Consider the following 72,089-nt stretch of genomic DNA (forward strand, 5'->3'; position numbering starts at 1 on the left):
GTACACGCGTCACTAACACAGAAATCACTGGAAATTATGTCAGTGAATAATGGAGCCAGACAGGCTTCAAATATATTTTCTACAAATGTGCCCCTGATTTGCAACAAACACACACAGCTGGGACCATTTTGGGAAAAATGTTGATTGCACTCCAAATCGCACTTTGCTAACTGCACCTCAGTACTGTCTTTCTTAGTTTAAGCCCCTGGTTAGGGTGAAGACACATGGGGCGACTTTTATTTAAGCCAGTCGTGGTGACTAATCGCAGTGGCTTTTCGCACATAGAGTACAATGGGCGCCACTGCGACTGATCGCTCGCGCATTTTCGCTGTGCAGATTTTGAAAAGTCGCGGCGACTAATTGCCTCATGTGTCTTCGCCCTTAAACAGTTCCAAACTTTAGTCAGTGACCCACTCGGCTCATACCAAGGTTACAGATAGACTGTGTATTAGCCATTCAGTCATAGATCCAAGAATATCTAGGACAGCAAATACATATTTATGGACCATCCACACTTTTTTGCTCTCATACCATTTCTGCTCTTTGGAGATACAAATATAAAAATGAAGGCCCACTTTCCATGTACATCACTTATTTCATCCACCATAGAATTTCCCAAGCACACTAGGGTGTTATATTTTCTAATGTTATCACAGCAATGTGTAATAGGCCCCTACTCCCCTTCCCCAGGTTTTCTTACACTGTAATGTAAAATTATAAATAAAGCCCCAAAAACAATATTGTGAAGGGATATTGTTACTGATTTGCAATTCCAATAGACTGGCCCTCAGTCCCAAGTCTTATATTTAATCGAATGTGCCACTAATGTGTATTGTATCCCTCTAAATAATATGGTAAGTAAAAAAACCATAACCCATGCCCAATACTAACCAACTATTTATATGGGTTTAGACTGTCCCACAGTGTGCAGCCAAGTCTCAGAACAGAACTTGCCACTGGCATCACCATTGGGAGTTCAAAGAGGTGCAAAGTGGTTGTATGAAAAATAGGACAGGGTTAATTTCCAAGTTTGGTAGTGGTGGCATATTCACAATCCTAATGCACTCTGCACCCCACCACCCTAACCTGAAACGCAATATCTGATGATTTTTTAATAGCTCAAACTGCTTATCAAGATGGCATTGTTATCTTAAATTCACAGGATAATGATTATTTAAAAATAACATAGCCCCTGCTATTGTGCTATATTCTATATGCAGCAGCCTGTTTGGGCTCTGCTATTCTGGGCAGCCCACCGTATATTGGGATTATTGGTGTGTGTGCTCATACACCTAAAACATGTAATTAACTGCTATACTGAAACCTTATGCAATTTCTTTTATTGCAAAATATTTCATTGGCTTTAAGCATTCTCTCATTGTAGAGTGAAAGACACAGAAAAACATAGGAAGGTATGTGGCTATCAGAACCAAGATGGGAGGGGGTCCTCACAACCCAAGACTAACAGCCTAAAGCTACATTTTTAGCACCTACAGAAGTCCCAAGGTGCTTTAGTACCATATTTTCTTCTTTCTAAGCTTTATGCCTCAGCTTCAAGTATTAGCCTGCTTATTCACTCCATGTTCCAAACTAATTACAGCAACCCCTGGTAGATTATCAACGATCAAGGCAATCCATCACATTAGCAGCCATATGCTTAAAGCCAGTGCCTGGCTAATAATAGCATTTTTCCAAAGGAATGTCTTCTCACCTTTTTTCTGATCTTTTAATTAACTTGTCATTGTAACCTTGCCCAAATATATCACATGTGATAAATAAAAGAAACACTACATGTGAGACTAAGCACCAATCATATTACAGGCACATTTGTGGATATGGAACATTCTGTGCTCTTAACTTTCAGAGGTGAGCATCCAGGAACAAATCACTAAAGTTAAAAGACCTAACTAACACTCAGGGTCCATTATACTGACCAACGGCAGGTTATGAAATTAGTAAAAGCATTGTATGGGTTAACAATGACTACTCCCATGTCTGAGATAGGAATAAAATGTTACCAAGGTCATGCAATTATTCTACCATTGGAAGCCACTCTTGGGGGGGCATTCATGAAAACGCAAGTTCGAATCCTGAATGGGATAAATTCAGATTGGATACCAAAAAATTTCTGAAGATCGCAAATATCACGAATATGCTTACGAAAAAAACGTATTAGTCACGAAAATATCGTATTGGTGATCCGAAAGTCACAAAATTTTCATACCGAACAATTGTAAAATGCAGGAAAACCTTTCTGACTTTGATCCCTCAGTGCATGATTTTGGAAGCCTCCCATAGGACTCAATGGCACTCTGCGGCTCCAACCTGGCCCAAGGAAAGTCTCCCATAGGGCTCAATGGCACTCTGCAGCTCCAACCCGGCCCAAGGAAAGTCTCCCATAGGGCTCAATGGCACTCTGCAGCTCCAACCCGGCCCAAGGAAAGTCTCCCATAGGGCTCAATGGCACTCTGCAGCTCCAACCCGGCCCAAGGAAAGTCTCCCATAGGGCTCAATGGCACTCTGCAGCTCCAACCCGGCCCAAGGAAAGTCTCCCATAGGGCTCAATGGCACTCTGCAGCTCCAACCCGGCCCAAGGAAAGTCTCCCATAGGGCTCAATGGCACTCTGCAGCTCCAACCCGGCCCAAGGAAAGTCTCCCATAGGGCTCAATGGCACTCTGCAGCTCCAACCCGGCCCAAGGAAAGTCTCCCATAGGGCTCAATGGCACTCTGCAGCTCCAACCCGGCCCAAGGAAAGTCTCCCATAGGGCTCAATGGCACTCTGCAGCTCCAACCCGGCCCAAGGAAAGTCTCCCATAGGGCTCAATGGCACTCTGCAGCTCCAACCCGGCCCAAGGAAAGTCTCCCATAGGGCTCAATGGCACTCTGCAGCTCCAACCTGGCCCAAGGAAAGTCTCCCATAGGGCTCAATGGCACTCTGCAGCTCCAACCCGGCCCAAGGAAAGTCTCCCATAGGGCTCAATGGCACTCTGCAGCTCCAACCTGGCCCAAGGCAAGCCTCCCATAGGGCTCAATGGCACTCTGCAGCTCCAACCTGGCCCAAGGAAAGCCTCCCATAGGGCTCAATGGCACTCTGCAGCTCCAACCCGGCCCAAGGAAAGTCTCCCATAGGGCTCAATGGCACTCTGCAGCTCCAACCTGGCCCAAGGAAAGCCTCCCATAGGGCTCAATGGCACTCTGCAGCTCCAACCCGGCCCAAGGAAAAGTCTCCCATAGGGCTCAATGGCACTCTGCAGCTCCAACCCGGCCCAAGAAAAGTCTCCCATAGGGCTCAATGGCACTCTGCAGCTCCAACCCGGCCCAAGGAAAGTCTCCCATAGGGCTCAATGGCACTCTGCAGCTCCAACCCGGCCCAAGAAAAGTCTCCCATAGGGCTCAATGGCACTCTGCAGCTCCAACCCGGCCCAAGGAAAGTCTCCCATAGGGCTCAATGGCACTCTGCAGCTCCAACCTGGCCCAAGGAAAGTCACGATAACGCAAGCGACGAATAAATCACATAAGGTACAAAATTGTTGCAAAAAAAAAAACGATCATTAAAAAAAACACGCATTCGTGGATTGATAAATCTCCCCCTTGGTCTATGGATGAGATTCAGGGACATTTGAATAGAGACTGAGCTGAACCAACAGTTGCTAGGGGGATATAATCCAATCTAAAAAAGACTAAAGTTGGCCATACACAGACAAATTTAAGCTGCCAATTCAGTCATTCAAACCAAGTCTGCAGTATATCTGCCCATGTATGGGCCCTCTCCAACAGCTTATCCAATAGATATCTGGCTGATCAGCACAATGTGGGCATATCGGGAAAAGATCCATTCTTTGGCAACCTTGCCTAACAAGCAAATGTTCTTTTTAACTCCTTGGGTTAAGTTGGAGGCAACTTACACCAGAAACAGAGAGATCAGTTGTCTGCTACTGCGGGCGACTAATCTCTCCAACATGCCTTTCCACTGGCAAAGGTAATAGCTGGTGGAAAGGCCTGTGCATCACTTCGGTTTTCTGAAGTCGCGCAAAGTTTCCTCCTACAGGCAAGGGGTGGCCATGTGGGCAGTCCAGTTACAACACACAAATGGGAGCCCTTGCACACAAAAGGAACATTTGAAGCACTGTACTTGCTGTTTACTCAATGCAAGAATTGTGCCAGTAAGCACCATCCTCTGTGGCTTTAGCCTATGAAGACAAAACCAAGGTAGGACACAGACCAGATGCAAGCAATATGTGTTTTACTTTCTGATTTTGCGCCAATTAGTGCACATAGCACTTGTGCCTGCCATTTGCTCACTGGTGCAAGGGGAGCCCTGTACTTAAATAATGTCACTTTTCAAAAAATGCATTCCTGCAGTACTAATTAACCAAGCATTGTTTTTGGATATATATGTTTTTTAGGATAACAGTTTCATTTTACGGTCAGTAAGGAATGACTGGGCTGGCAAAAATGTCCTTTGTTTGCTAGGAAGCACTCATCTTTTCCTTTATAATTCTGGCTTTTACTGGCAAGGGAACCATAAAATGTTTCCTTTGAAATCCATTAAGTCACTGATTACATGTGTAATGCCTCAATTTGAAGGGTGTTGTTATTTGGGAGTGTACCTAAGCAATCTACCTGCAAGCACAGGTTATAATGGGCATTGCATTCCTTGCCATGGAGATACAGATTCTCCTACCTCTGAGTCATAAACAACTAACTAGGTCAACTGAGTGATAATGATAAGCCTGCAAATACCAGGACATTATGAACGTGTTTCTGGGATGTTATTAATACATTATTTACCAGAATCCCAATGGATTTATGACAAACAGCAGCAAAACAAGAGAAAACAAACATTTCAAAGGGTAACTAAACCCTTGGTATAAGGTTTGTATTCATGGTGATATAAATATTTCATAAAATGTAGTAGAATATTTCTATAACTATTTTGTTATAGTCATTCCATTCAAAGCAACCACATTAAGTACTGCTAATACAGGGTCAGTCTGGGCCAGAGGTACACCAGAAAAAAAGATGGTGGGCCCCATCCCTCTGTGGGCCCCACCGGCCCAGACCCGATCCCAGTTGGCCTCCCTCCCCCAATCAAGTCTACTTATGGTTCAAGGGATGGGGAAATTCACAAAAGTTGCTACTTCTCTTTGCAAAGTAAGTTGGAGCCTTTTTATTTTGGCGGCAACCTTTTTTTTTTAAGCAACAAATTGTTCTGTGCAGAATACATTGGGGTCAATGGGAAAATTTTCATGACAAATTTTTTTGGAGGTTTTGAAAAACTATTCACTGATGGCAAAATGCAGAATTTTGATGCAAAATCTATACTTGCCAAACAATTTTTCTCATCACTAATGGTCATGCTAAAATGGGCACAAATGTTGTGCTTATTGATGTCGTTCATTTAATGTACTTGACTCCAAACATGTTCCTTGCACCTCTGTAGATAGATGCGCCAAGTGCCATTGTGTCCATCCTGCCTCTTCCACTGATAATTCTACACTGTACAACCCTTCAGCTGCAGCCACAGTAAACTTCATGGTAATTCAGGGTCCCCATAGAGACTTACTCCAAAAGAATCACATGCTAACGTTATTGTGCTGGAAGTGATGTCTGCAACTTCTCATTGGCTGGAACATACATGGGCAATTGCATGCATTTTGATGTATTGGATGCAGCTCCCAACACAGTCACACAGCATTGTTGTTAAAAAAAAACCATGAGTCTGAAAACTCACTTTGCGCACTGTAAGTAAATGACCAAACAAAAGATATCTAATTTGTAATGGTTTTCAAAATATAGAACTAATTGTACTGTCTCTTTAAGGTTATCCTATCCAACAGCAATATGCTGGTCTTAGGTTTAGAATTTGTAGGGTTGGAAGTGACTCACACAGGATACTCCTCTTGGGGGGGGGGCCATAGAAGTGGATAAGAAGGCCCAGCTTCAGTGGCGTAATGATACGCTGCTGGGCCCCCTGCAAAAAGTCTTTGGAGGGGCCTCGTGTGCACCAAAGCTTGAACTGCCCCCTACAGGGTCTGCTTCCTCTATAGTTACACCACTGCTGGCCCAGCTTGGTGAGTTATGGCGACGACGTGGAAAAGGCTACTTGCTGTAATGTACTATCTGAAAACCACATGTAACAGATATTGCATAATATTCCATCTATCACAGAGGCGTAATGTGGGAAACAAAACATCACAAAATTGTCGGCTTCATTTCTGTATCGGTATCCTGTAAGTTGTCACCTATTTATGCAATGTAGTCATTCTGAAAATAAGACAAAGATGTGTATGTCTGTGGTTAGATCCACCCGTCAATCCTGTAATTACCCCCCTGCCATCCCTGACACTCTCCACCCAACTGTTTCCAACATCAAACTCCTGGCATAACCCACAGATACACCTACTGCCGAGCTTTGCCTTCAGTGAGGTGCCAATGTAATTATCTCCCTGGCACACAGTAACTGTGCATGAAAATAGGAAATGAGCAAACCGTAGTTTAGAAACCCACTGGCGTGTATCCTTACTCACCTCTGCGCTTTCATAATCAGAGCGGATGAACTGTAAGCTGAAATCAGGATTACCTAGATCTGAATCACATCAGTTTTTGCTGATATTTGTTCCACTGACAAATAATTACTGGCCAGATCGTTCAGTAGTCCAGAGAAATAATCAGGGCTGACAGCTTTATGTGTAGTGATGGAAAGTATAGTAAGCAAACCAAACAAACAAAAGCAATAGAGATATTGTAGAAATTTGAAAATAATAGACACATTTTCCAACAGGGTCTTCTTTATAACTGCATTAATCATATGGTATTTGTACACTGATATAGCTTTACCTTTTACAGCATTTATCCCATTTTCCTGTAGCCCCTTTCTATTCAATGAGTGCATTCGCTGGATTTTAAGTCACATTTTCCTGCATTTTATGTCATCATTTCGGCCCATTTTCCTTATAAACACTTGTGTTGTCTCCGTCAATCTTACTTTTTGGAAAACATTTTCCCACATTTAAAGTCCACACCAATTCTACAGGCAAACCTCAATTGTACTTACCCCCATTATATGTTTTCCCACATACTGTTAATTTTTTTTTGGTCCCCATAAAAATCTAAATTTGGGATTTAAATGTGATTTAAATACAGACCTAATTGCCTATAAGGTGCAATCTACCTATAATCCTTAAACCACCCACATGAATGTAGCATATACAGAAATACAATCTGCTATGGGTATGGGTTTCCTTATGGAGAAAGCTCAAAATTGCAGTCCATTCTATTCAATTGGGAGTTTGTCTTTGAAAAGGTGACCACTAAATGATATAGGTTACTGCTACTGGGCACACAATTAATGTAAAAATACCCCCAGCCCTAGGCAACCCGGACGGCCACCTCGGGCCCTACACCGCCCTGTGTGTGTGACATCAGAGGGCGGAGCTCAGTGACCAGCAGCAATGGGGGTAAGAGTTCCTGGACTTTAAGATATAATTAATTGTTTTTGGAGGCCAGGGCCATAACTAGGGGTAGACAGAAGAGATGCCTGCCTCCCCACCACCACCATTATGCCCTAGGACGGTGCCTTTTCTGCCCTAGTTCTGGGCCTGGCCTCCAAAAAGGATTAATTATAGCTGAAATCAAGTATAAGGTACTGTTTTATTATTACAGAGAAAAAGAAGTAATTTGCAAAAATTAGAATTATTGGAATTAAATAGTCTACGGAAGAAAGTCTTCACATTGGATAATAGGTTTTCAGATAATGGATCCCATACCTGTACTATACTGTCAATGCAGTGACTATATTAATAACATTTTCCTAAACTACAGAGCCCCCAGACATTTCTAGACACTCTGACGCCTCACCATTCTGCAGTGTATCTGTGCCTTATTGGCACCCGAGGGGTTAATTAGAAGGATTGCGATATTTTGCACATACACACCAGTGTGGCAATTGGTGTTGTCTATGCGGTGACTTAGAAAGGGAAAAAGTGGAAGGAAGATTTTGCACTGGATGTGGGAAAAGCAGCCACATTTTTTGTTTCTAATTACACAGAAATTCTTGGCTTATCTTTGTAAACAGAAGTAAAGGAAACAGCAAAGAAACAAAGGAAACTGGAATTATGAGGGAGAAGCACTGGATAAGGCAAATGATCCGTAACCAGGAGGAAGAGGAGAAACTGTTGCTGTAGTGGAAATTAGTCTTTATTATTTAACCAAACATACTAAGGGCTTTCCTGCAGGATTCCTGCAGTCTCTTAGAGTTCTAGAAGGGTTCTGTCAGAGATGCCCAGCCCTTTATAACTGGCAGTGGAGAAATGACAGTCATGAATTGTGACCCACCCACCCCCATTCTAGGAGGGCAGAAAACCACACATTATCCAGGTTTCTCTCAGCAACTTGACTGACCTTGTAACCGATTACCAAGTAAATGGACCCTGCCAAACGGACTTTCTTGCTTGTTCCCATGCCTTTTTCTCAGTACCCACACATCCTAACCACCTTTATCATGGACAATAGGGGAGACAAGCAGCCCTGATTGGAAAATTATTAGGGGTTCAGGTCACTCATGCAAGTTTCACCTCACTCTTTCAATTTTTAATGGGAAGTCACATTTTGCCGTTGTCCCCTGACAGGTGTGGTAAAACGTCTCTTACTGCAGGAGCTGCTTGTAATTTCCTGCCCATAAAATAAACATAATGAAATAATAATTATTGAAGTCGTTTATACCAAAGGCAACATTTTCTTTATCTGGAAACCAGCCAGTTTTCCTGTGAAACAGTAACCCTTTGCAACCAATAGGACTAGTTAGCATTATGTTGCCCATAAACATGTAAAATGCACTTACTTGTGGATCTGGCAGCCTAATTATTTGCCTGATTTGATTGTTTGGCCCTGAGGCCAACAACTGGATAGCATAAAGGGCCATATGAGGTCCACACCAGACAGGATTTTCCAGCACTTCCAACCATTATCTGAAGTCTGATCAAGTACTGCTTGTAAGCTGCTGACCCAGTGAGGATTTGAACCATTTAGGTGGGTGTATGGGACCTCAGAACTGTATATGCCACACCCAACTCTGTTTTACTTTTAGACTGATTAACTCTGATGCAACTTATATTTGTGGGGGGAAAGGACTACCAACTATTAAATGAAATAAAATAAGTAAGACAAAAAATAATTGAAGTAGCCCATTACCTTGGCCCTCCCTCCCTAAACTGGTCTTCCTGCTCACTTATGTACCCCCCCTCCCTGCCTCCTCACATTGGGGTAGGTAAGAGAGTGGCTGGGGAAGGGGGAATTCTAACAATTATAGAGAAAGCAGAACCCACTATCCGAGCCCTCCTGTCCCCCAGGCCCCCTTATGACTGCAGGGTTTGCTACCTCTATAGTTATGCCACTGCTCCTTACTATGATGTAACTAGAAATTATTGGAGGCCTCCATACCTAGGGGTACATGGACCTCTATAGTCCTGCAACTGAAGTATGGACTGGCCAAATCTCAGTCTAACTGGCCATCAGGCTGAGCCAGCCCTATCATTGCTCCTGATCTCTCCCAGGAGGGGCTAAACTCATGTGATGGAAATGTTTTGTGGCCCGCATTTGGTTCATGTGGGTAGTGAGATTTGGATGCAAGCAAATAAACAGCAGAAGGCAGAGGAAGTTTTCAACTTCTCATCTCAGCAGAGTTAGTAGTGAACAGGGGCAAAGCTATAGGGGCTGCAGACTTTGCAGATACTGGGATACCCAGGAGTGTAGGAGGCCCAGTGAAGCCCTAAAAGATGTTCACTTTCAAAATATGTTTGAGATAGGGATTTGGGTTGTGAATCCTGGTTTCTCGACAAAGTCAAGGCTTCCTTTCTCTGGATTAATATGAACGCATGGATTGGCCAGACTTCAGAAATCTGGAAATACAGCATTCATTCCACCTACATACAGCTATCCAAACAGTAATTTTATTTTTTAATTTTCAAATGAGTCTCTAGGATATTGAAAAGCAGAAAGTTACAGCAAAAAAAAAAAAAAAAAGGCGTGTGTAAAGCAAGTAATGCCGAAGGCCCTGTCGTTGGAAAAAAACCCATTTAACTGCAGCTTTCAACGTTTAACAATACAGTAAGGCCACACCTAAATTCATGGAGTGATTTTCATGACACTTGGACTAAAAGGAAACCAGTATCAGTCCATCTGTGTGGTTTGTCAGGGCCCAGGCTTTGGTTGTGTATTTAAGGTCCGTTCCACTGTATTTGTGCACATACACAACTGACTGCAACAGAACTGTTTTCCCTTGAAATCCCCGAGGCGAGTTCCAATTAGTGCATTTGAAAATAAACTCCTCAGCCTGGTGTAACGTTGCATGCTGCCCTGCAACCGACGCATTTAGCTAAACGCACGTCCCACGAGGCAAGGTTTTCTCCACCCCCAGGTTACCTCCAACCTCAGTTTAGCAGAAATCTGATTGTTCCCATATCCTTTTAGTGCAGCTGCTGAAAGATACCAATCTTTAACCCTTTCATTCCTTGAAAAAGGCACCAGATTTCCCCTCTCTATTAAATAAAAAATAAAAAAAAACTAAGATTGTAAGTGCCTGCAAAATAAGCACATGGCCATTGGTAGTTGATCCCTTTTCCAGCATAATACAAGGCTATTCTGACACAATGCATAAGTCGCTGTTTTAGTTGAAATAATTAGGGTTGCATGTACATATTTAACAGAAATAATATACACCTGTAACACAGGATATAATAGGCACTGCTTAGATTTTCACTATTAAATACAGACAGGGCCATTTAAATAAATAACCAAACAGGGAATATGGCCACGGGACAGGGCTAGTGATGAGCGAAATCTTTCGGCAGGCATGGATTTGCAGCAAATATTTACAATTTTTTTCACAGTTTCGCTAATTTTTCCGGCAATGCAAAATGGGACAGACTCGCTCATCGGTAGCCAGGGCCAATCAGGACAGGTTTCCTAGTATACCATCAGATCTTTTGTCTACTTTAAAGGTGGCCATAACGTTAAGATCCGCTCACCTTTCGAAGTCGCCAAGCAAGCGGATATTCTCCTGATAGCCCCACCTACTGGTGGGCGATATTGGGTGAATTCAGGCTAATTTGGTTTGTTTGGCCCTGGGGCCAAATTGGAACACAGGTGATAGGTGCAATCAGTTCAGGGACTGCATCAATGAGCTCACTAAATTTTTTAACCTGCCTGATTGATATCTGCCCGATTTCAGGCCAGATATTGGTCGGGCAGGCCTGTCGTTAGTGCCCCTTCAGGGGCCAATAAGCTGCTGAATTGGTCTAAGGGATCGATATTGGCAGGTACAATCGGGCCGTGTATGGCCACCTTAACTTTTACATTAAGCATCCCCCAGAAATTGTAGACCCCACATTGGAATCCACTGGAAGAGCTCTGCAGCACAACCATTGCATTCTATGTAAGTGTTCCTAGGGTTACGTTTATGTGACCTGTTCTCCACTATTGTGAGCAGTGAAAAGCAGACAGGGCAACTGCCCAGGGTACAACTGTGTGTGTGGGGGGGGTGTGATTTAGGGTTAAAAGAGAATATGACTGCACTGTATGCCCCACTGCTCTGGGTCCATTCCCGAAGAGACAAGCAGGACAAGGAGCAGGTAAGCAAGGTGCTGAGCAGATGGTTGTCAGACAATCATGAGGAGGTTGAGGAGGACAGAGGTACCTGCCTTGGGCGTCACTACCTCTTGGGCCACCTCTGAAAGTAGACACCATGTATCAATGCTTGCAGTGGCTTGTGAGCTTCTAGTTGTTTTCCAACAAGGAGAATCTCTGGCTTGATTTTTTTAATCATACAGTAGTTCAAGCTGTATCCAAGTTTACCAGCTTGAGGGTAGTCCTGCCACAAATCTCTTCTTGTAGTTGCAGTAGACCCATCGATGACATCTTTGCCCTGGGCCTGCAGTATCTTCCCTGATCACAGACCCAGAGAGAAATATGGAGTGATACCCAATGGCAAACAGCAATTACATTTGATTTCTCAAACGCATATTGACAGCAGCATTTTGATTGGTTTCTATGGGTTATTATTACAGAATTTACACCAGCTATATGTATTTCGTCCAGATAACGAGCTTCATCTTGTTCGAGATCAAGTAAGTTGGCTGAACAACTTGTGCTTGTTCACATAAATGAGCAACAGTTATTATTACATGGAAATTTGTACAAACCAGGAGGAAATATTAAAGTGAAAAATTACCTTAAAAAATGTAAAAGGATTTAGCAGATAGCTGTTTTTGTTCTTCAATGGAAGAGGGAAAGGGGAGTAAAGGGAACAGAGTGGGAGGAATGCAGATAGCAACCTGGCGCAGAAACTAATGTTCAACTGACCATAACCCCCTGATATTTTTAAAGACAGTCTGGAAAGGTAGAAATGAAATAAATATGCTTTATTTTTATTCATTAAGAGGAAACCAACATTCCTCTGCTCTGAACAATCTATAAAGCCAAGGTATAGGTCTACTAAGGTAGAGTACAAGTAAGCTCTTGCTTTGTTATGGGTTTACAAAGACTTAATTAGAGAAGTAGAGTTTGCCGTGACAACCTAACTATGAAACTGATTCAAAAGAAGTGACTGAGTTTCTGCATGTTACATGTTCTAACTATGATGTTATATGCGTGTTATATGAAGTACGTACCATTACTCATTCATTTTCCATTACTGACCTGGCTCCCAACAGGGCATTACTGCTGCCTGCTTGAGTAAGTGGCTCTAGCCAGAAAATGTCTTATAAACTAAAAAGGTCAAACGTATTCAAACTGTATTGATAAAGATACCCCCCCCCCCCCCCCCCACAGTAATGGTGGCCATACACAGGCAGGTTTCAGCTTTAGATCTTTAGATCTACATGTATGTGCATATACAAATTCCACTTTATCAGTATTTTTGGTTGTAAATGGAGAGTAAATGTAGGGGTTTTATTGTGTCTGATACAAAGGAGCATTATAGGGACACGCTGTATCACACTTTTTCCTTCCGAATTTGGTTATCAGTTAACCAAACCATAAATTATTGGAACAACATCATACCACGCACAGAGAATCCATAGGACAAAGAAGAAAAGAAAGGAGAAATTCACATAGAACTAACAGAATTTTAGAGCGATAACAAAAAATATGGATGTCTGTTCATCTACTCCATTCCTCTAAAACAGTGACCCCCAACCAGTGGCATGTGTGTAACATGTTGCTCCCCAACACCTTTGATGTTACTCCCAGTGGCCTCAAAGCAGGTGCTCATTATTGAATTTCTGAGTTGCAGGCATGATTTGGAGGCATAAAGACCATGTGTACTGATAAACAGAGCCTTCAGCAGTCTGCCAGTCCACATTGGACCACTAATAAACCAACCCCAAACCAATCACCTACTTGGAAAGTTTTTGTGCTTTTGTTGTTCCCAAGCTTTTTTTTCATTAAAATAGTGGCTCACAGAGAAAAAGGTTGGGGATCCCTGCCTTAAACAACTCAGGTAGTATTACTGGTGTGAGGACCCTCAGATCAACAACAGATTATTTTCTAATTTCTTTAATGCAGCACAACTGCTATACAAAGGGTACTGGAAGCTGAGGTCCACCACTCCTAAGGACTTGAAAAATTATATTTTGAACTGATTTGGACCATTAATGTGCGGCTTGTACAAACACAGAGAAAATCAAGTGGGACATAGTGATCCTGTCTTTATAATGCACAAAAGCCATGAATAATATGTAGAATAGCTTATTAAGGCACTGGGGTCATAGGTCCTATTCCTGCAAGGACCGTATCTGAAATGATTTTCTGGGGTTTCCTGTTTCTGCATTGGTAATCCCGTGTATTCCAGTTTCCTACCATGCTTCAACATTTTTAACGGTTCCTGATAAAACTGACCCTAGGGTGTGTAAATGTGATAAGGACTTTGGATTGTAAGCTTCACTGGGGGTAGGGACTAAATGGTGTCTCTGCAAAATGATGTGAAACGTATCTGTATAAATTAAGGCTAACAATAATAATGGTACATGGGGTGTTTGGACCTTTGTTGCCATCAGGCTGGAAATAGTGGCCATTACCATTTACCAGCAATACATGGGAATCACTGTGCCTGAAGGACAGCATTGCAGTGACAGGTGGACCTCTGGTCAGAAACACTCACTTTAGCCATGGTTTCCTGCCCAATGGCTGCCGAGGTCAACGTGTCCTATTTGTCACTTTCCCTAGTCTTTTCTTCTAGTAATGCCTGCCTTCAGCAAAAAAGTTGCTAGGTACCCTTGGATATGATTTATCAAATAAAGGGAATATTAGCATAAGGATCTGGGCTACATTAATGCAATATCGGCCAGCTCTGTGATTTTTACATGATTCATGTGTGTGTAAATGTACTAACATACACGTCCTGTCCCTCTGTCTCCATGCAAACTAATCCCAGAGGCAGGATGGACTGACAGGAAAGAGGGGGAGGGCAAGATACATTAGCCAACAATAAGCCCTTTTGTTCCACGGAGAGATGTTTGGGATTTTGTCATTACAAGAGCCGGTTTATCAATAAAACAATGATCAAAGAGCCACATTCAAAGCTCCTTCTGTTTACTCTGGGCTTTAGCAAGATAGTTGCATACATTATGGAGTATATTTTAGTTACAACTTTATATTTATTTTGCTTTTTTGTATTTAATTAGGTAGAAGCACCCATAAACTAGTAGCGTGCCATAAGTACATAGAACTGATAACTAGCTCTCCTTAAATGAACAAAACTGAAAAACTTTAGTAGGAAATGTATCTAATGATGTTTGCTTCAATTAAATGGTCCTGTTCTGCACAGAAAGCTGTAAATAGCTGCATTTGTGTTATTATTAACACATATTGAGAAAACACTATCATATTCCACAGCTCTGTACATAGAATATTTTAAGCATGAAGCAAACGGTTCATATAAACAGGTTTTGGGTTTCATAGGCAAATTTATTCAAATGGCAAAAATATCATCAAGTAAATATAGGCTTGGCTTATTAGGCTGATGTAGCACATCTGCAGCCCTATGTCTCTTAAGGGCACAGTTCGAACTGCTTACATTCTGATTTGACCCTTCTCTTCATCTAAATCAGTGGTTCTCTGACTGCTTTATTTGAAGCTCCCCTTGAGATCCATCTATTGGTTGGGACCTTCCTGGCTCATAACTAAGTTCCATATATTGAAAACTATCAGTGTCCCAGTCATTCAGCCAAAATTCCAAGAATATCAATGGCAGCAAATAAGTGCTCACCCCAAATCTCAACCTGCAAAAGAACATAGTTCTTAGCACATTCTAACACTAACCTAACCTATCTTACCTATCAACAAACATTTTACATTTCTTTACAACTACTTCACATTTCAGTTTCTCCACCATTCACACCATTCACCTCCAGTGCATACTTCATTGCTATCAACAACTGCATATGAACTTTAGATTTAACATCTCTTCTGAATGGCCAGCCGGCTTACTCGGGTACAATGGCTTGCTGTAAAGGAAACATCACCATTAACCCTAATGCATCATCATGTCAAGCTGGGCTTGGCCAGACTGGCAATCTGTGGGTTCTGGCAAATGCGAGAGGGGCAGCTATACAATGCCACAGACAGTCACTATTTGGCCCGTGGGGGTGTTTTGGCCTAGAAATGCCAGGGCCTATTTTAAATCTCAGTCCAGACCTGCTTTAAGGTGTATCTAGGAAAGCAAATGTGCATTTTCCCATATCTCACCCTAATTAACCTTCGTGCTGAGCGCCAACCACAGTTATATACCCCAATGGGGCCATTTAGCTTGAGGAATAATTCTCTACCTCCAGGGCACAGAGCATTCTAAGTGTTTATCGTTAGGGTACATATTCTTTCCATGGCTGCATTTATCTTATCTGGAGATGTGTTTGCCCTTTAGGCTAAGGGCAGTGGCACACTGGTAGACTAGTCGCCCCACAACAAATCTTTGGTGTCACGGGCAACTAATCTCCCCGGAATGCCATCCCACCTGCTAGAATGTAAATCGCTGGTGGGATGGCATACGCGGTGCTGCGATGTTCCGAAGTCACTGAAGTTTCCTCTGGGACATCACAGTGATGCGTATGCCATCCCACCAGCGATTTACATTCTAGCCAGTGGGATGGCATTGCTGAGGGAGATTAGTCGACCACCACAAAGCAGATTTGTTGCGGGGCGACTTATCTCCCCGTGTGCCATTGCCCTAATGTCCCACTGATTAAGTTGCCTGCGATAGATCTCTGCAACCACCGGTGAGGCAATTCCTGGTGGAAAGGCATATGCATTGCTTTGGTTTTCCGAAGTCACACAAAGTTGCCGGCAGGAGGAAACATTGTGTGACTAGAAAACCAAAGCGATGAGTAGGCAATTGGCAGTAGAAAGGCCTAAACATCACTTTAGGAGCGATTAGTCACCCATGGTCACAGAGATCTATTGAAGGCAAATGGTAGGCAAAAGGTAAATCTCTTTGTGGAAACACCCTTAACCACCTTCAGCACTTCAGCAGCGGGGAGATTTATTTCATATACAGCTGGCATATGCCACAAGTTGGACAAACCCGGTCTTAATACAAGTGCTGCCTGATGTGCAGCTAGAAAAGATAAAAATACCGTTGCTTCTTGAGGGGAATTGGATGTTATATAGTAGAAAAAGTGGAATAGTTTCTATTAATGAACTGGGGGTTCATACTGTTCCGAGCAGCAGTATAAGGGCTCTGGCACACGGGGAGATTAGTCGCTGCTACAAATCTCCCTGTTCGCGGGCGACTAATCTCCCCAAAATGCCATTCCACCGGCAAAAATGTAAATAGCCGGTGGGATGGCATACACGGCGGCGCGATTTCAGTGAAATCGTGGAAGTTGCCTTGAGAGGAATGAAGTAAGGAGGCAAGAGGCAATGCACAGAGAACAATGTATGTTTTGTGCAAATGGGAGGACAATCAGGTGTTATTATAAAGAGTGGGGATTATGGGAGCCGCTAAAGTAGAAGAAGGAGATTAATGATAAAGAAGAGAGACTTAAGTTAAACACAGACGACCAAATGTGAAACAATGAATAAATGTAAGAGGCGACAAGCAAAAGCCAGCTCACCCCAACGGCTCTAAGAGCCCTGACCCTCTTCAGAATCACCAAGGAGGAGAATTACTGATACTCTGCTAAGTGGCAAGGGACGAGGAGACTATAATCACTGAGAAACACTAACGACTCAATGAAATCAAATAGACTCATCACAATGGAATGTACATGGCTTTGTTATAATATAATCACACGTTTTCAGACAAAATTGCAGGGCCCAGAAGGAGGAAACTGCAATGGGAGTAAGTGGAACAACCAGTTGAACAAATCAAACATTAATGTCTTTGTTATGTTTTATTTCTACTTGGGCTGCTACAAAAGGAACCTATTCAAACTATGAATATTGATCCAGGTGATTTTAGCCAATAACAGCCTAAACGGCCATTTCTTTATTTTGTTTTTATTTTCTAGCATGCATCACTTTATGCCAACATTCTTTTACAAGATAGCCACTGATATTTTTTAATATATGAACGAGTGCCCCAGCTCAGTTTGTCCCCCGATCCCAAGTCACATGCATGATTAACAAACTGCAGCTCCTGTTTATTATTCACATGCATTTATCCCAACATGGCCGTCTGTGCCAGGCACTCCCACCTGATACGGAGGGCCCTAGAGATTTTCTTAAGAAAACACTAAAGTTTCTCCTATCCAGAGTATTATTATTACAGGTATAGGATCCGTTATCCAGAATGCTCGGGACCAAGGGTATTCTGGATAAGGGGTCTTTCCATAATTTGGATCTCCATACCTTAAGTCTACTAAAAAATCAATTAAATATTAATTAAACCCAATAGGATTGTTTTGCATCCAATAAGGATTATTTATATCTTAGTTGGGATCAATTACAAGGTACTGTTTTATTATTACAGAGAAAAAGGAAATCAGTTTTAAAATTCTGAGTTTGATTTAATCCATTTGATTAAAATGGAGTCTATGGGACACGGGCATTCCGTAATTCGGAGCTTTCTGGATAACGGGTTTCCGGATAAGGGATCCCATACCTGTATTATTATTATTACATATTCTGCAGCTCTGTACAAAAAGTGGGTTTATACGGCCATATATAATTACATACAAAGCAACCAATAACTCATACAAGAGGTGAAGTGGGCCCTGCGTAAAAGAGCTTAAAATCTATAAGGGGAAGGGGTTGAGATAACAGGTGAGCACAGTTGCCTTTTTTGCCTTTTAAAGTGGTCCTTTGCCTAAAAACTGATATTGTTAATGAATAATATACTTTAAGTTAAAGGTTTTAATGTCCCATACTCCCGCAGTTTGATCCGGTAGTTGGATCCTGCCCAATTTGGTCCAGGACGCAGATAGCCAAACTGAGCACACGTCTGCTTGTTTAGTGACATAACAAGACTAGAAGATCTCCACGTGAATGGCCAGTTTTAATGTGCTTTTGATTTTACACTGTGGTTTAACTCTTTCAAACAAAGCTGATGTATATGGCATCTTGCCCAGCAGCCCTGTGCAAAAAGTGATGCCCAATCTGTTCTAGTGAATGTCTTTATTTTAATTTGGAAAGTACCAGTGCGGGGCCAGCACTTGCATTTCCCATTGAACTAAACCAAGGGTAGCAGAGACAGTTTTCTGGTGCTTTTGTGCTTCCGTACTTCTTTGTTATGAGAAGTAGAGGAATTATGTAAAGCAGTTAAATTACATGATGCCGAAAGATAGACTTACTAACAAACAAGGTGTCCAAATTCTCTCCCCTGAGGCTGTTAGTGCGCTAAAATTCATATTGCCTTCAGCAATAGCACATCTTTGCTTTGCTATTGGATGCAAGACTGCATAAACAATGTTGGCTGCAGCTTCAGGCTCCTGTGTATAAATAGGCCAATAAAATGTGGGTCCTTATTTCACATTAAAACTAAATGTCCCAGTCATTGGGTTTCATTTAGGTTAATGATCTGCCCATGTTTAGATTTATTTTTTTATAAATTGCCAGTGTGTACATAAGTGTGCTGTGTATGTAAATGTAGGTGCATTCTGCTTCCTATTGTTTCATGACCCAGCATATAGCACATTGTTTCATTGTATTTAAACCTTGAAGTATATATCAAATCTCCCAAGGGCAGGCAAGCTCCAAAGTCTTCTATTATAACTGACTATCCAAGTTGACCATCCAACTACTATGGAAATGTATATTTCTGCGCTAAACCGGTGCGATAGAGCACAAAATGTCTAAATATGTTACTGATAAAGTCGCTTAAACCCCATTGATTATATGGAGCTCTAGGCAGAAAATATGTTAGATCAATATCAGAAAATCAATGGGGTCTAATGATTTATGATTTATTCATAGATTCTAAACTGCCAATAGCGACAGTAAATAGCTTCAAACAATCATAAATAAAATATGCAAAATCCACCCCCTTAAAGGAGAACTATCACTGCCTCGACCCCCCTCACCTCTCCCTTATCACATAGATTGGAGAAGGTTGCTAATCCCTCCCAGTGCAAACTGTGGCTGCCAGATGCAGACAAATCTTCTGGTGGGACATTAGGGATGAAGGTCTTATAATTACTGTTTAATAATTCAGTACTCGGGTTAGCGTATGGAGGAGCAAAGAAAATATATTGCCTGAGCCAGTTTTAATAGAAAAAACAAAAACTTAATCAAAATGTGTATGGCCAGAGGGCTTCTAGCATGAAAGCCACACTAAAGCCCATGGAAGCCTAGTACTGCCCGTGTCCAATAGGGATATGCAGCAACTTGTGCTTTTTGCTTGTGCCATGGGGAAGGCAGTGGGGCTGGACTACTAAGCACACTGAGAATTCTTCATTTATAAATGAACCCCACTGTCTTTTGATTGCAATTTGTGTTCTGCTGGTGTTTAGAGCTATATGGCAGCTCCTTCTTAAATTTAAAGGCAATACACAGAAAAAGAATGCTCTGTAAACATACTAAGCATTTCACACAGTAGACATGGGCAAGCAACTGCCTAGTTGTGCGCAGCATGCTCGAGGCTTAAATTTAAAAGCAATATGTTGGCAATGTCTTTTATAGAGCACATGGTTAGAAAATAAAAACAGAATAACGATAATATATATAACTCCTTTACTGTGAAAATATATGATTAATTGCAAGTTTGATTTTGACAAATGATAAACCCACCTCAAGACTTCATCATCAATTTGTATTAATATGTTTTTCTTCAGTGCAATAGAGGCACAGGGGGGCTGGGATAAGTTCACCGATAGGTAACAAGTAACTATTAACTATGAAAAGAAATATCATTTCAAAAACAGCACCCATGGGAACATAATAGAGTAGATTGACTGAGGATTTATTTCCAATAATCAGCCAGTTTGTACACAGTCCTGAGCAGGGTATCATGTAGGTTCAGCTGGCATGGGTTTATCTTGATGGAATGACTTTTATTCAGCTATAAATATGTTTTATGACATGAATGCTAAACAATAAATCCCTTCTGCTGATGAAAAAGTTGTAGCCTTAGGAGTCTGGAATATCCAAGAATAAAAAAAGCAAATTATCCTTACTCTTTTACTTACAGTTGGTGCATTCAAAGGTGAAGCCAGGGGCTAGATATAGGAACAAACAAAAGCCTTTCACACCTAGGCACGGACATAGATGCCTCTGATTAAGCCCTTGGGTGAGAAGTGCGTTATATTGTTCCTCTCCTCGGGTTCCTCATCTCCCTCAGGAGTTCCAGAGTAAGCATATAATAAGGGGGTATTCATTTGCATTCCCCCCCTGAGAGCTGATGGCTGCTCTATATTCCAGTGCTGGGTGGTAGGTGATAGAAAGGGCAAGGTCTCGTACCATATAGAAACTGATATTAGCAAGAAAATGTTTTATGCCCTTAGTTATTTGCAACTCAGTTGCCTCCTGGTAGCACTTCAATAAAACACACACATAGGCTTGAGTTTTCAATACTGAGAGGATTTTATTATACAAAAGTATAAAGGCAATCAGCCACCCTCTCCCATTCATAATATCAATTCTTCATTCAACATAGAATTTGAGACAATAAATAATCAGACAGAAAGAGAAGATTCGCACACCTTACACAGAATGGTAGTCACAATAGCTGGATGTATTCATTGCACCTTTAATCAAATGTTTTCACCAAGCTACATATTTTCTAGTCCAACCAGTTTTATGGGTTTATTTTCCCTCCTACGCAAATTACGGAAACGCATGGGTCTGGGCATGGAAAGTAGTTTTTTGTACTCATTGTTTTATTTTGTAAGACGTTGTAAATAAAGTCCATGATTCAGTCAACTGTAATGGCTAAATAGTAATTAAAGAGAGTCACTGTTGTCAGTGGGAAAGCTTATTTGGTGACTGGGAAAATGCCCCCATATGGGAACGATTCCAATTAAATTTTATTCACTGTTTTTCATAAATGACATAAGTGCTCAGAGACACAGAGGGAAAGATCTAAGGAACAAGTATTAATAGGTTGTTTTAATGCACAGTTATCTAAAAATACTTATTGCCAATAGGTAGAAAAACTAAGAGTTAACTATGCCTTCAACTGTTGTTGAGCTCCATGTTGTAGAGAGTTGATATAGCCATCACCAATATTGTAATGGATAAAAAGGATCATATGCACCAATACTACCAGTATGATTGGTTCCTGTTGGTACTTTTGGGGCTCATTTATAAATACTAGGCAAATTTGTACCTGGACAGTAACCCATAGCAACCAATCAGTGATTAGCTTATTTTATTTAGTAGAAAAGTGAAAGTAAATATCTGCTGGTTGCCATGGGTTACTGCCCAGGTACAAATTTTCCTAATGTTTATATATGAGACTGAGAGCTGACTTCCCATCTATTCATTTGGCTTAGAAGATGCTTAAGAAGTGTTCTAAGTAAAGGTTTATACTTCAGGTACTTCCCTTTAGAGTAAAGTTGGTTTTGGATTTCAACATATTACTTTATCAATAGTGAATCTGATGATGCCGATGCCTTATGCTTGTTGCTTGGAACAAAGGACTTGGGTTAGGGAGTGCAGTTATCAAGGTCTTTTCCGGTTAAATGCAAACAGCTCCCTACAGCATAACAGTTAATTTCATAAAGTTAATTTCACTCAGCTCAAAGCTCTTTGTCTGTAGATGAATCAGAATAAATATCTACCGTGATAGATGAACTCAGCATATTTTCCTTTGTTTTAAAAGTATTAGTGGAATGTAATATGTGTGGGACTGGCAGATAAGATGAATGCATGCAGCTTCTCCCTTGGGAAATCAGGTTTCTCTCACTAGCCCTGCTGAAGTGATAAAATGTTATGCATTGCCAATTCTAAGATAAATCAAAGGGTCACATAATGCCACGAATCTGTAACATTAACCAAAATGTAGAATCTTACTTGATCTTATATATCAAGTCTTCAGTGTTCTACAGGTAAGGCCAGGTAGAAGAGACTAGAGAAGAATTTACTGGTCCAAATGAACGCATCTTCAAATGTTGAACTTTTTTTTAGCTTTATAGAATGTACAGCTGTTATATTATGATATAGTGTGGACCTTCATAAAGGCCTGTAGAAATCATTTATCATATGGCCAAGGTTTTTTCAACTCTCCTACAATATTTATTCAGTTTTTTTTTTTAGAGTTCTCATAATAATGAAATAATGGTACAACTCATACTTTTGGGGTGATAGATGGGCACATATACAGCTAAAAGCAGACTAGTGGTGCAGTTAGGGTTGCCATCTGCCCAGTATTTTACTGGCCTGGTTGGCAAATATGAAGCTCCATGCCAATGTTATTAATAGGTAAGAAAGTTAAAAACATGGGAAGGCAGATGGGTGGCAACCCAGGGTGCAGTGTCCTGCAAGGAGACACTATTAGCAGTAATTAAAGCAGAACTGCTGGATTCCCTTTGGCTGTTATAGGCAGCAGGACACAATGATCTGTACTTAATAAAAATGCATTTATTATTAAATACCACCTTTTATTTATAGTTGGTACAATATTAAACTTATCTCAATCATTTATTTAATCTTAGGTGTAACTACCAGATGTTAACTTCTATGTTTCAGACGGTTTCTGTGGTTATAAAGATATTCAGAACATCATGTGAAAACTTCCTCAGACTTCAGTGTGCACCAGTATGAATGAACATTAAGGTATTTTCCCAAGCTATGTGCCTTTACCCTCTGCACCCACTCCCCTGATTACCATCATTTATTTATGGGAAGCCATTTCAGTTCACAGGGCCTGTCTGCCTTTCCCATGCTGGTATACACAGTATATTACATAGCATCTTTATTATGAATAATAGGCTGTGTTATTACATCTCTCTATCAATTGTGTATGCTTTTTTATCACAAAGACTGACAACAATGCTGAATTTACTGTACCAACAGGATCTTCAACCTGAAAAACCCACTCCTACACTCCTCTATTCCTAAAAAAAAGGCAACAAGGCTGGTTGAAGAGACAGATGAATGAATGTTCTGCATTCTTCCACCAATGTGTGAACTGCAACTTGTTTGCTTGCTGGGGTGAAGGTGAAAGGTGGGTGCTGGGAAATGGAAAAGCAGGGGATAAGCACCCTTACTCTAGAGCAATACTTGTTGCACCATTATATTGGGTGGTTCAAGAATAGCTAATACAAAGTGCCAAGTGAGTTTCAGGCACTTTCTAGAATATGCAGCTATATGTTCTGCATTGAATTATGTCATTTTTATTGCTTTTTCTGCCTAGGGCAGGGATACCCAACAAGCAGCTACAGAATCCACATAGAGCAATCATCCATTGCATTCTTGGCCATATGCAGTTTTATTTTAGCAACAAATAGAGTGCAATATTTCCCAAGTCATGTTCGGAGGCAGACCTGTCTAAACCCACATCGCCCTGGCAGCCATTGTACTACAACTTCCTTGCATTCCCAAGAAGCCTTTTAAGGGCAGCTAGAAGTTATACCGATAGAACAAGTGGCTCAAGCTGAGACAGTCCTGGTTTAAAGGAATGGATTTACACACTGCTGACAAACAGATTATTGATCTAATGACGGATAGGTCTGTTCTATATCATGATATGTACATACTCCTAACAATAGACCTACCATACCATCCTACCATACAGAGCACCCCTCTTCACACCACTGTTCAATAATTAAAACCAAGAGCTTAAAAAATTAAATTGAATCAAAGGCCAAAAGGCCCAGAGCATTTAATTATCAAACTGTTAATTACAAAAAGCGTAAAAAGCATATAAACCTAGAAAATGTTCACTGTAATGTGAAATAGTATACAAAGAATGTCCGCTATGGGTCCACAGGACACAGTCCTGTAATATCACAGAATATTTGCATTTAATGATGCATTTATTGGCCATAAATGTGAAAATGCTGAACCACTTTGTTATCTTTTACATCAGAGATGGACCAAAAAGCACACTGACTGAGTGCTACAGGTTAATTACCTAGAAACACATATGGAATGTTTCCAATTGTGGTTGCACAATATTCCAGCACCATATCAATTCCCCTGAGGTAGAGCATCCTTCCTTTCTACAGGCCTCCTAATAGCAAAGGCAAGCCTCTCAGTTCTTTCTCTGATTGGACACTTTGGATTCATGATAGCACCTAGTTGGTTGGATTGTTGTCATAACAATCTCCCATGAGTATGTGAAAGCCTGAGCCTGAGGCATCCCAGAGTATACTTGATGCCATACAGATATATCTATTTTCCATCAGGTTATGGAGATGATTTTGTAAGATGCTAAAGGCTCCCCATCTTTCTGTTTTAGGTTCAGTCTTCTTTCCAAGCCCATAGAATAATGTTCAAAAGCTGTAGACAAGCTTTACAGTTGCATACTCTGCTATCTATGTTGAATGTATTTTGGGCCATCTCTGCCTTAGTGGTTTCTTTAGAACGGATATCCCCAGAGTGCAACCGGCTTAGGCACAACAGCCTACTTTCCACAGGGGTTCACAGTTGACTTGGTCATATAACCTCATAATAAAAGGTACAAAGGTGTGAACACTCCAGTGTCCTGTATTCCTTTGGTAACCCCGGTCCTTCATGGAGCCTGAGCACCCATATTAAATATACTCTTTAAAGAGCAAAATTCAAGTTCAAATAAAGTCCAGATTTCAAGTATCCAATCACGCAATGATCTTTTGTGGAATTTCCACTGATGCACGCAAGAATATGGCATTGTCGCGCACATAATTGCGTTTCCTAATGTCCTCATGGGAAATGAACTTGGGGTAGCCAAAACCAAGGGTGCTTTCATCCAGTGAATTTCTGGAACCAGTAGGTTTTTGGAAGTTCTTCCAGTTGGGGTCAGGGTTGAAAGTTTCTGTTATATGTTGGGGCTTGGACAAGGAAGGGTCACTTTGGTCAAGAAGGGAAAATGTTACACGATATGAAAAGGGCCATTCTAGGAGGTTGTCATATTCCCCAGGTAAAACCCGTATGTACACAGACAGGTAACTGCCCTCTCCACTGCCATTGCCATTTAGAAAGGCAGAAACCTGAAGCTTGTAACCATATTTGTGAGTGTAGAAGGGTGGGCTGAAAGACTCAAAGTTGCCTCTGACCTTTGCTTCTTGCACCTTTCGGGAGTAGTCACTGATCTTCCAGATAAGCACCCCTTCACTGCTGACAGACAGTTCTTCAACTTGCTTCCTCAACTCCAGGATTTCTTGCCTTTGTCGGCTGACCAGTGATGACATCATGCTAAGATGGGCTCTCATGTTCTCTTCTAGATGCCGACTGATAGTGATCTTCGGACCCTAGATAGTGAAAATAAGTTCTGTTAGACTCTTTTTATAGTCATAAACATTTAGGAACCAGACAATATGCCCAAATAACTATTAGTGGCTAAAAATTTGTGTATTATGCAGAAGCAATGAACATATTTAGACTTCTCAATGGCAATTAAACACAAGTAGAGATGTGATAATCTTGATGGATCTTCTAAAGGTGACCATATACTGAAAGATCGCCAAATGAGTGTAGAGGTGGACAATATTGGATTGAGCCCTTAGGTCCAATGATCAGATCAAATTGGTAGGATAAAGACCAACAGGACAAGGACAACATCAATGCACCAATGGGCTCCTCATCCAGACGGGATTTTTAAACCTGTCTAATCAACATCTGGTCAAATTTTGGCCACATATTGGTCACATACGTCCATCTTAGGGCCCCATACACAGGCTGATAAACTCAAGAGACAGCAGCTTTTATCGGCCCGTGTATGGACACCTTAAGTGACACCCTCCCCTCTGCAGATGCTTGGCAACCAATCACCAAAAACACTGCTGCCATGCTCTCTGCGAATCAAGGGGTAATTCTTGGGAAATTTCACTCAGTATGACATAAACCTCTAGGGAAATTATATTCCAACTATAGAAACAGCCGACAGAGATGAAACTCCCCACTCAGCTCATAAAATATCTTAGGTATCAAGACATAAAACTGTTTGGGTACAAATAGGTATTTTTGTCGTTATAGTGCTCATACACCTTTAAATTGAGAAAGCTGAGCTCACAACAGGACCTATTTATAGCTGCCCACCTGCTCCTTTCCGGCTGCCAAGGTGCATTTGTGTCTATACTCTTAGCTTGCAATAATATACATTTTGTGTAAATTTCAAATGTAGCACTGCAGGCTGTTTTCTAAATTACTTATGAAAGCAAAAAGATTAACTCAAATTAACACCTGAAATGCAGCCTTCCATTAATCAACAAATAAACATACATATCCTTTTACAGTCTGTTTTATCTACTTTGCATGGAGTTAATCCAAGCCTCGTTTGGGTTCCAGTGAACCTTCTGCAGAGTTGAATAATACAAAAAACATTGTCTCTTCACTGTTGGACTAACATGGTTTAACCCTTCCCACTGAATAATTGTTGCTCAGTAAAAAATGTTTTTTTCCATTAATTCCATAACATAAACCCTATCACCTGCCAATAATGTTAAGCAAATGAATACAACAGAGATGGAGAATGGCCAGTATCTTGACTCCATTTGCGTTTATGCTGCCCTACACTGCGTCAGCTTGGAACCTTATTCTTGCAAATAAAAGGAAAACTATACCCCGAACAATGTAGGTCTCTATACAAATATATTGCATAAAAAAGCTCATATATAAAACCCTGCTTCATCTAAATAAACCATTTTCATACAAATATACTTTATTTAGTAGTATGTGCCTTTGGGTAATCCTAAATAGTAAATGGCTCCAGGGATCCAAGGATTCACAGTGTACAAACAAGCCAAGGCACACATACATGCTAGGCCCCATCAGCCAATTAATGGTCAAAGTTCAGTCTTTTACTCCCACACTACTTCCTGTTACAGTTAGAGCTGAATTACTTCTAATCAAGTGATCTCTGAGGGAGAACACAGCCCATCACAAAATAGTGGCTCAATGGAAAAGATGTAAAAGGGCAATATTAACTAATTTATTAATTCTAGTTTGGCAAGATTCTTAAATATGCCAACTAATATAATCTGTTGGTTAAGTATTTGTTGTGGAGGTAAAGTTTTCCTTTAAATACTCATTTTTCCAAGTATCAACTATCCAAAGGGGTTTTTGAAGTTTATCTTCCCCTTTCATACACCCAGCTTGAGACCCCAATCCACTCATAATCTTTGTTGCCTTTACCGTCAGTCTAACAATTACTCTCACATCTGTAATAACAGAAGAAGAATGATCTTAAATAGGAAGCATACCTTCTTGTTGCTACATATTTACTTTCCAACAAAGACTTTTATTGCATTAATGAATGGAAATCTCTCTGAAAATTCCCCAGGACAAGGTAATATCTGACATTAGGGTCTCATTTATTTTGATACACCATAAAACGCAATAAGTGAACTTATATGTCTTACCCGGTGTTTGCAGCCAGAGTCTTTGAAAGGGCAAAGCACGAGGGCAGAGCTGCAGCTGTCCTTTAAATGGTTGCTCAGGTCTTCTCTTGCAATGCTTGCTATTCCACACTGGTTGGGACAGGGAGTTGGGTATCTTGGACATTGGTACTGATGACTCTGCAAGATTAAAGGGAAGGGTTAATCACTGACCACAATACATAATTTCCTGGAAATAATCAACTATCAAGGATATGACAGTGATGTCCAGCTTACAATCAACCATATGGGTTGAGGGTTGTGATCACTATGCTAACCGAAGCAAATACAAACCCTACTGCCTTGCCTATTAATATACATAATACATTTCTATTTGTGAGCACATTTACCCATAACAACACAAATATGTGGGTTCCAGTGGGCCTCCATTACCAATTTCTGAATACTATTATGTAGTTTACTTTATATCTCTTACCTGGATAGTATCAAACACAAACTCCTTGTTGCAATAAGGGCAGGGTTGGGTACGCTTGGGGCATTCCACCAGGGAATGTTGAGACAACACGCGCCTCATCATGCGAGCTCCACATTTATTCTCACAGTACACACTCTCCTGGGGACAGCAGCCTTGGTGATCCTGGAAAACCAATCAGTACAATAAATGGATTTTTGGGGTTACTATGTGAGCAAAAATCAAGATAGACTCAAAGACCACAAAAGGTATACTCTTTTAATCTCTCAAAACTCTTTTAGATCAATGCAGAGTAAGAAAATAATTCTAAGTATTTTTAATTCTTCCTAAAGGGTATAGTGCAGGTATTTCCTATACGTCCTTGTGAATACACTGCTCCACTGCTGCATGAATTAATCTAATGATGAAGCAAGTCTTACCTCATATGCCTCTCCGGTAAAGTCTGCCCCACAAAACTCACACCGTACTTTGCGCTTTGGGCAATCGTGCTGCATATGCTCCGGCAGGTCTCGACGAATCAGCTTGGTGCTGCAGCGGTTCGGGCAGGGGATAACATTGAAGGCACAAATGTTGAGGTGAGGCTGAGTATGTAAAAGAGAAACTGGAAATCAATGATTTGGCCTTTGGCGTAATTGTCTGTGACTATTTAATGAGCTGTTATTTTTTGGAATAGCTTAATTACACCAGATGAGCAATAGGTAAAACCCAAATAAGTCATCTGGTTCACTTGCACATACACACACACATTAAAAAGTAACACATAATAGTAGAATTAAATAAAAGTGACACATTAATTGTAAAATTAATCTCTCTGATTCATAACTGGAGGGTCATCCACATCATAAAGGTAAAACAACTTACTTTAAATATACACCCTGTGAACCCCTCCCAACCCCCACCCAAGTAACAGATGCTTCATGTCCTGTAGTCCTGTCTACTCACCTGAAGTTGCTTTAGCTGCCCGCTCCAGCGACACCCTTCTTCACTATGTATACAGCGTATACTCAAGCCCATGACCTGGGTTTCTAAGTCTCGGTCTGGGTAAATCTAGAAAATAGAGCAAAGAGAAAGAAATAAGTGAATTGGAGCAACCAGCAACAACAGAGGAAACCCCTACTAGACTAAATATTATTTTTTTTTGGACAGAATGAACACCTGCCAAGCAAGGGGTTTGTTACCATGTTAAAATGTGGAAAGGAACACCGAAAGCAGCTGCCAGTTCAGCTGTGCCCCAAGCGAAGAACACATCTGTCATGAAATTCCGTTGAAAACAATCCCGAAATGTATTCTGAGCTCAGTTGTACCACAAGACTCCAGTTATACATAGATTCATAGGATTTTATTTAAGGAAAGATCCAGTGAATATAAACTTCTTACTGAATAAGGATAGGCTGCCCCCCCCCCCCCCCCCCCCCATTCACAAAGATGCCTACTACTCACAAGGGCATCCTTTCCCCCTGCTGCAGCCACCACAATACCCCTTTTCTCTTGAACATCTCAATACTTTAGTGACTTTTACTTTATCTCCCTTCTGTGCGGGGTTTGGCTTGGACACAAAACACAAAAGATTCGTTTTTACTCCTGCATTTATAAAGGCGCCTGGAACAGAAGGGCCTTTGTTGTGGCCCCGAGTGTCTCCTGGGTTCAGCATATAGTGGTTCTGGAGCAGTTTTATTTGGCAGATATTCAGTGGTCAGCACTGCCAGGGGCAATTGCAAATGAGATCTCCAGAAAAGAGCAAAAATAGAGGCCTTTAAATTGGAGGAGAACAGAGAACTTTCAAGCCAACAAAATAACCCTTTCCGTGTGGTCTGGACTAAGATTCAAAATAGGTGCAAACAGCCCCCACAGGGCCAATAAATAGTGACTGTCTATGGCATCATACAGCAGCCCCTCTGGCATTTGCCAGGATCTATAAATTGCTAGTACAACCCTGCTTTCTATGACATTGGTGAGGAGCAATCTACCTCACTGATGTTTGCATTGTTTTAACCCTTCAGTTAGGTTTATTTAACACTAATATAAAGAAATACATGAGGAATATACTTACATATATATATACGTATGTAGGAGTATACGTTTGTATAAGCTATGAAAGGGCCACATAAAATAGCAGCAGATTTCAGATAAAGCAGTTACTATTCTTACCTTTGCGTAGTCGAGAGGGAGTTGATCTTCTGGACACTTAAATACTCCTTCACTGTAAAGAAAAAAGAAACATATTAAAGATGTGCCCATTATAGTTTTCCCCCATCCGACTTGTAGATGTGGCTTTTCATTTTTCTAAATACACTAGACAAGTACAAACTGCCATGTCCACGAGAAACAATAAAAATAAACGATCATGATGAATTTACTCTGTGTTTAGAGATGGTATCTGTTCCTGCGGTTACAGGCCCACAGGGCAAAGTAAAATATATATATACACACAAAAACACACACTCAACAATGTACCCCATATTGTAAAATAGGAGGATATTAGAAGTCAACTCGGAGTTCCATGATCTGTATAAACTGGCTGTACACTCATGGCTTTCTATAGTCATGAAACTCCTTGGTAACTTATAATATTATTTTATAATTATATTAATTATATTGATTATATTGATGAAACCATCAAACCCTGATAATATTTTTAGTGACAACTCAATGTGTTCTATGAACATCCTTCCTACTATTCAAAAGGGCTACATATAACAATTTACATATACTATAGCAAAAAAGGTAAAGTTGGGCTCACCACTAAATTTTAAACCATTAGTTGGGGGTACAATGAGGCTCTGACCACAGAAATAGACAGAGATAAGAGGCCAGCACCTTCTTGTAGCTCTCACCCTTCCAGGCTACAGTCAAGTGATCACAGTGGTGGCCAATAAAAAGGGCAACCATTGATGAATCGGATGAAGGTGAGAGTGGGACTACCAGGGATGACTTTGATGTTGTTGGCCAGCGTCAAAATTTTGCAATATATGAAGGGGAGGGCATTTCGAAGAAGCTTAATGCATAGAATGTCTTAATATCCTATATATAATGGGTGTAATAAGGAGTGCAGAGAACCTCCTGTCTCTGTCTATATATAATTCTTTTCTGACAACGTTATGTAAAAAGTATGGCACCACTGCACATTTCCATGACTTTACATATATATGTGTGTATTTACAACCACACCCTTATAGTCTCAGGGAAACCAAGTACATAAAATACCAGCGACAACTGACAAGAATTTGCTTACAGCAGCTATTCACATATCTTTTAACCAGTCTCTTGTGCTGCTTTATTTGTCCAGTCCTTTGCATATATTCCACACACACCTGGCAAATGGGAATAGTTGGCCCTTTTGTCAGGCACAGGCACCAAACCCAGGACTGGATCAGGTTCTAAAGGAGCAAATGTGTGATCATCAAGCCTACCCTGCATATGGTTCTCCCTTGGCAATTTATTTTATCTTATAAGACAAATTCAACCACTGGATCAAAAGACACCAACCTCCATTTGTAGGAAACAAATGCCCTCCCAACAACCACACTTAATTTTATCAGCCATTGGCCACCATATGGTTAACAGTCTTTCCTTTTGCTGAGCCACAGTTAGGGTCATCACCCAGCTTTGAACACTTTCCAACAACTTAAAAAGGATAGAAAAGATATTTATAGGGTGGATAATGTTTAGCTACTTTGCAAGCAGCCCACAGGCCCGACCATAATGATAGAACTGGAGTGCAAAGTCTGCCCTTTTCAGACTCTGTGCCCCATTTTCTACTTTCAGGAAAACAAATAAAATATTATGAAAAAGGGAATGTCCTTATTTTGTTTATTGGCAATTTATTGTTATGCAGGGCATTTAAACATGCCATATGTAGGGGTGACCTTTGACTTAAAATGACAAAAGCCTTTAAAAGCACACACCAAAAAAAACCCCTTTCTTTTTCATAGATCAGTTCTCCTCCAGATACCAGTGTTAACTACCCATAATACCTTGTCTCACATTATTTGCTCACTTTTGGTCTTTTTTCTAATATTGTCCCCACACTCAAAGCCATGGATCTCTACCTGGTCACTCCAGCCTACCCATTCCCATTGGATCCCTGAAAAATTTACTCTTTAGGCATGTTTGCTCATTATACCATCTCAGGTATAAATCAGGTCTATACACAGGTTGATCCTGTATAGTATCTGACCAATCAGCCCACAGACAGATATCATCCCATAAACTATGCATTGGAAAATTGGATTGAAACACATGGCCAGCTTAAGTCGGGCTAAAAAGACCTGGAAGCCAGGCATATAAATGGATACTGCAGTTCATTGCAGTTGGAGGGCCACATCCCTGATCTAATATTTACCTGTAGTCACCTGAAGGGCATTCTGTATGTTATGTTGGTTGACTCCCACAGATTTCCTGGCATCAGCTCCAGTGATTTATGAAGACTCTACAGGTGGCCATCTGCTACTGTTGTGTACAATGAAACGTGTGAAACAGGAAGTAGCAAGTGTTTTGGTGAAGTGTGTGGGACCCACACCCACATGGGGTTAGTGCACACCTGGCAACTGACTGACAGTCTCACATGAAACTGCACGCAGCCGGGGGTCTTACAGTTTCAACCCCAGAATCAGCTTGTAGAGCAGAGTCTTATACCTTGTGAAAATGTTTTCGCAGTGACCCACACTGTAGGCCAGACCCTGTTGCGTACAAAAGAACTGATCTTTTGCATATAATATTTATTGATCTGCTTTCCACATGCAGCGGTTTAATGACCGTCCTAAGCTCAGTTTACCAGCTGACGGCTCCCAGGACAGAACTGCTGTTCCCATTTAGAAAGCTGCTCTCAGTCAACTCTCTTCCTAGCATTTCCTGAGTGTTCCCATTGCTTTGGTATAAATCCAATTACAGAGCACATCTGGCCCTACGTGCAGATGTTGTTACATATGTGCCAAATGGCAGCTGAACTTGCACTCCCCCTGGAACTTCTCCCTGTGCGCTCGACATACTACATTGTCTCTTACTTTACAACCCCACTATGCACAGCTATTTTGAAGAAAAACTAATATACATTTTTTTCAGTGTTTCTAGTAAAATGATTTAATGACTTCACATTGGAGTTGCATTCTTTCTCCACATGTTCTCTGCTAATGAAAACAGCATGTGATTAATACTATATGGAGAACAGCCTGGTCAGTGTGTGCAACCATAAAGGATTGCCTTGCCAGATGCATAGACGACAACAGCAACTGTTCCTGTTGTGTTCCTAAGCATAGGGGTTGAATTATCAGAGATTGAACCCGAGAAACCAGAAGGATTTCCAGATATTCAGTCTCTTTTTTGATTTATCAAAACTTTTTAAACTATCAGGAACAGTGTCTCAAACTAACATTTATCAAATTTGATACCGGAGTCAATTTGTCAAAAAGTGGTTAAATTTTTCCCCTAGTGGTAATTTTCCCCCTATGGTAAAATATAAAAATATAAGCATATTGTAATGCATATTACACAGGTCATGGAACTCTGAGATGACTTCATATATGCTTATTTTCTACAACAGAGAGTACATAATTTATTATAATACACAAGTTTCAGCAAGTCATGCGACAGAAATGACATCACCGAGGACTGATTATAAGGATAGAATTGACAGGATATTCGTGGCACTTGTCTTCGACAAGCAGACATGCTTTGGTGCAACTGATAAAGAGTTAATGTAAGAGTTAAATTAGCCACATAGGGGTTTTTCCATTTGCTCCGCGCACACGACAGACTAGGGAATTTACCTTTTGATATTAAAGTTCACAGGAGATAAACTCTATTTCTAAGCAGATTTATACACAGAGTATTTGGTCCAATTTATTTGCAAGTTATCTAAGCTTTGAGAGAAGCAGACACTATGCTAAAGGACAGAGGGAAGGAAAAATGCATGCAGAGAGACAGAGAGAAAACGAAGGTCAGCCCTCAGAAACCGTTTAGCTGCCAGCAATACCCCCACTAAGCTAATATTTAACTTCATCTCTTGCAGAGAATGTAAACACACACACAAAACCAAAGCCACGTGAGTTGCCAAATACAAGGACATCGATGATACTGTACCTTAAAAGCAAACAGAGCCACCTCTGGGACTGCTACAGAGTCCATCTTTCCCAGGCAGCCAACACAAGTGCTGATTAGAAGCTGACGCTTGCACAGGCCCCTACCCTGTAATACGGACCACATCAAGGGCCACATGTGGGAACTAAAGGATGAACCTGTACCTTACCTTATAACTTAGTGAAGGAATGATATGAGCAAAGCTGGTTTTATAAAAATATCAGTTCCTCTTTGGAGCTCTGCACTGTGCAGATATCAGATACATCTATATACCAAGTACAAAGACTATATCTATATACTAAGTACAAAGAATATATACTGAGTACAAAGAGCAGCAGGAAAGGTGAACTGCAACCAGGTCTGGAAGAGTGCCAGAAACAGAACTTTTTTTATGGTATCTATTGCCACCCATGATGAGTTTCACAGAATACCGATCCCACTTTTATGGCAAACAAATTCCAATGAGCACACTAAGAGAAAGAAAATAATAAACCTTCTTTATTTGTACCTCCCACTGGAACCCAGTCATCTGTTCACCCACGACGCAAGTGTATACGGCTTAGATGCCATGCCCCCGACCTTTTTATATGGCTGAACAAGCTAAATAGGAGAGATGGAACAACAGGAGGCCATGGGATGCAAACAGATGTAATATACACTATTTCCTTCAAAGCCAATACTCCAAGTCTGCGTTCCAGACAGCTGCTCTCCGCTACACCCAGAAACGCTATGGGGATTCATCTCAGGAATTCCCACTTTTGCTAGAGACTTGTCAGTGCCAATCACCTGCTCTCTCACACGCAAGAAGGATCCCAGTGGAATTACTGCACGCTCAGTATGAACCATAATGAAACACCTGTCCAATTAAAATGGGGTTTTTATGCAACATATTCACAGCAAAACTGTATTAAAGGGCCAGGAAAACCAAAAAGCAAAATGTTTTATTTACATTCACAGATTCAGTGTGTTTGTCCAGCACCTGCAAATATAATATTTCTTGGCAGCAACAACCCTATTTTATTCAAAAATGGTTTTCATGTAAAGGGAACAATGACTGCCAATTGACTTACATTTATCCTAAAATGAACTCTAAAAAGCTTATATGTTAGCTGCTATGTAAATGTCATCCCTAACTTAAATGCAATCCCAGTGGCTTCACAATAGCCAATTCATATAAAGGATTTGAAAGCTTTTGAAGCCAACACACAATATTTACTGGTGCAGGGTAGTTGTACAGTTTAAAACACATACAGAACCTGCTTTTTTGGCATTACTGACCCTTTCACTGTCCCATAGCAAAGGTCATGGGTGACAGAATTTCAAATGGGTTGTTCACCCTTAAATTAACTTTTAGTATGCTGTAGAAAGTGCTCTTTTGAAACAATTTGGTCTTATTTTTTATTATTTGTGGTTTTTGAATTATTAAGTTTTGTATTGAGCAGTTCTTCAGTTTGACATTTTAGCAGCTAACTAGTTGCTAGAGCCCAAATTGCCCTGGCAGTGGTTTGAATGAGAAACTAAAATATGAGTAGAAGGGGGACTGAATAGATAAGGAATAAAAAGAACAGTCATATATACATACATACATACAAAGAGATGACTTAATAGTGAACTACTCCATTAAGTCAGGGCTTGAGTTAGAGAAGAAGGGCCCCAAACAACACACAAAATCTGTGACCCTAGTGTAGGGTTGCATAAATGTGGGGTGTCCAACCCAAAGCCCTCCTCCTGTTGTAGAACTACAAACCTCAGCATCAAAGCCTTCCATAACAAACATGCAATGCTCACCACTGCTGCTAAAGTTGCATATCAGTTAGGGGCCTCTACATTAATACTCCCTCCCAGCAGTCATAGAGCTCCTATGCACATGGGCAGTGACCCATAGCAACCAATCAATGACTGGCTTTGTCCAGACAGCTGCAGGTTCAGTCATAAAAGCAAACATTTGATTGGCTGCCAAGGTTTACTGCCCAGGTGCAAATTTGCCCAGTGTTTATCAATGAGCCCCCTTAAGAGTCTACTTTTCCCTGTTGTTTTATCCCTGAATGCAAATATGCAAATAATAGCAACAGGGCTATATTTTTGTAAACACAAATTTGTATTTTAATAATTAAAAACAGAAACATAAAACGTACCTTAAAACAAAATAACTAGCAGACTGAAATCAAATTCATTCATGCTGGCAAGATGCTGGTGTTTCAATACGTAATACATCTGGCTGCTTTAAGTGTTAACAACAGAAAAGTCCAAGGCCTTTGTTCTGGCAACAACTTTACTCTCCCCTTAAAAGACCTTCCCTTCAATCCCTAACCCTTCCCAAATGGTTTTGATGAAGCCTACAGAGAATAAACAGATTTCGGATAATTGGCGGTTTCATTACACATACACATAACTATGTGCAAATGTATGATGCGCGGACACAAAAGGGCTTGCTGATGATTTGGGGTCACACGTAAATCTAACTAATCCCACATACATTTTTTTTTCTCTTGAGAAGCCCCTCAGTGGGTCTTGGGCAGAAAACCAGAGAAAATACACAAAAGGCACACACCAGGTTGTCTGTCAACATAGCATTTTTACAAGTGAATCTGCAGCTGCTGGTGGGCAAACACAATTTAAGGGCAAAAACAAAGAAAGGATTAAACGAGAGCAGTGTCACAAGACACTAAGTAATTGATGACTGGGGCTACCTTAACACCTGTACTTGCACAAGTGAGGCATTGTAGAAGAAAAGGGAAAGCTACAGTTGTTACTTACTGCAAAGACTCTGTGTTTACAAGAGCAGAACCCAAAAAGGGCTATTACTTGGCTACCAACAGGCCGAACTGGCAATCTGTGGATTCTGACAAATGCAAGAAGAAGATGCTATAGACAGTCACTATTTACTGGGCCTGTGGGGGACTGTTTGGGGCTCTGTGTACTTGAAATGCCAGGGCCTATTTTGAATCCCAGTCCGGACCTAGGATGATCAAAGTGTGACGAGTAGTGATATCTATGCAAGTCTAGCCTGGAATAGGACATCCCTACTAGAGTCCAATAGTTTGTAGGGGGTAATAGTTACCCCAACATGACTTTTGTGAAACCCCTTTTACCCTCCTATAAGCTCTTACGTACTCGATTCTTCTTAGTAGAGACACACACAAAGTAAAATTTGGCTTACAAAAAGGCCTAAATTACAAGGCGAATATTGTCTAAATCTCATCAGCTAAGAACCACAGCAAGAAGTCTGAGGGGCCAAACCCAAATCCATTGCATTGCATTCACGTAGCAATTTTGATCTTTTTTACGACCATCAGTTGCACAAAAGATTGATCCCACCCTCTACTGATATTCAGGGCTGAATCGTCAGATATGGAGGTAGAAACAATAGAAATTCTACCTCCACCTGCCGAATGAGCGCCATTAAAAAATTTTTTAACCTGGCTGATCGACGAGCTGACTGATATCCGCAGCCTTTTGCGATATCGGTCGCCTCTACAAGCAGCCATACACGCACCGAATGTTGTACGAAATGAGGTTTTGTACATAATTATCGGTGCGTGTATGGCCGGCTTTAATGTACATTATGATGGGCACAAGAGACATGTTTTACTTGGTAATTGTGAATGTTCATCCAAAAACCTGTACAAACATCACAGTGCACCAACAGGAGACCAGATGCTTGTGTTTGTGTTGAGAACACACATCTGCAGAACATAAACAGAAACCCCTTTTAATGGTCCTTGCAGAGTCCTCTTAAGACAGCTTCCTCAAACACACGGCCCCCTTGCTTTTGGGGAACATAATTCCCAGCAAATTCAGATATACAACAGGGGAGAGCATACATTAGTCCCCTGCAGCTGAATATAGAGAGAAGTCAGCACCAGCCAGGAATTCAACTTGCTTTTATAGATCTAGAATAATTGTCCTCTCCTGCGCCAAATCCTTCACATATCTAAAATAATTTGACACAAGATTAATTATTGATAGGTACTAGTGTTCCTTCAAGGGCTCGCTGTGCAACTATTTAAAAAAGGCAGAGAATGCAGGGCACTTATTTAGCAGAACAAAGACAATTTATTACAGTGTTTTTATACTATTTTAGGGGGATGTAAACACACCCAGATTTTCCCACTGTAGGAAAATCTGTCACCCTCTTTAATACGTTGCAGTTACACTATCAGAGTAAACTGAACTTCTAACCCTCCAATCCACATGCACACATTTTTCTCTCTCTGGGAGAAAGTGCTGTTATTGTACTGCAGTGAATGGAACTCCTGCTTCCTTTCTAGTCACCTCCACACCTCCAAACCATCTGACTTCCGATGGCCGAGGTTATTCAGGGGCACTGGAACAATGGGCAGATTTTATTTTCTCCCAGCAGAAGAGAATGCACAGACTTACTACACCTGCCAACATCTGACAGCCCCTATCAGAGAGATTTGCGCCTGGGATATTTCCTACTACAAACGTGCCAAAGAGACATTTGCCTTGAAAACGAGTGTGCGCTGGGATAAAAGGCAAACCATCAAAAAGCAAATTGTTTCCACCAGATCACTCTACCTGAAAAAGTGAACTGCAACTTAAGCTTCACTGATAACAGGATAGGGCTTATTGTATTTGGTACAGAAGTCAAAAAGGGAGTGGCACAACACACTACAGGTTCCTACTTAATCCGTTCTGCGCTAATCCAAGCTAATGGACGGAAGTTTGCAGCAGCTAGAAATAGTCTGCTTTAGCCATAGGAAAACCTGTCAAACAAATTACATTTGTAGGATAAGGTATCTCACACTGTCTGACCTCCATACAAAGCAGGTTTGCTGCATGCAGAACAAATGCATATGAAGAACTAACAGAATCCTAAGACCTTTCTCCTGGCCAGGGGTACGGGGATGCACTTCAGTACAACATCTTGGGGTTTGGATAGAGAGCATACCCAAAGCAGCTTACCTAGTGAGCCACTGCCACAAAAGAATAAATTATTTATGGTAACTTGAAAAAAAAAACAAACCTTCAAAAATAAGTAACATCTGGGAAATATCGGTCAAAACCATCCCCTAAATCTGTCCCTTTACTAACCCTGGGCATGTTGCTTCAGTTCTGGGAGATTTATGGCACAGCACTACACGGAAAAAGGTAATATAGTAAATTTAAGTCATGAGCTAACCCTGCACAGGGGCTCAGATCCATAGTTGTCTTTGAATGAGAAAATATAATGTGTGCTATTGTCCCAAGAGTTATATTCAGGGTCAGTCTAGCCCCAGACAAGGACTATTTCCATTTGCCTATACAGGTATGGGACCTTATATCAATAATGCTCAGGACCTGGGGTTTTTTTCGGATAAAGGCTCTTTGCAAGTCTACTAAAAATAATTTAAAACAATTGAAATTAATTAAATTCAATAGGATTGTTTTGCCTTTAATATGGCTTAATAATATCTTAGAGGGGATAAAGTACAAGGTACGGTTTTATTATGACATAGAACAAGGAAGTAACTTTTAAATTTTGAATTATTTTATTAAAATTGAGTCTATGGTAAATGACCTTCCTGTAATTTGGAGCTTTCATGATAGCAGGATTCCAGATAAGTTGCATAGTTACATAGGGTTAAAAAAAGACCAGAGTCCATCCAGTTTAACCCTTCCAAGTAAACCCAGCACACACAAACCTATACTGACCTATCTATACACTCACATACATAAACCCTATATACCAACTATATACTTGCTTGTTCAAGGCATTAACGGATACAATACCTGTAAAATACCTACAAGAATTAACACTAACTATAACTTATAGTTCAGAGAGAGGGCCCTGGATGACAGGCTCTCATTGAGTCCAATGTTGGTTCTATTTAAAACATAAACTAACCAACCTCTGTTCTGCAGTATGGAATGAGAGGGCCTGTAATAATTATACAGGGAAATACAGAGTGGAAGCCCCATAGGACCTATCTTTCAACAGACTGCAGGTTTCCATGATACGTCCCCTCTGACCTCGGAAAGTCACAGTAGGTGACAAAGCACTGCGGATCAATAAAAAGCACTCCCATTCTAGCAGCAAGTAGGGTAAAATCGTTAATATTCTTTTCACTGAAAATGAATCCAAGACTGAGGATCACTTTACATTTCTTGCCATCCCCCCACATTGGTTAATATCAAGGCACAAGGAACACAAGCAGTACAGCAGCTCAGACCATCACAGAAACAAAAGAGCAGGGATATTGCAGTAGAAAAACAAAGAGCAAGCGCAGTGATATTTTATTATATAATCTGTGTGTTTATGACGTGACCAGGAATTCCTGGCAGCCTACGCTTGCAAGCTCACAGATGATTATGCCTCTTCAGACCTAACGTAACCAGGCAGTCGCTATCAAGGCCTCGCCATCTGTTGCTAGGCAGAGTGTTGTCACCAGCAGAAACTGCCATCCATGCAAAAAAATATATATATATATATATTTGCATACATCTTTCTTCCCTTGCCTTTTAGGTGCTTTTAAGTGTAGGTCAGTGTTTTTTTATACTTCTTGTAGTCTGGACTTTGGATCCCGAGTATGAGTCACTGAAGATGTTTAGCTACAACTCCCAGCCTTCAGCTAATGAATGTTGGTAATTGATGGGGGCTGGACTAGTGTTTCCAGAATCCTTGTATAATATAGATGAAAATAATAACTACAGCCTGTAAAAATTGGATCTTTTAATTACTCTTATGCTTTGCTGCTTTCCACAGCCAGCAGCCCTATACTGCTAGAAATACAGCCCCCTAAGCACTGCCATTTACATTCTGGATTCCTCTGCTATGGTGCTTAATCTCCAAGCGGTACAGGTGCCTACATGCACAATGGAACCTGTCACTCTGGGGTACCAGAAGGATAAGCACCATCCCAGCTTAACACATAGGGCTGCTTAAGCTGTTTAGGGGCTCTCTTTGTAGTAAATGACACAGCATGCCTATGCCATAAGTGGAATTAAAAACATTGACACCTAGGGAACAGGTTATGAAACAAAGGCATAGGGGATACTTTTAGCCTTAATCTTTATTCATTGAGGTCTTTTTTAAATTAAGAACATTTAGCCACTGGCACTCTGCCTTTTACAAAACTATATCTCCCAGCATTTGGTAATAATTTTATGGTGCCAATCTTTGCTCTATGACTACACTGTGCATTCCAGGCAAGACATTGTTACCTATTATTGTTTACTATTCGTCCTCTGTGTGACAGCCCTGATCACCATGTGAACACTCCTTTTAAAAGGAAAAGCTACAAATGCAATTACCGAGATACAGCCAATGCTCAGTGTGTTCCCAAGCCTGCGCCTGGCCCTTAATTATTGATAAGACGTATCCACACACCCCTGGTCAATGTTCATGGCTCTCAGGATGTGAGCCATGTCTTTGGTCTAATCATTATTCATATTATGTGAGCCTGCATATAAACTCAGTCTACCATGAAATACATTGTGTGAGTCATGTGGATTGTACCAAAACAGCAGCACTGTGTGCAGATTGCTTTATACTTAATATTCTCTATGAACTGGCTTGGCCTCTATTCACTTGTATCTGTAATTATTTGTGCATGTGTGTGGGGTGTACAAAAGTAGAATGTAATAAATAAGTAACCAGTTAAAGGCAAAACAAGGATGAGGACTTTGTAAAATATCCTAAAGGGGAACTCCTCCATAAATTTATTTTTTGCATAATGAAAAAATATGTTATTCTGAGCAACTTTCAGATATACATGCAATGCAATTATTTTACATTTATTTGTTAATAAAGTTGCAACTGAAAGCAGCATTTGTTTTTCCTTCCTGCACTGTAGGTTCTGACTCTTCAAACAGTGCAGCAGAAGCCAGCTCTCCTCCAACTGAAACACAATTTCCCACAATGCCTAGTTTAGTGCTTTACAGGGTCTCTTAACAAGGTTTCTGCTACATTGTTTCAATAGTCAGAATTAGTAGTACAAAGAACAGAAAAGGACAGACAGATCCTGCTTTCACTAGTAACTATATTTACATTGACAATCTGTGATTAATGTATACTGGAAAGTTGCTTAGAATTACGATCCCTGTCATCATATGAAAAGGAAAAAATTTGGGTGGAGTTCCCCTTTAGGCACACATTAATATATGCATTGCATGACACTAAAATGTGCTGAACTGCTAACTGATTCAGCCTGTGGGCCAGCTGTTTCTGCCAGTGTTGGGACTGTGGTGAGTTTTAGTTCAACTGAAGCTGCAGAACCTTAAAATAGAACTTCTTTGCATGTGCACAGGAAATGATTTCCTCTTGTTTGTACCAAAATAGCATAACTTGATATTTTTTATCTTCACAGCATTAAAACCAATGATTATCAGGCCCTTTTAAATGGGATGTCCACCAACTGCAATCACGTTTTCAGCAGTGCGTGTGAAATCAACTTTGTAGTTGGTGCTGCCAAAGACAAACTGCAACCAATTAGAACATTAGAACCTAAAACTAGAGTCTTAAAGGGGTTGTTTAGCTTTACATTAACTTTTAATATGATGTACAGAATGTTATTCTGAGACAATTTTTATTTATTTTGCCTTTTGTTCAGCAGCTCTCCAGTTTGGAATTTCAGCAGCTATCTGGGTGCTAGGGGTAAATTTAACCTAGCAACTAGGCAGTGGTTCAAAACAAAGACAGGAATATGAACAGAGGAGGATCTAACAGAAAGCGAAGTAATAAAAAGTAACAATAAAATTATAGCCTGGCAGAGCAATAGTTTTTTGGCTGGCGGAGTCAGTGACCTCCATTTGTAAAGCTGAAAAGAGTCAGTAAAGGAAGGCAAATATATCTAAACTATAAAAAATAATAAATGAAGGCCAGGGCCAGAACTAGGGGTAGGCAGAAAAGGCACGTGTCTAGGGTGCAATGATGGGGGGCTTTATGTACGTAAATTTTTCACCCAACCCTTAGTCTGGGCCCTTGTCTCCCCACTGCCCACATGTACCACTCACTACCCGCCTGCCCATATTACCTCCCCCATCTTCAGTGTGGGGGACCCATTTTCGCATGCATGCTCAAGCACAGGGGGTGGGAGTCGAGGCCTGCCGGGTTGCCTAGGACACCCAGTCTGCTTCGCCTGGCACTGATACAGCCAACCGTAAAAGTTACTATGAATAGCCTATTCTATAACTAAAAGTTAACCTGAAAGTGAACCACCCCTTTAAAAAGAAGTCAACAATTAAAAAGGTAATAAAGCCAACAGTGGAATAACTGTACATAAAATGTGTACTTCAGATTGTTTTACTTATTCTTCATATACTGCAACATGCACACACAGTAATTGTGTGGCTCTAAGATAATGAGCTCGATTAAATTGGAGAAAGGCATTTAATAAATAATGGCAGGCAATAAGTATAATGAGTTCTTTCAATGGGTGTGAGCTGATGTTTATTGGTATGTGTGCATCGGTGTGTGTCAATGTCAAGTTGCTTGCTGATGGCTGGACAGGTATGAGCAGGCCCTGTCTCTCCTTGCTTGGTACACGAGGCTCCCACAAGACTGGGCTTGCTCCCCGCACTCACTGCACGCACACAGAAAGCAGAGGAGTGTTTGTACGGCAATGTGAGGGATTAATGTTAATCAGAACAAGCAGACAGTCTAATTCATCAGGTAGCTGCTGCCATAATAAGCACTCAGAGCTTTATACGCTTTTATGGGTTCTTATCTGTCCTAGATCTCCCTCCCTTCCAGACACAAGAAGAGTTCAATTTCATGCTAATTATTTAGGTCTTATTGTTTTATTGGCCCAAAGATAAATAGTTGTTAAATAAACCTGTCCCTACTACTACACTTCTAGAACAAAAATCTAAAAAATACATTTTACCGTATTGTATAAAAAACAAACAATTTGGATATAAATCTTGAGAACCTAACATGGCTAAAAAGATACTGCTGTCACTTTAATAATGCAGGTAGCTTCTAAACCATCGATAGTGTATCTATAGAGTTGTGTGTGCATATGTAAATTCTACTACAGGTATACAGCATTTGTTGGGCATTTCCAACTGCATGGCACCTGTGGCAAACAAAGGAAGCTTCAACCAGAATATTGAAACAGAAAGTCCATCCATCTGTTACTTTTAACACCTGCTGAAATTTAACATGTGCCAAAAAAGGCCTTCTATGGTTCCTTTCATTGTATGGATATTAATATGCCATTTTGGTTTAGATGAAAAGGGGGTTGTTTGAATTAAAGGCCACAGGCAACAGATACAAAAAGGGAAATACAATGCCTGTGTACCTGCTGTATCTGAATTTAAGATCTTCTTCCTTTAGAAATAATGCCATGTGTCTGTGGTAAGGGGGGCATTAAACCCAAAAAGAACTGTAAAAAATAAACTAAGAAAGAGTTATTAAATTAAGACTTTTAAATGGAAGAATAAAGACAGGAGGAGAAGGAGAAGGGATACAAACCATTAGCTCTGCTTAACTCCATTGAAATATCTCCATTCTACGCACCAGTGAATTTGCTCTATACAAAACACAGAGGCCCCAATGTACTTTGCTTTTACACACTATGCTGACTCAACAAGACAAATGAAACAGAAAGATTCCATAAAATACAAAGCATGGTTATCAAAAATATTTTCATACCAATCTTACATAAATTAGCTGCTTAGTTTCCATGTTACCCTAAAATCCCTTTACAGTGTTTTCTTGTTTTCAATTGTGGTCTAACTTAGCCTTACCACTTTTATCAATACTGAGTATGTGTGAATGTATCTTCACAAAACCAATAGGATAAAAGAATTCCAGGTATAGTAGGGAGAGATGTTGCCTATAGTAGCAGTGGGGGATACTAGCCTCTGGGAAGGGGCTGTGGGATAGCAGGTATAGTAGGGAGAGATGGTGCCTACAGTAGTAGTGGGATAATAGCCTCTGGGAAGAGACTGTGGCTGTGGGATAGCAGGTATAGTAGGGAGAGATGGTGCCTATAGTAGCAGTGGGGATAATAGCCTCTGGGAAGGGACTGTGGCTGTGGGATAGCAGGTATAGTAGGGAGAGAAGGTGCCTATAGTATCAGTGGGGGGATAATAGCCTCTGGGAAGGGACTGTGGCTGTGGGATAGCAGGTATAGCAGGGAGAGATGGTGCCTATAGTAGCAGTGGGATAATAGCCTCTGGGAAGGGACTGTGGCTGTGGGATAGCAGGTATAGTAGGGAGAGATGGTGCCTATAGTATCAGTGGGGGGATAATAGCCTCTGTGAAGGGACTGTGGCTGTGGGATAGCAGGTATAGCAGGGAGAGATGGTGCCTATAGTAGCAGTGGGGGGATAATAGCCTCTGGGAAGGGACTGTGGCTGTGGGATAGCAGGTATAGTAGGGAGAGATGGTGCCTATAGTAGCAGTGGGGGGATAATAGCCTCTGGGAAGGGACTGTGGCTGTGGGATAGCAGGTATAGTAGGAAGAGATGATGCCTATAGTAGCAGTGGGATAATAGCCTCTGGAAAGGGACTGTGGCTGTGGGATAGCAGGTATAGTAGGGAGAGATGGTGCCTATAGTATCAGTGGGGGGATAATAGCCTCTGGGAAGGGACTGTGGCTGTGGGATAGCAGGTATAGTAGGGAGAGATGGTGCCTATAGTAGCAGTGGGGGGATAATAGCCTCTGGGAAGGGACTGTGGCTGTGGGATAGCAGGTATAGTAGGAAGAGATGATGCCTATAGTAGCAGTGGGATAATATCCTCTGGAAAGGGACTGTGGCTGTGGGATAGCAGGTATAGTAGGGAGAGATGGTGCCTATAGTAGCAGTGAGGGGTAGGGGGATGGTGGAAGTTGTAGTCAGTAGCCAAAGAATGGTAGGGTAACATTTCTACTTTATATAAATAACCAGTCACTACAAAGTCTGTATTATCTTTGGCCACCATTATAGACATCCCGCTTGGTTGCTTGTGCATAATGGCAGGTAGCAGGGTGTTTAGCACTTGCTTCTTTTAAATAATTTTTGTAATGGCCTGCTCTTGTATGCGCCTGAGCTGTGAAACCCAGAGCACGTGTTGGTTATGTACACAAATGCAGGAACAAGACAGTGAGGGCATTCAAGCTAAATCTACAGAAACCGCTCTCGCTGGCATCCCACCCTCATGCACACTCTCAGCTGTAGAAATCTATCCGGATATGCATTCATCACCCTGACAAGTGTGTATGGGGGGTTCTGGGTAAGCTAGGGGGGTATCTAGGCACACATGCACAGCCAGCAACATGAGGAGCAGCTGCTGAACGAAACCCCCCTCCTCATTTCCTTGTGTAAATGCAGCTCCGCCCAATGTCAGTCACAGCGCAGCAGCCATTGTGTGTCAGCCAAGTGGCACTTAATGAAGTCGGGAACTGAGAGGGATGTTCACCAGGGTTTAGACAAAGGTGGGGGAGGGTTGTCATAAATGGCTATGCCTCTCTACCACTCACAGCTTATCCAGCGGGCAACTAAACTAGGCCTAGATTACACTGACCAGCCTTGGCCCAAGGCTTTTAATCTAAAATTATATGGTGCTGTGGGGGGTAAAAAAAAGCAATAATCACAGATGAAAATTCTCCAGTTGACAATGACCGATTTAAATAGGAACCAGAAGCTGTAAGCTCTATTGGGCCAAGGACTGGGGTGAATGCTTGCCCGCAGAATAATAATATACATTATAATGTACACCATAATATATAATAAATAATAATATAATAAAGGATTATAATGATATAGGTACTAAGGAGTATATGCATTATCCCATTCAATTGCTACTTTGAGCACCCCCTAAATATGTCATGTAATACACACAACATATCTTCCTGTACAATTCCTCTCATAGTATCCCAGAGATGTGTGATAAATGATGTAAAACCTAATAAATATCTTAATGTCTATGGTCCACCTTGTAACCATACTGCCGACAAAGAGAGGTAAATGTACTAAATATATAAGTATATGATGTATATACATATATAGGATACGGTGTGTGTGCTGCCGTTTAACATTCTATGCTTGATTTTCAGTCATGTGACCACATGTTACCATGTATGACACTGCGGGAGTCCTTCCAAGCAACAGCCAATGACAGAGCCTGGTGTAATTCCTACTGAGGCATGACAGCATGCTCACACCTACTAATCTATCTATCAATGGCACAGCATCCTCTGCTCATAATAACAGCAACGTGTAGTTCAGCGTTAGTCAGCTCATTTGTGCAAAAAACATCTGAGCCTATATGTCATAGGGATAAAAACAAATCTATAAACTGTACTAAGGTGGCCTGCAAATATGACTGGAAACAAATTCAATTGCAGCTGCTACCCATCACTACTTGCCCCCATTGTCTTCACCCCCCACAACTGGTGGTTTCTAGAAGTTAGAGTTCATCAGCATCTGAAAATCCACAATTGCCCAACATTGCAATAGACAAAAGAGACAATTACTAATAGGGTATAGCCTAGATATGAATCAGGCAAATGAGTGGCTTATTAATCAAGGTTCATTCCAGGTAAAGCACCTGATGTAACATCTTAACTCCCTTGCCTTGAACTGTCCCTTTTTGAGCATGGAGGGGAAAGGACTCAGCTCCATGGCACTGTGGGCAAGGTGATATTAGATTTATGATTTTACATATATGTTTATAATATGATTCTTTTTTAAACTGCCCCATACACAGGAAAGAAGGCAGGTCCCGGCTGCCCTGCAAGATGGCTTTTTCTTAAGCATTCCCTATAGAAGGAAAGATAATATGACCTATATTCTACCATAACTCTAGCCACAGCTCTTTGATGTCAGACTACCAGGGCTCTCTTCAGCTGGGCATACTATGCAAAGTGGATCATTACCCGATTTGCCCACCAATGCACTGGACCAAGGCAGGATGATCCAATCGAATTTCTGTACCAGCATGCTGTCGGGAAGACTCCACCCTGTGTATGTCCACCTTTATACCAGTTCATTGCTATTGGGTCTGTACCTAACCAAAAACCATCAGCTTTTACAGATCACTGGGAACTGCTTCATTATTACTTCAGTGGGGGCATCTCCTCTGGGCATCGTCATGCTCAAGCCATGTAACTTTCACCCAGTCTGCTGCAGAGCTACAACCCCTAGCATGACCCTAGCTGTGGAGCCCAAAGCTGCTTCTTCCCATGGGGTTCACGATGCAATACACTATAACTCAGCATCTGTGTTAGCATGAGCTAAGCCATCAGAGGCTGACAATAAATGTTGTATTTTACCGACCCAAATGATGTCACCAGTGCATTGAGCACAAATTTGGAGCCCAGCACAGATGCGCAGAAACAGAAAAACACAGGCAATTCTCCCCAGTGGGCTCCACTCTGCCCCCCACAGGACACATGCACAGGACCATAACAAAGGGAACTTTCTGTAAGTACAGTAAATGCGGAGTGCCAGTGGCAGTTCGCTCAAACAGGGAGGGGGTGGGTGGAACACAAAGCATTCAGTATTTATCATCTCTCCTCTTACTTGTATTAATAATCCCATGCAGAGGGAGGAATGTGAGATATTTCCCCCACCGACAGCATACAGTGCCACAGCGCATTTCGCTCACAGCTGTGAAGCCATGAGTCATGCTTTTCCCTAAAGGTTACAATGAACTGGACCAGTCTCTGTCTCACTGTACTGTAAGGGCAGCGGCACAATACACTGAAATTCTGAGGTTATACACAAAGAGAGGCTTAATGCTTAAGTTACCAAAATGACATCTGTTCCAAATCAGGAAATAAAAACTATCAGCTTAAAGTTAATGTACCCTCATGTATCTTTCATTTATTTTCCCTTTAAATAAGACTGAACAGCTCATGTCACTTAACCTGGGGAACTTATAAAAAATGCATCCCAAGGAGGACACTGAATATACAGAAATACTGAAGCTTAAATAAGGATTTAGTTATAAGGACAGTACTTCCCTTCTCTGTGTTAGAAAAGCTGCCATACACAACTGCATGTTCAAGGGGAAATATACAAAGGGGGTACATCTGATACATAAACCCCATCCCCATCCAGCTTTTGTTAATAACTGTGAAATAGCCTGTGCTTACCTATAACCCAGAATATCTGTGGGTATTTCTGGGAGTAGTGGCCAGTGACATCATACAGAACAAGGGAGTGACATCATACAGAACAAGGTATGGAACAGTCACCCTTCTAACATGTGACCGAGAAGTATCTATAAAGCTCCTGGCGTTTTAAATTCCATAAATGATTTCCCAAATGCATTTGTTCCACATACTAATAATGTCTCGCACCCCACCCCCACTGACCTACTAAGCGGAGCGCCACTGCATGCTAAATGGGTTACACAAAATGTACAAGCATGCAGGGGAATGGATAGTGTATGCGCTGCCTTGGAATTTCTATTGAGAAATGGTCCAAGTCCCGTCAGGCATAAAACGTCCTATTTTTACTCTGTGTGCAGACGGAGCACTTTGGCTATGTGTCATTGTGTTTATATTTGCAGAGGAAACACACACCATGTCAGTGGAACAAAGCACCCTTTGGGCAGATGCCTAAAGGGTAAACCACAGAAACCCAGAGTTGAGCATTTGGAACTATTATTCTGTCAGTGTCGTGCCGGCAGCGACTGAGCCTCCCAGGGCAGCTAACAAAACCCAGGCAGCTGTACAGACACAAGCCTTTTATGAGGAGGATATTCTGCATTACTTACAAAAAAGTGAAAAAGACATGGTTGGTTTTGGGGTGGGGCAGAGAGGGCATTTGTCTTTGGCCCCTTGTATCACATGAGGGGCCCTGGGGGGGTAGGTTGTATATTAAGGCATAACTTTAAAGGACCATGTACAAGCAACCCTTTTGTAACTGCAGCCAGTTTCCCTTTCTCCATTCAAATTCAGGGAAAGCAATTGTTACTTCCGTCCTGTATATACACAGTAGGTTGTCCCTAATCAGTACCAAAGGCGGTACTGTAGGAAAGTCCGGCTTAAGGTGCTAAGGGTGACTTTAGTTGTGAAAGGAACAAAGGCAGCCATTATTTATATAAAAATTAGTAGAAAAAAATAGCATTTGTCGAACTGCAAGTTCCAGATGCCAGGAATTGCATTTAAAAGCCCTGTCCTGTACCTGCTCTTGGCACTCTTTCTACACATGGGAGGGCTATATAAAGCACCCCCTAAAAACAGCTTTGTACAGTGCACACAGAGCATGCAACATTATTGTGATGCTTCACTCCAGACAGTAAAGGCAACACTGCCTTCTATGTAGAACCACTTGGGGAGCTGTTGCTAAGATGTGTAGAAACAAGGTGGTCATCACACAGTCTCACAAAAACTAATGCCTTCTAGGAACATGGACTATAAGTAAAAGCCTTCCCCTTAAAAATAATCACTCTACAAGTGTCAACATCAACCTATTCTGAGTTAAAATACTTCATTATGATTGGGCGTTGAAGAATGCAGCACCACAAAGGCAGAACAGTTGCCTGACTGTAGCTGTGGTTATACCGGAAACACAGTCCATGAGTCCCTGAAAGCAATACTAATCCCTTCTCCACCCAAGCAAGCAACAGTGCAAGAAACAGCCCCTGGCTAACACATGGTTAAATACAGCGCTGGCCATTTAAATGCCTTTTTTGCAATATGAATGTGTGTGTTTGTGTGCGATACCCTGTTAGCGACTACAAACACACTTGGCGTCTGACAGTAGGTCTGTGCCTGGGGAATCCGTCTGGCAGCGCAGATGAGCATTTTGGCACAGGAACTGCTGAGAGCTGAGCACTGTAAATCCTCCTCACTGTAACAGGCAGCAGGGAACCGAACAAAGGATTAAGTAGCAGGGAAGAGGGAGACCCTTGTCCATACTGCCATCCTCAGCCTCCCTTACATCTAGTAACTAACAGTAATGCCCTCAATGCCGGGCTTGCCCTTTGCTTCCAAACCAATTCACTTTCCCACTTTTTTGTTTGCTGACAACCAACAACAATGTAGCACAATGTAACACAATGCAACCCCTGCCAAGCCATTCACTGCTCTTCCTAATAGGTGACATTCGTGTAACCTGCCTACAGCCTGAACCAGTAGAACTGCTTTGTGCTTGTGCGATACCCTGCTCCAGGGCAGAGGCAGGCAGTGGATCAATTGACAGGGAGCAGGGACCTACAGCTGCCTGGGTTCCTGCTGAAATATGGCTGCCTGGGGGTTATGAGAGTTGTAGTGCAACAGAAGCTGTGAAAATTCCCTCATATAAAGAATGACAAGTGCAATGTAGTGCCAGCGCCTAATGTAACATAATAAATATTGATACACAGTCAATAAATTACCCCATCAAAAAAAAATCATAAATCTGCCTAGAGCATATGAAATAATTATTAGCATTAGGAATAAATATAATGTATTAGCACATATAGGAATGAGTGCAATATTCTCTGCTCAGTAGTTTGTCACTAAAAGAGAAATTAGAAAACAAACACATAAATAATGGGGTGGGGGGGAAGGGGGTACAGGAATGTATTAAGGAAAAGAGTTGCACTTGGGGAGATGTCAGTGCATAGAGGAGAAGCACAAAGCCAGTAGGGAGATGGCAGTAGGGACCTGGCAGTAGGGAGATGGCAGTAGGGAGATGGCAGTAGGGATGGAGGGTTAAAGCGAGGGTAATGGCAGCCCTTACCTGAGGAACTCCTGCAGGCAGGTGTCACAGAAGCGATGGCCGCACGTAGATACCTGCACAGGTTCCCGCATGGCTTTGCCACACAGGGGGCACAGAAACTTGCGCCGTAGCTTCTCCAGGAATTTGTAATCGTACCCCGGCATCCTGCCCGGGCTCCCCACTTCCTACTCCCGCCGGGGATCACCGAGTAGAGAAAGGGGGGAGGTTGCCGGCTCTCGGCCGCTAATCCAAGGTGGCTCTTTCTGCTCTGCCTGTAAGAAGGAGAGGGTAAGGGGAGCTCCTGTGTGCCCGGGGAGCCTGACTGATAAATCCAGCTGGGACACGGCTCCGCTACGCTCCTTCCCCGGTCTCAGGACCCAAGTGCCAGTTTAGCTGTCTGTGCAGGGACTCGATCTGTCTGCTCCTCCTGCTCGATCAGCTGCTCAAGGTACATCCAGCCGGGCCCCTCCCACGCCCGCTCAGGGAGGAGTCCATAGGCCCCACCCCCCGCCATGTGCTGATGGTTTATCTCTCAATGGGAAAGCCTCACTGCCCAATGGGAATGCTCCGAGGAGCCGCTGTCCTGCTCTCACAGTCAGGGGACAGGGAAGGGATAGCAGGTATATCAGGGTGGCATGGCGGTACCAATTGATATAGATGGTGTCCTGTCTATTGCCAGTCATTCCCAGTGCCCACGTCCCTGCTACTTATCCCTTAGGTTCCCTGCTGCCTGTTTGAGCGGTGCTTGTGCCCAAACGCTCCGCTGAGCTGCCATACGGATTCCCAACACTGAGTGTGTGCTGGGGAGTCACTAACAGGGTTTCTCATACAAACACGCACATTCGTATTGATAATAGCCCGTAACATTGTCAGCTTCTGTGGTTCTCTGACCATAGGACCATGTGTTTGCCAGGGCTGTGCCATGTACTGTTGCATGGATTGGTGGAAAAGGATGGCAGTGTGAAACCTCAATCTAACATCCTATGATTTTACCTTTTCCTCATTTTACAGTTTTTTGTGTGGCCCCACCAATATATAATATATTATCAGTGTCAGACCAGAAAACCTTACACTGTGACACTTGTCTCCAAACAATTTTTCCTTCTCCACTCACATTATTTATTCTCTTAATCACTTCCCCATACATATTGTTATTTATTCTTCCTTCTATCTATTTTCTTTGTTCTCAAATAGAAATTAGGAATGGCTGTGGTAAAGGCATACAAGGAAAATGGCTGTGTGAGCAGGAGGGCCCACTGACACCTGGGCCCACCGGGAGTTTCCCTGGTATCCTGGTGGGCCAGCCTGGCACTGAGTATTATACATTTTCCCAGTTTTACATTTTTTCTGTTCCCCCAAAAGCATAAAATATGATAATGAGTGTTTTGCACCAATGGCTTCAAACAACCCTGGTCTGGGATCCAAAATAAGCCCTGGCATTCCAGGTACACAGAGGCCTAAACAGCCCCCCACCCAGGGCTGGAACTAGAGGTAGCAGAGGGGCCATGTGCCTAGGGCGCTGGAGGGGGGGGGGTGGTGCTAGGCACATCCCTTTTTTCTACCAACCCCCACTCCAGGCCCTCCCTGCTTCCCAATAATGGCTCCCCAACAATCCCTTTCCATCTCCCCCATTGTCATCATCAGGTATGTGCGCTTGGAGAGGCAAGGCGGGGTGAAGCAAGGTGGCCTGCTGGGTTGCCCAGGGCTCTTACCAGCCCAATAAACAGTGACTGTATATGGCATCTTACAGCAGCCCCACTGGCATTTGCCAGAATTCACAGATTGCTGGTCTGGGCCTGGCTACAAGTCACCCAGCTTTTCTTTGTTCTGTACTCTTTTTACTTTACTCTGTTTTCACCATAAGGCCTCATCTGAGGCAATCAGAAGGACGGCTCCTACATCACAATGTGTGCACAAGAGCTGACTGACCTGGACCCTGCATGTAGATGTGCCCTTTACAGCAGCAGTTGTGGGCAGAGCAGGTACAGTAGGGCAACATGGCAACAAACATTTTATATTATTGCTGCACTGCAGCCCAAACTGTCACTGCTTCGTTGTTGTGATAAAAAACAACTCCCAGCACCCACCTACATCAGAAGGCTGTAGGGGGTCTGTTGGAACGTGTAGTTTAGCAACAGCTGAAATACTTGAAGTTGAACAGCCCTGCTTTATATAAATAGTTAACTACCATGGGAGCACTTACCGGTCAGCTCTGTTTGTGCTCAAACGTATTGCTGATACCCAGACAGCATGGATCCATCAAAAAACAAAATATACGGAGCAACTTCAACATCGCTGCATAAAATCACTGTTTATTGTATTCACTTAAAAACACATTGTGCGAGTGTCCAAAATAGGGGTTATACGCTTGAAGTTGAAGTTGCTCCGTATATAATAGTTGCCTTGGAGAGTCTCTTTGCCTTGTGCCCACAAGAACTAAAGACAACCCTAGCACCATAAGCTGGACTTTTCTCCTGTACTGTCTTTAAAACTGATTAAGGAAATTCAACTGTGCACAGACATCCGATAAATAACATAAATAAAACAAACTGCTTTCCCCGCATTTGCAAAAAAAAGGAATATTATTTGCAGTTACAAAGGTGAAATTAAAGGTGGATTTTCAGTAAGGATAGGGGAGGCTAATCCTCCACAAACCTGCTTGGCACCATAAAACAAAAATGGAGCCCTCATGAGACTGCATAGCTGGGAAACAAACCAATGTGTTTCAGTGCCAGTGTTATAGTGCAAGGGCCTGAATATCTGCCTTCAGTACCTACTGCATCTCACTGCATATATTGTGCTGGTTTTGTAAATACAGACTGCATTTCCTTGTACTGTATATCATGTGCATGGGATATCAGTACCCACTGCCTTTGTCTCTATAAAACTAACTAAAACACATTTGAGCTAACTTATCACAAACACAAATGGATGGAGAACCCCTCACAGAAGTGCATGTATGAATACTTCTACATCCTAAACATTTTAGGTTAAAAAAAACATTTCCATTCGTACTTGCACAGTATCCCTGGAAGTCAGTGGAAACCACAAGAGGAGCTTCATTTTTTACGCCAGCAGTGAATCCACTCACATTAGCTTTAGTCTATGTTTAGCTCATCTTTAGCCTCCCCAAACAAAAAAGTCACCCTCCGCCTATGAAATAGATGTAAGAAAATACCTTGAAATGCATGTAACTTATCACTTTAAGGTTCTTTCTGAATATTTACCCTTTCCCCTCAAGTGAAAACAAGGGAAAACATGTAAATCATTTTTACATATGAACTCATATAACAAGAGTCAGTAGATTATTTTCTATGCATTGTCACATGTATACACATGCTGGAGCTTCCCAGCTGATTAACCTGAGCAGCAAGTTCTATATAGAGAGTGAGCACATCAGCACCCCTAGTGGCCATATTGTCACATTGCTGTTGTGCTCTATGGAAATACCTGCTACACCTATGTATCTGTTGTGCTTCTGTATTTATAGTTATATAATCTGTAATTACTGCACAGCTCTGCCAAGTATGGGGCACTTAAGAAGTGCTAAAATACAGTAGGACTAAAGCCTTTGAAAAGGGAATCATGAGTGTAAATGCAGATACAGCAGCCCACAGGGCAGGCTGAGATTGGATATAGCAGCATATGTCCAGCAAGCAATAACAGAAAATAAACCTACAGTAAGTTATTGGGAGATTAGATCTATTCCAATAACTCACAACTTTCTATAGGAGTGAACAGAATCAATAAAATATTTAGAATTCCACTACAGGTATATCCAGTCCATTCTAGGAAATAAATACAGTATCTATGCACACAACCTCCCAGACATTGGATTTCATAGTTATCACTGTTCTTACTAGCCACTTGCTTGCTGATGGCTGTGCTGGTAGCTTTCTGGTATCAGATATCCCAGAAGTTTCGTTCTCACCTTCAGAGGCCAATTTCCTATTTCTGTTTTGCAAACATTCTACTAATTCATATAAAAATATTTATATGCATACATATTTATCATATACATGCATTGAAAAAGTCGCTAGACTTCATTCTGGAGAACCAAAGCGTGACCTTCTCTTATCTCATTTATTTGATGCCCTTAGGGTAATGGCACATGTAGGCAGAAAAAACACAACCATTAAAAAGTTCATTCTTGACACACTCCATATGAACCGATGCCCAACCTGGCCCACAAGCAAGACCCCAGTCCTGTGAGGATGTCACTAGAGGGTGGGTAATACAGGTATAGGGTTATAAAGGTTACGAAGACGATCTGTATTAGGAAGATTGTCCTGCAACTGCCTGCAACCAGGTTTTGTGATGGCAGGTTGGTCCAAAGCAGGCTCTGGCATTTCAAAAACACACCCAAACAGCCCAACACCAGTCAAATAAATAGTAACTGTTTATGGCCTGGTGCGAACACACTGACTAGTGGGTAAACCCATGAGTCTCAGGCTGACCCATGCAGCACTCATGGAAACTGCCTGACACAAGGAAAAATGTTTTGGATAATAGACCATGTTATAAATTTCCCTGTGTCCCACACTGTGTTACTTGATAAATAATAAGGTGTAAAGGTGGCTGTACACAGCCCAACATAACGATATCTGATTGGCCCTCAATCCAAATCCATAGATACAGTACAACAAGCAATACACGTGCATGTCCACCTTTCTATTTTTCTGTAAATATAGCCAGAAGTGAGATGGAGAAGACACAGAAATGGGAATATACAGGGAAGGAATATTCTGTGTCCATAGTTAGGCACATGATGGAGAAAGGAGAGACAAAACCGTATCCGCAGTCTATTTCGTGTGGGAAAGAGTACAATAAGGAATAAATAGTTAAAAGTAGCTGAGCTAACATTTATACAGTCATTCCCCGAAACCTATTATAAGTAAACTGGAATGCGCAGTAATGGTTTCTATCGCCAGTCTTATGTCTTAGGTATGCAGTTTGTTTAGAAAGACATAAAACGTACCATGCTGATTTTTGACTTCGCCTTTCATAACTTTTCACTTAAATCTTATTTTGTAAACCACTTGGAGACTAAGGCATTAAAGGCCAAGCTTTGGGAGCCTTTGGGTTGAAAAGTACCATGCTATTATCAGCACATACATGTTGCGTAATTACGGAGTTGCGCAGCAGTAGGAATTTCTGCATCTTTAAGAGGAATTAATCCTGTTTTCTTAAGCATTACCACAGATTCCATGGGCTAATGGCGTGGCACTCTCTGAATCATATGCTGCTCATCCTATCCACCTTGAAATGGGGAAATCCTGCTGCTTTTAGAGGGGCTGTAAAATTATTTGATGTTGCAGAAATGTTTGAAAAAGAGTAACCCTTTTAGTCATCATTTTATATTTATATATCTACATTTTTCCTCTGGTAGTAGATTCTGGGATCTGTAGTTTTGCAACAGTGAGAGTATCAATGGAGAAGCTGAGAAGCCATTGGGAAACATAATTTTGCAGACTGACTAAGTTTAGTAATACCCCAGGTCAGGCCTGGACTGGCTATCTGTGGATTCTGCTGTAAGATGCCATAGACACTGTTTATCAAGCCTTTGGTCTTGAAATGCCAGGACCAATTTTGAATCCCAGTCCCGACCATTTCTACATGGGTAAAAGCTACCAATAATAGGGGTGTAAGTGTTTCTTATATGGATAGGGCCAGACTTAGGGAATCTTAAATCATAGATATATTTCCCTTCTGTTCTCTCAACCCCCATTCTCCCCAGTTTCCTTCAACCTGAACAATCAGGGGAATCAGGTGCTCATGTTATATATCAAGAGATCACAAGCACAGACCACAAAGCGCACTTTTCCCAAACAGGGTGTGAGTGTTTACCCCTAATTCTGGCCCTGTGTACAGACCTTGCCTCTAGCATTGGTAAATGAGCTCTCTGTTGCCAGTGACTGGAATTGCTGAGATGTCCATTCATGCTCACCAAATGAAGTGCCAATGGGACATCACTGGGAACAACTGACAAACATCTGAAGCAAAATAAGATCAACAACAAAATGTTTGATCACCTGCAACATTCATAGTAAAGTGTCCGTTCTGGACGTTAACATTGTATTGGCCAAGTTTGCTACATGCAGGTAAAATGTGATTTCTGCCCTTAGTGCTAGTAATATACCTCTCTGTTTGTGACATTATATAGGTATCAATGCCAGGACTATATTACACAGGTAGGATACTTTTATTGGCAAAACCCCAGTTCTGCAGAACTCAGCAAGTTCAGTTTAAAAATATTATTTGTGTACACGTAGGGCTTTCTTTTATCACTAATCTGCAAGTCTGCACAAAACTATAGCCATAAACTACAACAAAATAGTGCACCCAGTGGCCAGACTGTCATATAAAATGATGTGGGAGTGCATACTCTGCAATAAACACCAAACTCCATTAATGGTCACTAGAATGTGCCCTTACTATTATTCCTATGCTGTGGGATGGTGGTTGGTTACCCTTCTCAAAGGCTGCTGCAGCCACAATGGTCTACCATATGTCCACTGACCCCTCTTCCAGGTGTTACCCCATTGTTCTGTCCAACATGTCTAAACCTGTCCCATTATTAGATTATTTCTTGTCACATTTCAGGTAAATCCCCCATTTTTAACCAACATGCCTAAACTTGTTCCAACATATTTCCCTTCATGACATTGAACTCTAGGATGGCGCCCTGCAGGGCAGTGATTCTACTCCATTGTTACGAGAAGACCCAATGAGGTTACGATTCACATTTCGACAGACCAAATCTTATAGGCTACTTGCTAACCATAGCGTATTCACATGTCTGTCAGGACTGTTTGTGGCACTTTATAAGTAGCATTTGCCTGCCTCAGGGGGTCTTTGTTCATGACATTGATAATTATTTAAATATTTATGATTATGCAGAAATGAGAATTATGTGTTAATACTATTGTGTATTTTGGTTCTCTCTAAGTGTTTTGACCATGTAAATGCCATGGTCACTATGACAATAAGCATACATTTAAAGGAGCAGTAAAGGTGAATTCACTGAAGGGTGCCAAGTACCCCTTGGTCCCCCAGGACGGTGCTCCTGTTAGGAGAAAGCTGCACTAGCCCAGGGTAGTTTCTTCACGCCACTTGTGCGCATTCACAGTAGAGTAAAAAGCCAAGGATTGTGAAGAAACAAGACAGACCTACACACTGTAGGTCATGGAAGCTTGATGCCACATTCAAAGCATAAGGTAATACTAGCAGAACCCTACCCATATGCTACTAACTGCATTCAGCTGCAGCTCATCTGCTCCTGCAGTCACACATTAGGCAAACATCCTCAAGCATCCTCAAGAATGTAAATCGCCAGTGGGATGGCATACGCATCGCTGCGATTTCCCAAATCGGTGTGGGACATTGCAGTGACCCATATGCCATGTCACCGGCGATTTACATTCTATCCAGTGGGATGGCATTGCGGAGCGGTTAGTCGCCCGCGACAAAGAAGATTTGTCGCTGGGCGACTGATCTCCCCTTGTACCCCTGCCCCCATACAGCAGAGATCACTGTCCAGGCCCCTCCATCTCCAAGGCTTCCCTGTAGTATGGTAATTATGCCACTACTTTTAAACAAATTATGAGGGGATTATTGCTTTCTTGGAGATGCTTTGTTCAACAGTATTGGTTGCTTTGATAGCTTTGTTACTTGCAGCACCACTTTTTGCAGCTTTTTGTGACCTAGTAGTAGCAGTTGTGACAATAGTTCCTACTTTGACTTGTGCAGCAGTCCCATATACAAATGTATGTTACTGGCTGAATAGATTTCAACTCAATGCATAACACTGGAGGTTAAGCACCGTGACAACCCAAAGCTCCTTCTTCACCTAGTAGGAAATCCAGTCCTACTTGTGTGTTGGCTGAAGGAGTGTACAGTATACAAAGTACCAATTTTGTCTTACAAATAGAGTCATTTCCTGTCTGTTGTGCTGTAAATAATTGTAACTCAAAAAGCTTTAAGCACAAAAGCCCAGGTATCTAATTGTAGACATTTCCGGCTCACAAAAATGTCATACAATTGCATGTATTTTTCTAGTTTGTGTGTGTATATACATATATATAGATAGATAGATAGATAGATAGATAGATAGATAGATAGATAGAGCCTTATTCTGCAGCCTTGGGAATACAGCATTTTGATTAAGCAATGTAATATTGTTTTTTCCTTTGGGTGTGTGCCCAGAACCCCCAGACACAGAGATGAACTGTTACTGAAGGGGGCAAGCTGGCCCAGAGAATCAATGATTAATTGGGGACAGTACAGACATGTTATATACATCAGAGGTCTCAGCTGCACGAGTCCCAACTCACATCTGTTTTTTAAATTAAACAGGGGGGGAAAAGATTCTAATGGAATTAGTGAAAACCTTGGAACGTCTTCATTTAATTAAAGCAAATCCCTTTAAGCTGTATTCCAGTTGTTAGAGAAGAATTGATGAGCATCCTCCCACGCATAATATTCCATGTGCCTGGATTAAATAATACAATTTGTAAATGTAACAATATGGATTTCTTAAACTTGTATGAGCAGACTTAATCTGTATTTACTGAAGAAATCCTTTAGGTATTCAGGACTATTAATTCTTTTAAGAACTGGCATAGGAGCAGAGTATAATTGGTGCTGTTTTAGGGGTGAATTTGAAGCTTTTTTTTGGCAACAACCCATAAGATTTGTAAAACTTATATCCTATGGGCTTGTTAGCCCTTAATGGACCAGACACTAATAATTTTGCCTTTAAAGTTGGATGCAAATAAAACACAAGCTGCTCATGGAGGAGCCACACAGTGGCCATTTTTGACTGTTTGACTGATGTTTCTAGGCATCCCAATGAATGGCCAAGTGGCAATGATCTGGCTGATCAGCAGTGGGTGTTGTTTTCATGAACCTGCACTCCCACCACACACTGCAATGAATCATTTATCTTTCCTCTTTTGAGTTTTAGCTGATCAATATTGGTTGAATCCCATTACATTTAATTAGCTAAATCATGGATTGTGGGGTTTATATTTCACTAACCAATTTTCATACAGTTAGGTTCAACACTGTTACAGCCTAGATTGCCCCTGATCATATCACTCCTCGTACGGCCAAATTTACATATTTTTTATTGATCAGAATGGGAAGGTAGACAAAAACTCAATTTAGCTATAATATAGAAAAAAAGTATATATTTAGGTAGTAAAATTCCCTGATGCTCTATATCAGCATACAAGGGATTTTAAAAAACAGGGATGCAGTCAGAGCTGTCCTAAAGCTGGCCATAAACATTGAAATCCTCATTTGGCGAGGTCATCTATGCCCAATTTAGCCACCTACATTCTAGGCCAAATTGCCTGATCCAATTATTTGACCCCTGGCCAATGATTCGATAATAAAGGTAATCTCTACAGGCCCATTGGTAGAGGGCAACATTAGTGTGTCAATAAGCTGCCAACTCAAATTGAAGGGGCAAAATTTATGTGTGTCAGGATTTAAATGGGACATTTGATTTACATTTCATTACCTGCAGTCAGCTCTATTGTTACTTCCATTGGCAGAGGAAAGGGAAGGTAAAGTCTAAATAAATAAACAAAAGGAAAAAACAATAGTGTACAGAGTCCAGGGTATAAAAACAAATATCTTAAGCGGTGGGTGCTGGGTAATTTTCAAATAGAGCAAGCCCAGAAGGAACAATTACAGAACTTGTACAGCAAATTACAGTAAAGTACAGTAAATTAGCCCAAGTTTTAGGACTTAACTTGTAAGGGCAGAATAACTAAAAGGTGAAATATCACCTTAGGTGAATATATATATACAGAGCCATTTAGTAAATCTAGCTCTTAGTCAAACAAGAAGTCACTAATTGAAACAAATTGTTTTGAGGGCCCACTTCTTGGTAGTGATTAGGAATGAGAAGGTACAAGAAGTACAGGTTTGTTTTGGTGCAGTACAGTCCAACAGGTCGCTGCCAGTGAAAGTTGTTTGGAAGTTGGAAGAACAGGTAATGGTGGTATCCCATCCAAAAGACAGTAGATCTCGAAGACTGAAATGGGGACTCATTTTAAAACAAAGAAGTCTATGAAGGCCCTTATCAGGTTGGGCCATAGGAACAGTTGGAGGGCCACACCAAGTTGATAGACCTAAAACTGCACTGAGATCTACTGTCTTTAGTCTTTTGGATGGGATACCGCCATTACCTGTTCTTCCAACTTCCAAACAACTTTCACTGGCAGCGACCTTTTCTGGCTTGGAGGCAAGTTTTTGAAGCAAAGAAACACAGTTTTACTCTAAGCAGAGCCTCGTGCAGGCCAGCAGTCCTCATGGGGCTACCAAATAGCCAATCACAGCCCTTATCATCCCGAAGGAATTGTTTTAATGCTTGTGTGGCTCACCAACTGCACAAGATTTGTGATGAAGTACAGACGCAGGACACAATTGCCATAGACACAGTAAAATTCCACATTGTGCCTTTATGACACAATGAAAAGTGCTGCATTGTGGGGGAAAAAACAGTGATTGCGCTCAAAATTGCACTATGCTCATTGCAAAGTGAACAGGGCAGGCAGCACAAATGTGAGTACATCGGATATACAGGGGAAATACCACAACTGTTTTAAATAAATAAATAATGCATAAATAAATTGTCTGTATCATTTCTGCAGATGAGTGACATGGAGACTTGCAGGGCCATAACAGTAAAAAAAAATAGAAAGGTATTGGCAGATGGGATTTAAATTTATCTCAATATCTTTGTTAAAAATAACAGGGATGGGACAGGCCCTATCATGTCTGAATCGTGACTTCTCCCAGTATAATCACATTAACTGCTGCTTTACTAGGCAACACTGTGCTCAATAATGTTTGTCAATGTTTTGTTAATCACTGAGTGTTTCTTTGTGTACAATTAAAAGATTTGGGCATGAATTTTGTTATGTGATTGCTGTGTGAATATGATGTAAGGCAGTCCCTTGTATAAAGTATTGTCTGCTGCCTCAAGCTACTTTGTGCTTTGTATATCACTCAGCAATATCAGGGGTTTGTGTCTTTTTTCTAATAAGCTATTTATATATTATTTAGTTATATATTAGTTTGAGCTTATGTTAAGGAGTCTGTACATTAGCAGATTTCCAGGATTCAAAATAGACCCTGACATTTCAAGTACACAGAGGCCCAAAACAGCCCCCCTTACACCAGCCAAATAAAAAGTGACTGTCTATGGCAGGGGTGGGCAAACTTTTAATCTCAGGGGCCACATTGACTTTTAAAATTTGACAGACGGGCTGGGCCAGCACCCGTTACGCTTTTCTGAAGGCATGAGTAGCGGTCTCTGTTAGGAAAAGTGAGACACACCAATCCTTGGCGGGCTGGATTAAAAAGACCAACAGGCCGGACGTGGCCCGCAGGCCGTAGTTTGCCCACCCCTGGACTATGGCATCTTATAGCAGTCCCTCTGGCATTTGGCAGATTCCTCAGATTGCCAGACCAAGCCTGCAGATATCATTATATATATTATTAACAAAATATACCATACTCACAGGTCTTAACATGCAAAAAAAAAGTATTTTTAATGAAAATCTAACATTTCAAGGACATGGGAGAAAGGTCACATTGGGCTTTCAGTTAAAAAATACAATTTTTAAGCTAAGACCTGTGAGTGCAGTATATATTTTTAATTTATTTACAGATTTTGAACAGCAACTGGGCAATTGTTTAATCAAATGCACAGGAATATTGAAAGGGGTAATGAACTTTGGAAATTAACTTTTAGTATGATGTTGACAATGATATTTTGACAATGCGCAATTACTCTTTATTTTACATTTTTTTTAATGTTATTTCTGTTTTTTAGCTTTTTGTTCAGCAGTTTTCCAGCTTAGTATTTCAGCAGCTATCTGGTTGCTAGGGTCCAATGCCGGTACTGGCAAACAGTAAGGGTTTGTATGACCTTTCTTGCTTGTCAGAGAAAGTTTTGCTGCTCGATAAATCAAGTTGTACTATTGTTTCTGATAATTTGGCCTCTGGATATAGTCTTTCACTATAGTTACAAGACTCCTTGGACTAAAAAACTTTGCCCTTATACATAAGTAATACATGTAATTTAAACCTCACCCGTTACCTTGCTGTGTATATTGAATGCAATGTCAGACAAAAAAGGTTGTGTTTTTTTATGAAGAGGAATAAGATGAAAAAGATAGAACTGCGAACAGGGTAATCATAAGGAAAATGCCTGGGATGCTTGCTGGAATGTTCCATGTTCATGAATTAGAGGTTGGGGCAGCAGGTGGGCTGTGAGAATACCCCAGGCCTGGGTGGTAACTCAGAAGAATCCTAATCACGTTTAACATTGGACACCCCTGTTATAAATTACAGGGTATGGATAAAGGCAGAATGGAAGGGCCATCCCCACAAACTACCACATTAGGATATTTAAATTATTTTCCAGTAGCCCAGATAATATTCACCATATCATTAGCTGACCCTTTCATTCTGTTAACTTTCTCTTCTGCCCCTAGAGGATAAGAGCTCTTCCAGACAAAGCTCTTAGGTGGTTAGGTGGTCAGTTAGGTGGTGCTTTACAAAGAGATTATTGGAATAATAAATAGGCTGTACTAAATGCATGTGCACGAAAATGTTGATGGAAGTGCATAAAATCAAAAAACAAAAATGTATAATTATGTGAACCAAACACCAATGGTGCCAATTAACTGTCTTTTTTTGCCAGCTGTAGGTAGACCAATGAATGCAATAATTTGATTGGTTGGTTGCTATGGGTTACTGCCCATAGGCAAACTTGCCAGCCTTGATAAATGACCCCCTAGACTATGAAGTAACGTATATTCTATGTTTACAGGTTGGATGCAAAAAAGAGCATAAAGTCTAAAGCTTTGGAAAAGTACAGACTCCATAATAACTCTTTGTAACATGCTGACTTTGGAGAGCCCAGGGTGTAATAGGCAGGCATAGGGATAGATTCAAATACACAAGGGAGGTGTGTTCAGCACACACAATAAACTATATTCTCATACGTTAGCTTCTATTTGGGGAGACAGATATACAAAATAAAGCTCAGTAATAGAACACTCCCCTGCAATCTCATCATTATATAAAGCAAGCATTATCCATCACACGTGGACTACTGTTCATCCTCTGCTACACCCTTCTTTATATATTACTTACTGTCTTTAGAAAGCTATGTAGCTTGATCTGCCACTCATAAAATCATGCTGTTTTCCATTATTAATTAGATTGTTAACAATGTATACATCCAATTATCTTCTAAAATCCATCCCCTCCCCATAAAAGCCCCATAGATACACATTGAACTTACCGGTGTGGCTCAGATCTTGTTTCCTTTCTGATCAAGGGCACAACCTCTGCTCTTTGCTAATCTTCTGGCAGCTTTTCACAGAGAAAAGAGTCTTTGAAAATGAAAAAGAGAAAGGTTTAGCTACAAGTGAGCTCAGCACATTATAGTGTTGCTGTGAGGGTGGATGGCCTGCCTGGGGCTTCCTCTAATCACACTGCTTATTGTTTCTTTATGGGAATGGTAGCCAGGATCTCTGCAGCACAATAGAAGGTGAAGTCAGAGAAATTCATGAGTAAAAGGGATTTATGCACCTTGTTTTTATGTTTGTTGCAATGTACATATTACTGATGTCAGGAGTGAGGTAGGGTGGCAGCTAACATTATTCTATTTATTTAGTCACCCCCACACACACCTCTTGCCTTACACCAGCCCTGCAAGTTGGTGGGACTGGATTGGTTCCATAAGGTGAGACCTGTTCAGTCCTGCAGGTAGATATCTAAATACCAGCCATCTTTACCTGAGCACTGTATTTGCCTGAATGGCTAATATATAATGCACTCTGGAATCCATGCTTTTGGAACCGGCATCAGAAACAAATACTGCTTTGAATGGCTGACATTTCAGTAGATTTAATGTAGTCTGACAGAAGATTATGTTATTCTTTGCCGGCACTGGCAACCTGTCTCACCAGCTACTTCATTTTTAGAAGGTGTTAAGTTTTTGACATTTTTATGGAGATTAGGACACAGGACTTTATTTTCAAAATGGGACAAGGTGTGAGGTACAAATACTGGTACATGGCTCCATGTTTTTGGCACTTTGCACCTTGTCCCAGTGATTTCACTGCTTAGATGAGATGTTAAGTGTGTGCCTTAATGTGCCTTAATGAATGAGCCTGAAGCTGTTGACTTTACTATGCCCAAAATATGCCTAAAATGGGATCTGCTCTCATCCTCTCCCTTCTCTAAGTGTATTAGCCTCTGTGCATACACATTACCATGAAAATGCACCAAAATATGCTCTGTGTGCACACATGTTGATGTTGTGTCATGCACTTAAAGCAATACTGTCATGTGAAAACAAATTAATTTTGAATTTTCACATGGGGCTAGCCATATTCTTCATTTCCCAGGGTGCCACAGCCATGTGACCTGTGCTCTGATAAACTTCAGTCACACTTTACAACTGTGCTGAAAGTTGGAGTCATATCATCCCCCTCCCAGCAGCCGATCAGCAGAACAATGGGAAGGGAGCAAGATAGCAGCTCCCAGTAGATATCAGAATAACACTCAATATTAAGAAACCCAAGTCTGGCTTGGGACTCCTCCAGTTACATGGGAGTAGGAGAAACAATAGGTTACCTGAAAGCAGTTCTAATGTGAAAAGCTCAGACTCAGGCACAATGCACTGAGATGGGCACATGGGGATACAAAGGGGCATTGCTCTTGACACAATTGCACTGCACCCACTTTGCCAACAAAGATGCACTGAATATTTTTAAAGTCTGTCTGTAGTCATTTCCAGTTTTCAATGTGTAAGTGACATGTTGCTCTGTTTTTTCGGCACAACTAAACTGCACCGATTGTTGCAGGACACTGCAGGAACCCTGGAGCTACCGCCTGGTCTTGAGGTGGCAGTAGCGGCAGTGCAACCATACGGAAGTGCAAGGAGCGCATTTCAATGCAAGTACCTTTACTGAAAGTGCGGGGACCTCAGCTGCGCTTACGGTTGTATTTGAGCCCTAAATTGTTCTCTAAATTCATAATTGGTCAGCAGGAAGAATGTGTGACTTTTGGCTAATCAAAACAAAAATGGATTAAAAGTGATTTAGGCCCCTCTCCTTTCACTTCCAATGCAGGGTTGCTCCCATTGACAGTGCAGTGCGCGCCATGCTATTGAGCCACTATTACTGCAGCAGTAAGTCAGAGATTATACCTACCAGCACTGATGGCACTGGGGGGAGGGGGGTTGTAGTCCAAAAACAAACTGAAGGGAGGGCTGTAGGCTGACCCACCACATATCCCTGCAGTGCAAAGCACAATCTCATGCATCATGGTACTGTGTCAGTTGTAACCACAAAATCCTCTCCCACTTTATCTCCCAGATTAGGAGCTCTTCCCAGTGAAATCAGACGAGGTCACAGCAAGTCCTTCAGTATATATTACAATGTGGGGGAAATGATGGGAATATGTGTAATTAAATGTGATAAGTGCTATATTTGCACTAGGGGAGTTTATTTCCAAGGTGACCTTTTTCAAGGCTGCTGTATAGAAACTACAGTGGGTTGAAACAAAGGGGGCCTATGTATGAAGGGAATTAGTGAAACATTTGCGTCACCCACCATGCACGTAACAGCAGCTCTTTGTGTGCCACGTGAATGCACATTGTACAGTCTGGTTCTACTTCCAACCTATTGAGCACTGGATGTTTGATACCTCTGTTTATTCAGAACCAATCAGTTAAAGTGTATTCAAGCAAATGTGAATATTGGTGTCTTTATTACTGCATGCAATGCCAATGATGTAAATGTTCCAGATTACCTGACACGTGGCAATCAGTTAACCACTAATAACACACCCAGTTTATAAATAGACTTTGCTTTATTTTCCTGAATATGTTAAGTAAAACATATTGCCATAGGTTAATTTGCACAGGGAACCCTATTTGTTCATATGGGAAGGGGCCTGGGGGAGTCCATGATTTTTCCTAATAAGGTAATCTCATTCTCAGACTCTAATGAAAATTGCACTTTAATGGCCAGATTATGGACAAGATTGAAATGACTGCTTGGCTATTCAGTTCTGTAAGCAGTTCTCAGACATGGGAGTACAGGCCTATAGTTATTGAATAGGAGTGCTTAAGCTACAATAATGTTATTCTCATCATGACAATTGTGCATGCCATATGTGGTAGGTGTAGCACATTACCCTCCTATTCTGTGCAATTTTTGTATGGCAAAAACGTCCAGTGACATATAGGTCCTTTAAAGGAGAAGGAAAGGTTAAATAACTGGGGGGGGGGGAGCGAGCCACATGTTAGGCAACCCCCATTGATTAAAACACGGCCTGTGCTGTTGTTAGCAGAAAACTGCCCCTACCTGGGGTACTTCTGAGCAAGCACCATGGAGTGATTTTTTCCCTCCTTTCATGCATTGGGTGCACACACGCAGTAGAGTAAGAGCTGAACTTTCAGTAAAAAACTGGACTTCTTACTTTACTTTACCATGCATGTGATGGCAGTCTTCTGCTAGCAGGAGCACCGGCCCGGGGTCAGGCCCAGATTTCTATATTGTGCAACCCTAGGCCTATGCACATGCAAGTCCAGAGCATTGGCGATTTTGCAAAGGAGATTTTTTAGTGGTATGAAATCTCCTGCGCATTCCCAGTGCTCTGGAACCAAATTTAGATGATGGAGAATGTCTCCCCTGAAGTCCTGCCACCCTAGGCCCAGGCCTTTGTTGCCTTCCCAGAAATCAGGGCCTACCTGAGATATAAGGTAACTGATTATTATACCTGGGGTAACATTTGGCACCTCCCTAGTGATTTTACCCTTCCTTCTTCTTTAAAGGACTTCTGTGTCACTGGGCGTTTCTGCCTTACAAAACTTGCACAGAAAGATAACATAATGTGCCACACCTACTACATATGGCATGCATAATCTGGTGATTTAACCTTTCCTTCTCCTTTAAATTATTTTCAGATGTTAGCAACAATGCTATCAGGAGTTGGCCTCAGTGGAGGTTGGGAAACAGATAGTGTCAGTTGCCTTATTAAGGAGACACAGAGCTCACTCTCTGGCTGGAAGCAATTTTCTGACCCCAAAAAATTAAATGTGAATAGAATCTGGTATTCATCAGAGGCAGATTATTAGTCAGTGTGGAATTGCTTGCTAATGTAGTGGCAATTAGGTGCCCATACAGCTATCTGCCGGATCCAAAATTGGTGGGTCAATAAACGGAACCAATGCACCAAATGAGTTCAGCTTACTATAGGCCCTTCATTTTAACATTATGTTCTCCAAACAATATAGTGATCACAATCTAATGGGTTACTTGTGTGACCACTGACTATGCTGCAATATAATGTACAATACTATACATCTGAAGATCATTAAATGCTGGGATCAGACTGGACTTCAAGGAACTCATTGCATGCTAAGTATATGTTTATAGGTTAGAAAGTTGACAGATTTACTTTAAAATGTCTGTTTAATGTAGGGTTGCCACCTGGCTTCCCATTATAGAGAATATCAGTATTAATTGTTAACAGAGTGTCTTCAGCAACTAAGATATATATCCATGGCTTTTAAACCGAGTTGCTTATTAGTTCTGCCTTCTGATATGCCCAAAACACAGGCATGGTGATATGGGGGAGCTGCCACTTCCTGCTGCTACAGGAAATGAGGATGTGTAATATCCTTCCATAATCAGGCAGACACCAAGTGCTCTACTTTGGGTGAGGGGGTCAAGGAGGTCTGTAAAGATGATGAGGAAAAAAGGGACATTTTCTCAACAAATCACTGATAACACCATTGCTATTATTTTCACCATGCCACTCCATTGTACAGAGCAAGCCAAGCACAAATAATTTGCCTCCCCATTTGAAAATCCACAGTGACTTGAATGCTCAACCTATGGGATGAGCTTTGAGGTTGCACAGGAAACAGGAAGGAACTGTGATCACTATCAATTGGCAGATGATCCCCAACATGTGTCAGGCATCAATCTTGGGGGAACATGTTCCTGTTTAGACAGGCTGACTGCAATCGGATTTACAATCTGATGACTTAAAGCGGGTGCCTTTAAAGTCAGGCTTCAGCAGGTATAATGGGGTTAGGGTTGATGGAATGAAAGATTTTATGACATTAGGATCACTTCTAGAATAGAAGAATGTTTTAACAGGTTTGCATAAGGCCTAGCAACCCACAGTAACCAGTAATATGTAGACTAGTAAGGCTATCTGTTGATTGGTTGCAGTGCATTGCTATGCCTGGACCAAACACCACATACAGTATGATAATGAGCCATTCACTAGAAAATTTTGTGTCTACCAAACATGGGATTGAAGCCAACAAATTGGAGTTTTCACTACCAGAATATTTAAGCCAGTAGAGAAATTGTGTAAAATTGTCCTACATGTTGACTGACAAAACCACGTACAATACAGATTTACAGTCACATGTAACCATGTAGCATCCAATAGAGCGGCACCACCAAGCTCCAGTGGAAAATAGATGCTTTGAGGTCCTGATTAAAAAAGCTTTCCTTCCCAGACTGTCTATGAAAATAGACTCCCCCGGCGTCTTTTACATGATACTAAATATAGTAGTACTGCGACATTCCAGGCAGGAAAAGGATGTCAGGGAAAGAAGATAAACCTCAGAAAATGGAATTAGTTAAAGGAATACTGCTTGCAAAATGAAACCATCTTGTGGTGCCTAAAGACAATGTGCAATCTGTAGGGTAGTGTCATTTGAGGAAAAATCAATACACATTAGTTTAGAAAAAGTTTGGCACAAGGAAGTGTATTCATGTGGATATCCTTAGGTGTCCTTGGTTAACCTTGCTGTACAGAACAATATTTTCATTAATTTTGTGTAAGCATCATGCAAATGCTGAGCCATGGATACAGACCCAGTTGCTGCTACGGCCAAGGACAGGGAGGTCCTTACTGTTGTGTAAATAAAATACATGAGTAGAATTCAGAATGGGGGCTTTAAGGAGCACTTTGCTTATGATCTAAAGCTAGCAATATAGTGAAAGAAATCTCAGGGCTTAAGCCTTAAGCTGACCATACATGGGCCACAATTTAAAATATTCAAATGATCACCCCACGAGACAGATATTGCACAATGACCCCCCACATGAATGGCCAAATTGCTCTGATTCGCTTATTAACCTGTAGAAAGCTGGAGTAGGGGAGCAGCCCTTCTAATACCTAGGTTAGTGACCTCCAACATGTCTGGCTTCCCGTTATACAGAATATTGTTATTTAACCCTTATCAAATATCAGTTGCAGTGTACATGGCCCAATGATGTAACCGTTGCCAGAAAACGTTTCCCAAATGCAAAGCAGTGCTGCACACAAATCCAGTTAGTCTTCCAGCTTAATTTTGCACATTTGGTAAATCTAGTGTTGGTGGAATCGATGGTGGCATTCTGCATTAGTAACAGTGTTTAAATGCCAATGTTATTACAGGTATAGGATCTATTATCCAGAAGCTTCATTATTTAGTTATACATTTTTAATGGCTAATGAACAGAGATCATACAATAATTTAATAAACAAGGGTTTACAGAGTAACATTAGGGCTCTACAGCCCAAGAGCTTACAATCTAAATGGTTATCATAAGAATAATAAAAATATAGAAACAAATTGGTGATTTATGATACATTAATATCTGATCAGTCAAGGTACATTGAATATGCTTCCCTAAACAGATGGGGTTTTCTGGATAAGGGATCCTTCCATAATTTAGATCACCATACCTTAAGTCTGCTAAAAATATATTATATGTTAAATAATCTCAATAGGATTGTTTTGCCACTGACATGGATTCATGCAGCTTAGTTACCGTCAAGTACAAGGTTCTGTTTTATTATTACAGAGAATAAGGGAACCATTTTTAAAAATTAGAATGATTTGCTTACAATGGAGTCTATGGAAGATGGCCTTCCTAAATTTGGAGCTTTCTGAATAATGGGTTTCTGGATAAGGGATAGAAAAAAAGGCAAC

General features: G+C 41.3%; 1 protein-coding gene across 1 annotated transcript; it reads right to left on the reverse strand.

Annotated features, from left to right (window-relative positions):
• Window positions 1-24,219: 24,219 nt before the first annotated feature.
• Window positions 24,220-52,438, reverse strand: traf4 (TNF receptor associated factor 4). Its single transcript, NM_001005074.1, is given in 7 exon segments — window positions 24,220-25,824; window positions 27,934-28,089; window positions 28,385-28,546; window positions 28,801-28,962; window positions 29,324-29,428; window positions 30,530-30,581; window positions 52,067-52,438. Coding segments are annotated over 7 exon segments (1,413 nt in total). The 5' UTR covers window positions 52,210-52,438; the 3' UTR covers window positions 24,220-25,191.
• Window positions 52,439-72,089: the final 19,651 nt, after the last annotated feature.

This window comes from Xenopus tropicalis, chromosome 2 (assembly GCF_000004195.4).
Source record: "Xenopus tropicalis strain Nigerian chromosome 2, UCB_Xtro_10.0, whole genome shotgun sequence".
Taxonomy (NCBI): Eukaryota; Metazoa; Chordata; class Amphibia; order Anura; family Pipidae; genus Xenopus; species Xenopus tropicalis.